The sequence below is a fragment of the Coptis chinensis genome, chromosome 4 (assembly GCF_015680905.1).
Source record: "Coptis chinensis isolate HL-2020 chromosome 4, ASM1568090v1, whole genome shotgun sequence".
NCBI lineage: Eukaryota > Viridiplantae > Streptophyta > Magnoliopsida > Ranunculales > Ranunculaceae > Coptis > Coptis chinensis.
The window spans coordinates 102,737,350-102,809,438 of NC_141459.1; the positions used below are offsets into that span (position 1 = coordinate 102,737,350).

Sequence of the window (72,089 nt, forward strand, 5' to 3'; positions counted from 1 at the left end):
CTCTTTCCTGTTTTAAACGGTTAGGATATCATGCAGAAAAAAACACGAGTTACCTTAGTTACATCGAATTCTTCTGCCTTATCATTTGTAAGATTTGTATTAGGCCAAAGGCCATGTATGGTAAATTTTAGAGGGAGCATAGTGATATTAGTCACAAGTTTACTTTCTGTCAGAACAACGGACATTGGCCATTCCAAAGCCAGTTTGTAGATCGTGAATATCGGTATAGTTGAAGCACGAGGGGGTGGCGGTGGTGGTCTAAGTTGAGGAGGGGGTGGTGGTGATCTAAGTTGACGGGGTGGTGGTAAGGCAATTTGGTATATCGTTGCCTTCGTTTGTCATTATTGTTGAACATCTATAGCCATTTCATTAATTCATTGTACAAAAGATTAATTGAGTGTCAAGACGCATTACTAAGTCATTAAAGATATATATCCTCATTCGGGGAATGGATTGGTTTACTCTTGTTTCATAATTATTCATATTATTTGCTATTTCTAGAGAAGATATTTAAATTGTTAACATGCTAGCTTTGGCAATACATGCATGCGATTTGATAAGATTCATGTGTGTGTGCAATGTGACTGAAGATGCCTAATTGCACGATTGGAAACACGGACCAAAGGGTAGATGGAAGTGGTCTGAACTTGCAACTAGTAACCATCACATACATTTTAGGATGGATCAACTCATACATGCCGGAGCTTCATATATGTGTCTTTGCATTTGGCTGGTCGTGGAAATGATAGTTGGGCCGCGGCTTCGTTCACCAAAACCAAGATAATGCCGGTGAAATGGGAAACTCGATTTTCCATCATTTTAACTTGCATTTAGACAATATAATATTTTGTCCATGTATTATTATTTTAAGAATTTATTTGTCCGCCTGGCTGTTAGTTTTTACTCACCAAGTTGATTTGCTTAACCTAATTAAAACAAACAATAAATCACAATCCAACTGGATCTACTCTATCATGGTCTATGGAGGCATAAGAGGACTAGAGTTTAGACATCAAGTCAATAGATAGGAACATTCCATCATCTTTCATGCGTGTTGGTCCGATCATGAAGGAATAAATGTAATCTGTTTAAACAAAACTAAATTAAATGTAGATAAACGAGAACGGGAGTTACCAACAATCTCCACATACAGAGATCGAGAGAGAGAGAGAGAGAGAGAGAGAGATTAGGGCAATATTTGGGTGGTTTTTCCAAATGGGAATTACGTAATGTGGCGGGAAACCCAACATAAGGGCAAAATGGCCATTATGTAAAATACGAGAGAGAGAGTGCAAGAATTAAATAATGGCAATGTTTGGAGGGTTTTCGCAAAGCTAGGTTTAACGTGTTAATGTGGGGGGCAATGTTTCATAAGGGTAAAATGGTCAATAGCTAAAATACCAACGCCTCACATTACACACAAAATTGTTGGGGGGGAGGGCAAACTCAAATGATTTTAAAAATGGAGGGTTTAGTCAAACCGCTACTCATCTGTGGGGGGTTAAGTCAAAATTACCCTATTATTATTAAGATATAGATATAGATATAGATATATAAGAGTTTTTGGTCAAACAAAATTTCTTCGATATTTCGTCATGTTTGTCGATTTATTTCGATTTTTTTTTTCTACTACAGTACTACATCACTCTTTGCTAAACCCTAAACCCTGCCAACCATTAAAAATTGAGTACTCATCTTAAAAGGGCACATGGCTGAGAAGAAACCTTCTTCTTCTTCTTCGCAAATTCAACAACGTTCAAACAAAGCTAAAAAATTTAAGCAATCAGAATCCGAACGGTTAAATTCACTCAAATGGAACTCATCTTTACCCAACGATACAGAAGATGATCCATTTGCACCTCAATTCGTTGGAGCTGAAGGAGGTAACTGCTTTTTTTTTTTTTTTTTTTATTCGTTTTATCTTTTTTTTTTTTGTTGGTTTTAGTAAATCTTAGCTTTTTCATTTTTGGAATTCAGGGTTTCTTTCGCTTGAGGAGATTGATGAGTGTGATTATGGACTTGTTTTCCCCGAGGAGGAGGAGGAGGAGGAGTCGAAGAAGCGGAAGAAATGCGAGGCGGATTTGAATGTCGGTTCTAGTGATACTTTAGATGATGTTCCAAATGAAGAGAAGAAAAACAATGCTAAGAAGAATAAGAAGAAGAAGATTAAGAAGAAGAAGAAGAAAACTCCGGGTTAGTTTTCTTTGGGAATTGGCTTAATTGTCGGTTTGATTCAAAATGGCACATAGAAAGATGAAAACCTAACAATGAAATAGCACCAATGATCCAAATGTACACTGTGGATTGTTCATTCTTTTGACACCATACATAGAAAGATTAGAAGTCCAGGGAATTGATTAAATAAAGCTTGTTTGGAAATGTTGTTTTGTTGATGTTTGCTTTTTATGTATTTTAGAAGAGGGAGCAGGAGCAACAAATTCAAGTTTGCCTTGTGTATCTTCTATTGAAGAGGTGAAGGATGTTAGTGAGGTTGTTGAAGGAGAAGTAGATATTGACGAAACTGAGTTTTATGCGTGGAATGAAATGAGGCTCCATCCTTTGCTCATGAAATCGATATACAGCCTTGGGTTCAAGGAGCCTACACCCATACAGAAAGCTTGTGTTCCTGCTGCTGCCCATCAAGGAAAGGTTGTTTTGTGATTTTTTTATTGGGTTGAATTTGTAGCTGAATTGTGAAAACTAATCGCAAATTATATACATAGGATGTCATTGGTGCTGCTGAGACTGGATCCGGGAAAACACTTGCTTTTGGTCTGCCCATATTGCAGCCGTCTACTTGAAGAGCGAGAAAAGATGCAAAATCGTTATCAGAGAAAGGAAATGGAGATGAGAATGTTGTTCATGAAAATCCTCTTCGAGCTCTTATTGTAACTCCTACAAGGGAGCTTGCAATTCAGGTACACTTAAATGCTCCAAATGTTGCTTTACTATCTCCCTTCAATAGTGTGTTTTTGTTGGTTATAGGATATTTTCAACTGTATTTCCTATTGAAGTGAAATGATTATTATCCCATTATGTATGTGAATATGACCAATGTGCTAGGTCGGACTGTGTAACCCCAATAGCCCTAAACTTTTATATGGGAAATGCAATGTTCTAAAAATACTATATATTTTGAGAGGTCTGGAGTGAAACACACTGCTTTGTTCTTTTAACCTCTTATAGTGGACTTTTTCTTTTTAATTGATTTTGGGATTTATTTATTCTAAAAGCTACATATTCCAATCTTAAGCCTTCTTGGGCCTTTATTTTTTGGTCAGGGACATTTTTCAAAAAGAAACATATGAGCCGTCTAGTGTTTGGGAACTGAGTAATCTGCCCGTTGTTTTTTTAACCAATTTAGGCCGAGGCAGGGCACTGCCTAGACTGATTATTAGAACACTGAGGAAATGTGATGAATTTGAAACCAAAACTCTGATATGGATCAAGCGAAGTATTTTAAGGAGGCTTCCTGACACTACTTCTAGATATACTTTCTATGAGTTGACATTAAATGCATGCAACTTACCTTTGGTTTGTTTCCTAGCTATCGCTGTTGTGAGCTAGTAACATTATGTTATCTGGTTTTATTCTGCAGGTTGCTGATCATCTCAAGGAAGCAGCCAAATTCACCAATATCAGGGTTATTTCTATTGTTGGTGGAATGTCGAGCGAAAAGCAGGAGAGGTTATTAAAATACAGGCCTGAGATCATTGTTGGAACTCCAGGGAGGTTGTGGGAGCTTATGTCCGGGGGAGATGAGCATCTTGCCGAGGTTAGTAATATCTGTTTGCATATTAAACTTGTGAAGTCCTAAGTGAATTTTACTTCGTTGCTTTGGTTACTATTGAATGACAATGTCATATAAGTCATCTTGACCCTAAAATTGTTTTAGACTTTACTTTTAATTTAACATAATTTAATTTTATTATTATTATATTGTGTGTGTGTGTGTGTTTTCAAGCGCGCGTATTTGCATACTTTGCAGTTACCACTATTCTGCAAGGTATCTGATGTGGAAAAGTTTTTTGTTTTGACTAAATTTCTTTCATCATGCAGTTACACTCACTTTCTTTCTTCGTGCTTGATGAGGCTGATCGAATGATAGAGAATGGACATTTTCAAGAGCTGCAGTCTATTATTGACATGCTTCCTATGTCTAGTGGTTCAAGTGAAGGGGATTCTCAAATGACACAGAATTGTGTAACTGTTTCAAGCTTACAACGAAAGAAAAGGCAAACATTTGTGTTTTCGGCGACCATAGCACTATCTGCTGACTTCCGTAAAAAGCTGAAGCGTGGATCCATTAAGTCCAAGGACGACGGGAGGATGAGTTCTTTGGAAACACTTTCTACGAGAGCAGGAATGAGAGCTGATGCTGCCATAATTGATTTGACAAATGCTTCAATTATGGCGAATAAGCTTGAGGAGTCATTAATTGAGTACGTACTTCTGCTTTAATTTTGTCAATTGTTCTCTAAAAATGCCAAAATAGTTCATTCCTCAACAGTTTCTCCACCTTCTTGGCCTCTCTAACTCCGACAACTAAGTTCGAATTCTTCTCCAATACTAATATTAGTTAAATCACTTATTTGCTTATATTTTCAAGGATCTCCTTTTTTTGTTTGAAGAAATTAAAAGGGTTAAGCGCTAACCTGTATTTATGAAATCGTTCATAAATAATGCATCCTCCTCCACTATACATTGTAAACAATCATTTACTGGAAGGGGACACAATCATCTACAATATAGAAAGCTTGAGCTGCCCTGTTAGTTTCTCTGAAAGCATGGTGGATATTACAATAGGAAACTACTTTGATTCTAATAGATTGTCTGTGCTAGAACAGTACCACATGTGTGTGTGTGTGGGGGGGGGGGGGATGCTAGCATTTAATCTCATTAATCTGAACATATCCATCTCATTACACTGAATCTTTAGGCAACCATCCAGTCCTGCTTCAAGGGCTCTCAGCTCTTGAAAGAGAACACACTTGTACTGTTGCTACCTGAAGAGGTAGAAGGACATCTCCTTCATAGTCCCTAATCATACCTCCATAGCCTGCGTTAGTAGGAGTTCCAGAACCATCAGTAGTATTGAATTGGACAGTGCCTTCTTCAGGCTTGTTCCACTTACATTGGGTAATGACTCGGCTCTCAAACTCAGTGTGTAAACCTAAGTTGTTGAGAAGTTCTTACTGCTCAATGAATCTTGCACTCTGTTCTTCTGGCTTTGGAGGTACTCTCTCATGTCTAGCAGAATGTTCTTCTAGAGCAAGGATGCAGTCCATAGACTTGCGTTACACCTTTTAGCATGTCTTTCTATCCGTATTGCATACACTGTTGCACACACCAACACCTTCATAATCTCTATATCAATAATGTAATACCACTCTTGGTTTGAGTTCAACACTACATTGCCAGACCCTAGCTTCGCCTGACACCTGCCCAAACCTTCTTAGTGTAAGAACAGACAAAGAGAGGTGCTTTGAGTTTTCATTGGCATAACCACAAAAACAACAAGAGGAATTGTTCAGTGATTTCTTCTTGACCATTCTATATTTTCAAGGATCAGCCTAATTTTGACGTCCGTCACAGCGACTAAGTTACTACTGGACTAGTGTGACCACAATTTTGTCTCCCTACACTAATTTAAGGATGTCATATGCAACTTGAAAAAGTATTGTCAAAATAGTGAAAAACACCCATGAACTTAGAGATTTTGTCCGAATGGTGAGAAATTATTCTTAATTTGGATAAGTTGCTACCTTAGGGATTCCTTAGAATATTTTATCTAACTTTTCTGTTCTAAATATTTAAAAAGAAAAAAAAAATGAACTCTTAGATGACATTCAAAGGTTGTTTCTCAATTACGCAATTAAATCCTAATCCCAATCCCATAACTGTAGAAAAGTTCATGCTTGTGGCCCTTCATATTTGAAATATATCAAGTTCATGTTTTTTGGTTTGTTTAATTGTTAAATTCAAGTTCCTATTTTCTTAGCTTTCCAGTATTCCTTTGTGTACTGCTAACATATGCAGTACTACAGGTGCAGGGAAGAGGATAAAGATTCATATTTGTATTATCTTTTAACTGTTCATGGGCAAGGCCGAACAATAGTTTTCTGCATCGCCTATAGCTGCCTTACGTCATATTTCATCCATTTTTACGATCCTTGCGCCAATATCTGGACACTTCATGCTCAAATGCAACAGCGATCACGCTTAAAGGTGTGTCCTCACTTCAAGTTTGATCTCTCTTTCCGTCCGTCTCCATTCCAATGCATATATAGCTGTCTCTCCCTGGTGGATCTTATCATTGTTGTTTACTACATATTATAAGTTTGGTCATGTCAGCGAATCTTAAGATGTAAATGTAATTGGTCATGAAGAAGGGCAGTGGTTGAGTGGCTTACTGCCCTACTGGTCAAAGCCTTGCGAGTTTGGGCCCAAGGTCTTAGGTTTGATTCTCACCTTTACTGGGAAAAAGGAATTTCAATGGGTTAACCGTTTAAGGAGTAAAGTTCTATTTATAAAAAGAAAGAAAAAGAAAGAAAGAGATGCAAGTGTAGTTGGTATTCCTCATAATTCATATTTGCTAGTGGTTTCCTTCAATTTTGCACCACTATCAATGTCTTTTTCTATTTTGATGAACTTGGTCTACTAGGATTTAACCACTCATATAGTTAACATAATTGCTTCTTAGAAGGCTTGATATTCCTCGGTATGTTTGCAATCTAACAGCTGATGGCATATATCATTGTAAAGAAATTATTTTGACCAAAAAGTAATGTGATATTTGAAAACCTTGTTTTTTGTTTTCTATTTTTCGACGAATGATGATCGGTATTCTCAAAATTAATCCTCAGAGCGAAACTAAAGTTTTAGTGAAACTCTTGTCCAGTCAATAAAGGGTGTTGCTTGAGAGCCTCAATCTAGGCGGTATTTAGATGATCTTGGCGCATGAGTGCCTAGGAGCCCAGGGCCAGGTAGCATTTTAGGCGATGAGTAGGGCTGGTATTTGAGCGAGCCAAGCCGAGATTCATTATCCTTTGGCTTCGTTCGTATGCTTTGAAGTTGAGCTCGTGCCAAGCTCTATCTTGTGCATTATTTTTGGTTATGAGCATAAGCTCTAGACTCAACCATGGCGCCTGAGCCAGTGACTTAATAGGTTTGCACAGAATTATACTCTACCTAAGCAGATTATTCGGTGTTTGTAACAAGTCATGTACTCATTCTGATTCTCTTGTTTGATCAGTAGAAGTTAATGCGGCACATGGTGCATCACTACATAGTTTCCGCACTTAATATGTCATCCCTCTTTCTACTAATGGTATTTTATTTGCTTCCTATCTCTAGTGTCCGTAACCTATTATTGAGTGTTTTTTTTCTAATATTTTGCCAGGCAATTGACCGTTTCCGCGCAAATGAGCATGCTGTGCTAGTTGCTACTGATGTTGCTGCAAGGGGCCTTGACATTCCAGGTGTTCGAACTGTTGTTCACTATCAACTTCCACATTCAGCAGAAGTAAGAGTTTAATCTGGTATTAGCTGGTTTGATTTTTCTGCAACTGTTCCTTGATTGTTTTTCAACCTTTCCTGAACATTGTCATCATCATTATTATTATTTATCACAGGTCTATGTTCATAGAAGTGGAAGAACTGCTAGAGCCTCTAGTGATGGCTGCTGCATTGCACTAATTTCTCCAAGTGACAGGTCAAAGTTTACCTCCTTGTGCAAGTCATTTTCTAAGGTGGGTTTTTTTTGGAAATTACTTGGTTACCCTTGGTTTAAGTCACAACCATGCATATGAACGTAGTATTCATAATTGACAAGACTGCATATGTTGGATTTTCTAACCAGTGCTACAATCCTCGTAAAAAGCCTCTCGCGGTTTTACGTTTAAAATATGGAAAATCTTGAGAGGCTATGTACGAGCAGGGAATTAGCACAAATTCCCTGGTTTGTTTTCCTTAGTCTCTTTGCCAATATGCAGTAGTCTGCACGCGGCAGGCCTGCAGTTATTTTTTTATTTTTATTTTTTTTATAATTGTTTTGGTTTTTATTCTAAGTAGATGTTAGTACCTTGCACAATCGTAATGGTTGTTTCTTGTATATAAACAGGAAAGTCTTCAGCGTTTTCCTTTAGATATGTCATTAATGCCAGAAATTACAAAACGATTATCTTTGGCACGTCAAATAGACAAGATATTGCGGAAGGATTCACAGGTAAATAGATTTTATTTGCTTCACAGAGTACAGTTTTTGGAGGCTGTATGCATCTTTTTAATTTCTAATATGGGATTTTATTATTTGCTCGCTGGTCATTTGCCTCAGTTTAATGATGTGCTTGGTACTGAAAAACCAAGAAAATCTATGCTCTGAAAATGCATGACATTGTAAAATTTTACATCCTTCCAAATTTATAGATATAGCAAAGTTGTGGGTTGTGGGTGCCGAATACTTAGCTTCAGACACTCTGAAGTCAACCACCACTGAGGTCTTGTTAAGGCATGGCAGGTCGAGCTGTAGGTTGCAGAGCACCTGGGCTCTCTTCAGAATATCTTGCTAATAATTTCACGAAGTTAGAAAGTGGACATTGGCATCAAAGACCTATCAAACATAACAGCTTTTCTGTCACTGATGAATATAGAAAGTGCTGGGAGTGAACTCCTGTGTGATGTTTATATTCTCTCTTTCGTTTAGTATTGTTGGTGGGATATTTTCACCAGTGATGATAAATCTGGCAAGGCGAACGGCGAACGGCGAACTGGGCATTTTAAATCTAATTGACAGCTTGGCAGCTTATCGATTCTAATCAACTTAAAGATAGATCTGGACAAAGTGGTTAATCCAGTTTTGAATCAGTGGGGACTTTGGTTTGACGTAAACGATTTTAAAACTGAGTGAAATGCATGTGCCTTGTAGAAACAAATCTATTTTCTTTTGGAAGTTTGAGTAAACAAACACGAAATTGGACATATCTTCTTTAGAAGTGCATTGAGGAGAAAAAAAGGACTCGTAAGCAGCTGCTACCTCATCTAGTTATGATGCACGGATACAGATACGGGTACTGCCATACTGGTACCGACTCGGCCACACGGTACGATATGGAACTTTTGAAAATATAGGATATGGGTAAGGATATGGGTACAGATAACTGGAATATAAATAACATATATCTAGAAAAAATGACAATTTAATATGATTTCGAAAATAAGGTGATGGTGTGATTATTAGTTAGCAATTAAGTTACATTGACACGGATATGTGCGTCCGTGTCCGTATCCGTATCCGACACGGATACGTCGTATACAAAGTGTTTGACACAGCGATATATGAAAAATTGAGATATATCACATGCAATGTGTCCTATTTGTGTCCGTGTCGGACACGGATTATTTTCAAAATATGGTGTGTCCATGTAACGAGTTAGCAACAAAGTAGGTAGGAGTTCACAGTATTATTCATGGTTGGCGATACATTTCAGCTGTATCTGAAGCGTATCCTGTACCATTACCAGTATTATACCCGGTTGACACCGGTGCAATTAGGTAAACTTCAGTGGGTGGTTGGAACTTGTTTCAGTTTCAATTGCTGTTTGGGATAAGTGTTACTTGTTAGATAATACTTGGACCCTTTCCCACTCGCACCCCTTTTCCGCCATTGATATGCCAAAAGTCCAAAACTCAGGTGCAGTTTAATAAGCGATTCCGAAAATAGTCTTTGAGGATGTAACAGGGAAAGAGTAAGCCAGAAAGTAAATATATTTTGATTATTAATGAAAAAGGCTAAGGGACCTCTTAACACCCAGCTTGCCAATCAAAAAAATAATAATAATAAAAAATTGTTATAATAACAACCCTGATGTACTCTTGCTTTAATGAATGATACAGTGTTATGCGAAAAAAAAATAGTTAGTGAATACTATGTAATTTTGTAAAGTGAAAGTTACTCATAGAATTGGTGGTACGCTGGTATTAATCTTTAACAATGTTCTGACTTAACAGGAGAAGGCTCAAAAGAGCTGGTTTGAGCGAAATGCTGAAGCGGTAGAGTTGGACATAGATGACAATGACAGTGAGGAAGAAAATGTTAACAACCACAAGCGGAAGAAGAAAAGCTCTTTACATTTGCAGAAATTGCAACAGGTACTTAGAGTTCTAATATCACCGGAATGCTCCTTTTTCATGAATCTTGTTTAATTATTTTTCTTGGGTTTTCGCCGTTTCAGGAGTTGAATTCACTGCTTTCAAGCCCTTTGCGACCTAGAACATTTTCCCATCGCTTCTTGGCTGGGGTAATCTCTTATTTTCTCTTTCTTTTTTTGGTGCCCGCTTCCTCTGTTACTAATGGTAGAGTGACGAATAGTTTGTTGCTGTTTCCTCTGTTAATTATGACCATAGTGCACTAATCGGGTAATCATATTGTTGTTGTGCATGTCTCCGTCATCCCACGCTGTGTTATATTATCCGCAGTTTGATTCAGACTTACATGGCCCAACCTCACTTTTGGCATCATTAGGAATGCACCTGATGATCGTTGTCCAATTCGTACACAACCATAACCATAATCATGTTTAGTTGTGCATCAGTAATTATGGGCAGTAAGGATGTAAATGCATTCCCAGTAGTTAGTTACGCGTCCTTTTATGTGGGCTTTGCTAGACCATTTAATTGAGGATAAAGAACCGGGATGTCGGAATTTTATGGTTCTCCTATTTTCACTTGAGATACTGATCTTTTGCTATATTCTGGTTGGAGTAAATAACATGATGCACATATTCAACACTTGACATAATTTCTTCTACTTTTTAAAGTTTTTCCGGTAAACCTTCCATAATTTCTTCTGCACCTAAGCTTCTCCAATGGTCTAGTAAAAAATGACTTTCCACCTAGGCTATCAAAATATCAAATGGAAAAGGCGGGTCTAAAAGCTAGAGCTATAAATTTGTTCTCAATGGTCTAGTCATTTTTATAGTCAATAATACATGGGTCCTACCATTGTTTCTATAATCGTGATGCTTGGGTCCTACCATGAATGTATGATACGGATAATAACTTTTGATGGGGATAGCTCGACCATTCGGGCGTGTTATGACAATATGACAAATAGATGGAACTTGCCACTTCAGAGCTAGTTATAGTTGCCATTGGGGTGTCAAGTTCAATTTGTACTGCTACGCCCCTCTTTTCATTGGAGCTATTTAGCTGCTGCCGAGTACATTTAGATCTGAACATAGTGGGTTTGGAATTGGCTGAGATGGCTTCTGGTGTTCTGGAATCAAGACCAACTCAGCCTCTCCTGATATGACGTTCAATTTTTGTAATGCTTTTGATTCATACTATTTTATCAGGATTATAATGAACAAACTTATCTCTTTGTATTAATTGGTTTATTTATTTACCAAAAGGATTTTATATATCATACACATTGGCAGTACATTTTCTGATGCTTATGTTTTAGTACTGGAATAGAAGTGTTGATCTTACAGTATAGATTCTTTTTCTCCAACAAATTCTGGGGGATTTACTTCAGTTCTTCAGAATGTGATCGATTGAGTATTGATTTGCTTCATGTTTTTCAGTCTGGTGTATCACCCTTTCTTCAAAATCAATTTGAAGAATTAGCGAGGGAGAGAGCTGGCAACAACACTTCTGGAGAAAGCAAAAGAAGCAAATTTGTTGTTATTGGTCAGAACTGTGTTGAGCCTTTGCAGGCACTTCGTAATGCTGGAGATGAGGTATGTCTTAAAATCTTTGTTCTTGTACCAAATATTTTTTGTTCACTTGCTTATGCAGGGGCCAAAACCCTTGGTATTAGCAGTAGCACAACATTGCAATTTGAAAGAGGCCAATGGGGTATGCTGTCTTGTTATGAAAACAGACCTTAAGCTTTACTAGTTATAATGGGAATTATGTTCAGTCACAGCACATATTTGGTCAATAATGCATAGTTGCATACTGGAAAACAGTAAAAAGAATGTGGATGTGCCTTTAAGAGTTAGCTAATACCGAAAGGATAACGGTGGTATCTTCACTTTGTCATCTAATTGGTGTAGTGACACTGATTTTCCATTTTATCCCATGATTTACTAATTACTATGTGGTGCTTTACGGAAAGTGCATGTAATGGTTTACTGAATCCAGTATCTCAAAAACGTTTGCTACTTGTGTCTGCCAATTCATTTGTTAAGTTGTTAGTATCTACCGTCTGGTGGTCTGATTAATGTAGTATACCAGTATATGTTGTCAATATTTAAAATGTTGCTACATATTTTACTTTCTAAATGCGGATTTTTGTCTCATTTACTGCTACCTATACTTGCGTTAGGCTTTGCATCTTGAACAGTTTTGGGTGTTGGTTTTTGATCTTATTCTATTCTATATGTATCAGGTTCGCATGGATTTGAAAGAGAATCCCGATAAGCGGATTGCAGTTAATTTGAGAAGAAAAAGAAAAGAAGAGAAAATAAGTAATTCTATTTCCAGTACACATTCCAGCTTTGGTTTCTTTTCTTACATTACGGCATGCATGCAAATATACATATGAAATATATAGTAACAAGCCATTACCTTTTGCCAGATTTGCGTGATAAAAGGAGAAACACGAAGAAAGCACTGGGAAGGAACAGTTGATTTGCAAATAGAAAAGTCGGAACCATTCTTTTTTGTTTTATGCTAGTTATGTTGTTATGGTCTGATGTCACCATTATGGGACTTATTATTTTCAATAATTTTAATTATGGTCACAAAGCTTCTCACAAGCCTTCTGTGAAAAAATTAGTGGAAAAAGAAAATGAAGGAGAGGAAAGGAAAAGAATGGGTAGATAGAACAGTAACGGATGAAAAAAGGTAAAAAAGAAAGAAAGAAAGAAAGAAAACTATCTTTTCCACCACCAATTTTGGCCTTTCTCTTGGTGGGTAAGATCGTTTTGTATTCGACAATATATGGAAGACTACGAATGGAGTTCTTTTGTATTTTGAACTCGGTCTGTTTAAACCTTGAGCAACCTTATAGGTTGGGAACAGTTTGTATTTTGTAATGTAGTGTTTATGCCCATACTGTAGAAAAGCTTTCTCTTACATATTATCAACAAAAGCAAGGATGGATGTGAAGGAATTCTCAATTTTGAGCATACTCAATTGAGCTAATTCGTTTTAGAATGTCTGCCATTCTAGTAGAAGGTGTTGTTCGAGCCTTATCTTATAGTAATCTTGGAAATTACTTTGCTGGAGCATTTTCATAATCTTGGTCCTCTGCCAGTGGAATTTAGGTTAACGCATCTTTTTTATTTATCGCATTTGTGTGTCCTATAACAGTGTGTCCTGAGCTGTCATTGGGAAAAAAATGGACCGTACTTTGAAGATTGATTCCGGTAATTGCACAAACATCTGCTGCAAATACATCCAAGTAGATACAAAGCACTGAAGAGTTTTAAACACATCTATTTCGTGCCATAACATACAACGATATATAAGAGGATAAATTTGGGTGGTGTCTGTACCGTTTGAGAGCAAGTCCAGCTATATGTGCTGCTAAAGGCAAATATAGCACCCCAACTATAAAAATATCATTCTAATGGGACTGCTAAAAAGATCTTAAATTTGGAAGGAGTTAAAAATCCAGCCAAAATTAAGACCTTCGCTAGATATAATAAGTTCGAATGGCATAGTTTCTACCGTCCGTGTGTTAAATTTCGACTGATAGCAGAAACTGTGTTGGCCGTCCAAAAAAAATTCAACTTAAGTTATAAAATAATGGACGGACGGCAAAAACTATACCGTCCATATTATTTAGCACTTCAAAACAGAAAAGACGATTGGATTGGTTTTTCGATTTTGAGGTGCCAAATTTGATTAGACAAGCTAAAAAGCCTATGTGGCACCTTTTTAACAGTCAAATTTAACTGCTCTCCATTGGACTTGCTATGTGGATTTGCAACTCATGCAGGTTGGGTTGGCCGTTGGCCAGCCGCGACAAATGAATCGAAAGCATGAACGTTAATTAAGAGGAAACAGGCCCAACTAAAGTTTTATTGGGCTCTTTTTCGTCTGGGCCTTGGGCTTTTTATACTTTGCAATCAGTTTCGGAAGACGGTACCGAATAATCGGAAAGTATCGGGTGTCAATAACAGTATTTGAGTAAACAGTTTTCTAGAGAAAAGAAGAAGAGAGAAAAGAAGATGGCGCTGATGATGGGAGGAGGTTCAGAGGCGTTAAACGAAAGTGAAAGAGCAGACCTTGATGCCATTGAAGCCCTTAAAGTGTCTGGTGCCCATGAACTTAAGGTCTGTTCTTTTTTATAGCTGCCTATTTTCTTTAATCAAGTATGAATAGTATTTGAACTTTTTTTTTGGTGTATCATATCTAACTAATCCTGCTTTTTCTGTAAAACACTCTCTTTATAAACTGAGTTTGAGTGGTCTCAAAAAAAAAAAAAAACCCAACTGATATCAGACTCAGTTACTATTTCTATGTGTTCTCAATGATCAACAGCTCAAGTGACTTATAAATTATAATACTGATTTACCAATTTTTCAATTGCACTTGTTTATAATTGGTTTGGCTGGTGGAACATAGATGGATATAGAGGGTGTGTGTGCTCGCATCCAGCTCTATTTCCACATAACTAATTGCCTAAAAAAATCTTTAAACTATAACTACTCGCACCCCCCAAAATCTTTAAACTATAACGACTCGCACCTCCAATTATTTTAGCAAACTTCCACTACCGCATCCCAAAAAATTTCACAACTATAATGAGAATATAATCAACAAAAAAATAGTATGAAAAAAAAAACTAATAAAAAACATTCCAATAAACCAACGTTTTTTTTTTACTTCTCTTTTTGCTTTTACAAAATTATAATTTATCATTTATTTTGAGTCCAAAACCATTAAAGAGAGACAAATGTGTCTTTAAATGTTTGATGGGTTAATGAGACTAAAACAAAACTAAAGCCTAAAGCCTAAATCCCAACCGGTCAGTTTTTATAATTCTAATCACCCATAACAAACCCGTAAGCTCTTCCACCTTTCTTTTACTCTCAATTCTTAATTAGATCTCAACCGAAAAAAAAAACAAAAAACAAATTCAAAAAGGAACAAAAAATAAATTCAGAAAGGACTTATGGTGCAGTTTGTTGCATGCTTGTCCTAATTATTTATAAAACTCGTTATCATTATCAATAAAATTTTCACGTGTTAAAAAAAAACAAAAAACAAAACAAGATAATTTTTTACTTTCAATGTTAATCATTTATAGTTTTCTCTACATGATAGTATGATTATATAAACTTATAACATTATAGGAAGTTAACAATTTGTTGAATTGTTATAGACTCATATTTAATTTTTAGTAGTCAACGCACTCTAGTTTTGTAAATTGAAATAAATGCATAATTTTGTTGGTCTTTATTGTTTAGACCTTCTGGCAAAAATGATTTGTGGGGTGGGGTGTGCACATAATCTCGCACCCCTGGCTTAGTATCCTGACTCCGTCCCTGTGAGGGAAGAAGTGTCTTGGCTGCCAATGTTCACTCTTTCAAGAGTGTAGTCGTAGAAACGGCTTTTGTTTTGGGCATTGATCCTAACTGTTGATTGACATCAAATGGACTCAAGGGGTATTTTAGTTTTCTTTACACGAATTGATTGTTTATTTCAGTTAATATGATTGAGATGGATGACGAAGGTGTACTAACCGTTCATTTTGGTATGCATTAACTAAACTTGTTACGCTAACGAGTAATGCAGGAACAAGGCAACCAGTATGTGAAGAAGGGTAAAAAGCATTATTCAGATGCTATTGATTGCTACACTAGGGCAATTAATCAAAAGGCATTAAGCGAGTCTGATACGTCAGTTCTCTTTGCAAATCGTGCCCATGTTAATCTTCTTCTTGGGAATTCAAGGCGCGCTCTTACGGATGCGGAAGAGGCAATTAAGTTGTCTCCATCAAATTTTAAGGTTGCTGTAGGTACAGACATTTTGTTCTGAATGTGTTATATAGAACTGTAGAGTTGGTTTTCTGATGGATGTTTATCTTTCTTTAGGCACACTATAGAGCTGCTAAAGCTGCCTTGTCTTTAGATTTGTTAACTGAAGCAACATCGTTTTGCCAAGCTGGAATAGAGCAGTCCCTGGATAACGATGAACTCAAGAAGCTGTTGAAGCAAATAAGTTTACGACAATCACAACGTGAGAACCGTGACGCTCAAGCTGCAAAGGCTCTGGTTGCATCTAAGGTTAGAGATTAGGATAGTTAAATGTAGTTTGTTGTATATGTTTCATTGAAGATATACTACAATAACTGCATCTTATGCATAGTAAAATAATTGTTTTCAATGCATACTGCTAGTCTTTGTGCTTAGCTGTATTTTAGTTTTCTGGTACACAAGCGACTATAGTACTTCATGTGTGATTGATTGTTGCTTGAATAGCTTTGCTAGGTTTTTCTCGCTAGATGCTGGTCCTTAATATCTTATTGGAAAGGGTCATCTTAGCTGAGGTTAAAAAAAACGGAACACTACTATTATGAATGTCTTCTCTTTATATGATTGCTTTTTGAGTCTCATGGATTATGTCATTTTCTTATTAACTACATGCAGGATCTTGCCTCTGCAATTGAGGATAGAGGGTTGAAACTTGGGAGAGCAATGTATCAAGAACTTACTGGGTTGAAAAAACCAATACTAGATGTAAACAATATTCTTCATTGGCCTGTTCTGCTCCTTTATGCGGAGGTTATGTCCAGTGACATTATTGAAGACTTCTGCGAGACTGAAACATTCTCATTTCATCTTGATATGATATCCTTTCCTATGCCGTTCTTGTTACTTTTTCTACTTAACTCTAAATTTTGAAATTAGTAATTTAATGTGATTGATTCTCAATGATGTCCTTAGCTTCAAACATGCTTTCAGAAGGTTGTCCACCCTTACCGTGGGATAATGAAAATGCTTACACACGCGATGCTGTTGAGTTGTACTATGAGGTATGCCTCTCACGCCTGGGCTCTGAATTTATTATTTTGGTGTTTGGTTACAAAGCAGTATATGTTTAATTGCTTGGTGTACTCATCAACTTAGGTGGTAAGGTTGTCTATTGAAGGGTACCATAACCCTCATCCTTGAGATGCATATTAAGAAGGAAGAAAAGGGAAAAAGGAAATGAGAAGTAAATAAATTATCAACAAGAACACACACTGAATACAAGTATATACATGGAAACCTTGAGATCAGGGAGGAAAACCAAGAAAACTTACCAAATACACTATGTAAACCACCGAGTACTACAGTCGCGCCCCAGTTTTCTTAATAGTCAGGGTTGAATCCACATTCTAAAATCGAGTCCTCTTTGATCAGGTCCCCCTTTATCGCTAATTAGTAGGAGAAAAAGGATTTTAAAGATTATTTAATAGCAAGACATACTTATTACTTTAATTAGAGTTAGCAGGTAATTATTTGATTGTGGTATCTGCACTTGTTGGGAAGAAAACAAATAATAAATCTGGATTAGATCCCAACTTCATTTTTGTATACACTGTTCTTTTTCAAATGAGCTGGAGGATCTGGAGTGAGTATTAGCATACAGCATCACAATCACCTTGCATACCTTTGACACGCATCTGTCTTTCATGGTTTGTGTCCTTTACCAGTGACACTCCACAAGAAATTATCTCAGTCTAGTCTCTCACAATTGCTTTGCTTGCCTTCGACACCGACAAAAAGCACACAGACGCACATGTACAGACTTACACACACACTGCAATCCACATGCTTTCAAGACGCTATCGTTGACTAATATGAACAAAGACAGTGTCTTTCTCAACCAGTTTTCCTTGCTTGATTCACCGCATCACTCTTTCTGTTTCTTTTGTTGGAAACTTTTGTGCATATGCGATTGAATGATAAGAAATTAAGTACAAAGTTCAACATGTAGACAATAATTGGACCAAAACTTCAGTAGATTAATGTGGCATATACTATTAGATGATTGAAGTGTCCAGTACAGTGAGGTGAATGTTTTCCTATATCAGTTAGATGATGGTATAGTGTCACAATCATATACCGACAGTCAGTTAGAAAGCAGGTTTGAAAAAGGATCCTAGAGTGTCTAGGGTTGGGCCAGGAGGGTCTCTTAAAGAAGATGTCATTTGAGAAACTATAAACAAGTGCAGCAGGGGATATATGTGAAATACTGAAATTTAATAGGTGTCCTCTTTGATCAATTCTTTGCAACGTCAATTGAGGGTTAGATTTTCCGATATGTGGGCAACAAGTATTTTTGCCTTTCTGAATGTATGCGACTTCTCTAGTTGTATACACTGTCTGGAACAGTATAAGATACACCATATACTTCTCTGGCTGTTAACTTTTTCCTATAATAACATTACTCTTTATTCTTTTTTAAACTCCTTTGTTTCTAGATACGCAGTGATCTTTTTTCCTTCTGTACATTGATTATCTCTTTAGATAGGCACTGAATCTGTTGTTCATTTTGATTCAACAGACTGGTGGAGTTCCTTCAACGAAGGCAGATGTTCTTCAATTTCTTCTAGAGGGGACTGCAGGTTCTCTTGCAGAAAGCAGTCATGATGAAATTAAAGGTACAAATGAGTTCTCAAATCATGGTGTTTATGCAGGTACAGCCGTACAGACTTCCTCTTATGTAGAGACACCTGCTTTAATAAAAGATTGCACTGTCCATCCTAATTCCCAATAATTAACTGTAGTAAAAGCATTAATGCATATAATCTAAAGGCTGCACGAGCTCTTATGCTTCATCTTGTAATTGGATGAAGCGTATCAAAAGTTCCACTATTCATTTTTGTGGTTCTACAGCATCATGATTTTTTTCAGTTGTACACTTTTAACTTATTCAATCCACCGGAGCAACTCAGCAACCAGTCAATTTATTCAGAATTGAGTTGATTATTGCTTATAAACTATCAAAATGATGAAATTAGTTCAACATTTTATTTCAAAAGTACAGTTTCTGTTACTTTTCAGTCTTTTTTTGAAGTTACATGATGAAGCAAAAATCCATTTCAATTAAGAAAACCTTTTGGGGGAAACCTCGGGGCCACATCAGGCAATAAACCATGCTCTATGAGACCCACTGCCCGAAATTAACATTCTAGAATTCTAGTACTGTGATTTTGGTTAGTAAACTGCAAAACAATCATAGGGAGACCTTGGCAATTGTTCAGGTGGATTCTGTTTGTTATTCTTTTAAAGTAGATTTCCGATGCCTTCTTCTGTTGTGGTAAATGTTTATTTGTATTCTTACTGTTAGATACAGTGTCAGGCATTGCTAACATCCACTTACTATTTTTCCTCAGGAAACCTGCCTACTAAATGGGTCAAAGTAGACGAAAGGAAAATACTCTGTGATGTCCTGAGACAGCCAGACTTTGTTATCCCTAGAATCCCAGGTCAATTATATTATACGCACTAGCTGCATGTTCTGCAGTTACTGATTAGTATATTTCTTAAATTTTCTCTTTCCTTAGTTTCTCTCTTTCTCAATGTCTGCAGTATTTTACGTTGTTTCAAAGCGCTCCAGCTTCTATAAAGATTTCAAAGCAGGAAAGTGGGTTCCTCCACCATGAAAATTTGTATGACAGTCAACATGAACATCAAAAGGATACAATCGAGTTGGCTGGAACATAAATTGGCTTTACCTTGACTATTGGTTTGCTATCACAACTGTCATTCCCAGCGAGAACCAATTGCCATCCACTTCTCTATAGCGTTGGTTTGCTTTCTGAATCACTTTTAAGGTTGAAGAAGCAAATGTAGAAACCAACTTGCTAATGTTATGCAAAATTACAAACTGAGCTTCCCATTCAAAAATTTTAAGGGGGTTGACCGGTTGAGAGCTCTAAAGTCTAAACTAATTAATTATACATGTACTGTTTTATTACTTGAAATTGTTTGCATATTCTTTGTAATGTAATTTCAAAATTATTTGGTCTTCCTGTATTTATCTTCTAGAAGTACAGAGTTGTTTCCTTACATTTAATTGTTTGAACACAACATACAAATATTACATTTTGATCACATTTGGGTGCTAATCATATTCCATCCTCATTATGGAATGGCTGTATGAACGCGTTGAGCTGATATTGTCAGCATTGGAACTGCTTTCTCTTGTACGGTGAGGTACTCTTGCTCTAATATTTGCATCTATACTTCTGACTTTGTTTTTTCACCTTGTTGAATACTTGAATGAGATATGTGAAGTCTGGATTTATTGATCCTTTGACAATTTGATAAATTAGTTTGAAAAGGATATCTAGAAGCGTTTGCTATTGTTTGCATTTGAAAATTTGAAGTTCCCTTTTGACTACATATGAACATCTGATAATTGCATGTTAGATCTTCTCTTTATTATAACTGTGTATGCGTGTTGCGGCCTTCGGGGTGTTGGGGACTAAAAACCAAAAAGAGGCCTAACAAGACGTGGGTAAAGCGGCCTCTGAACAAGATGGCTGAAAAGTCACCCATAGTGCCAGCTTGAAGCATTTTGTCAACACAGGGCTTATCCAGTAAAATGGTTTGTATGTTTACTTACAAGGCTATTTATCCAAGCACCGAGACATGAATCCTAGTATCCTACATAATTCCAAAGAATTTCCAGATGATTTTAAGTCAATGATCTTAAGACATTAGGAATAATAAATGAGCAGATCACAAAACAAATAACCAATACAAGATTTCTACACGAACATGGAGGAAAAGAAAGATAGAAAGGCAAAGAGGAAAGGTACCACAGTAGGAGCTTACATTGATGGAGAAGCTCATTCAGAAAACTGGGAGGAAACTAATTTAAGACCTACTCTAGTCCTAGTCTGAGTCACGACAGTAGACGATTCACCATGCAGTGGCCCGGTTTGCAAGTAGATCCCATAATGACCGGATGATAACACCAGCCATATTGGGCCTACATAGAGTACCAAGACAACTCTGTTAAGGAACATTTCCTAATCATGGATTAACAAGAAAATCCGTCCTTCACATATTGGATCTGTAGGCCTAATAAAAGTGTTTGTTTATGTGTACAACCAAAGAACATATTTAGGAGATATTTAGGAGAGTAACCAAAAAACACCAAAATTTTGAACCAAACCAAACACCAAACCAAAAAACATCAACCATCTTTAGGAGTACATCAAATTTTCGACATCAAATGATGCGGTTTTGGATAAACCGCGTCATATAGCCCACGCGGTTTTCCTAACACCGTGCCATATAGCCCACGCGGTTTTCCTAACACCGTGCCATATAGCCCACGCGGTTTTCCTAACACCGCGACAGTGAAGCCCATTTTAAAAGCCCAAGCCCACGCGGTTTTTCAAAAACCGCACAATCAGCTTTCTTATTTTTTTTCTTTTCCAATCTCTCGCGCGGTTTTGGCAAAATCGCGTGATTGAAGTCCTCAATCTAGTCCAAGCCCACGCGGTGTTGGCAAAACCGCGTGAGTGATTTGATACAGCACTAAAACTAGAACAAAATATTGGGCGATTTAGTGTTTGGTTTGGTATTTTTTTGGTGTTTTCATCAACACGTGACTCTCCTCAAGGCCCAAAATTTCGATATCGGTTAATATATCGGTGTACCCAAAAACCGAGATATATCGGATATATCGGATATCTTTTTTTTTGTGACCAGTCCAAAGTTTCTAAAATATCGGATATCTCACCGATATATCTCGGATATTTCGGATATTTCGAAATTTCAATATTAAATTATTAACAATTGGTCAAAAAGTCAACTGATGTATATCGATTATCTCGGAAATATCGATTATATCGGCGATATAAACTTTCATATCGGAAATTCCGATATATCTCGAAAAAAAAGGGGTTCGATATTCGGTGGATATATATCGGAAATATCGATATCGGTGTACCAATTTAGGCCATGACTCTCCTGAAATTGAAAAAACACTAAATTGTTGGAAATTTGGTGTTTGATGCTAGGTTGGTATCACTCCTAAAGATGCTCTAACACAGTAAAAGTAGAGAAAAACTACTTAGTACAAATTAAAGTTATAAATGTGAATATAAAATGACAGTTCAAAGTATCTAAAAGGATTTTCACCTGTCATTTATTGGAGGCAGTCCTTCTTCCCCTTCAACGCTAACAACATTCCCAACATAAGTACCAGATTATAATGAAACAAGGCTCGCACCAGGAGCCACGAATCTGTCAATTTTAGATCAATTTTTTTTATGAATCGCAAGACATCGACCAATTTTTTGCTTCAGGTTAAAAAAAAGGGAAGGGTTCTAGGGACATATTTTATCTTAAGACGTAAACAAACTCAAAATCGTTAGGGCATTTGTAAGTTTTGGATTAGGTTAATTTTTTGTAGATATGATTTTATAATTATTCTAAATATTATCACAAATAATCAAAAAAATAATTTTTTTTTAAAACTTGCCAAATATAGTATAAAAAATAATGAAAATAAACAGTTTACAATTAGTCAAAATTTGTAAATTCTTAACTATATTTGGCAAATTTAAATTTTTTTGATTTTTTTAATTATTTGTGATAATGTTTAGAATAGTTAGAAGATCATATTTACAAAACAATTAGTCTAATCCAAAACTTATAAATGTCCTAACGATTTTTTGACTTTGTTTATGTGGATAAAATATGTTTTCTAAAGAAAAATAGAATACTCGTATCCATCAGTAGAACTTCCTCATTCTTTTGCATTGATTTCAGCTTAAAACTAAAATCCATATATGACCCGTAGCCAGGCCCTGGTAACTTTTCAGCCATCTTGTTTTTCTTTTTCTTCTTCCTCTTTGTGGAATCAGAGTTATATTTGCGATGGGGGCCCATTTGTTCACTACTTGAAGTAGCATTGGGCTTTTGGTTGTCCGTCATCCGTACCTTCAAGTCATGTATGAATGTATGATAACCAAGCGGTTAATCAAGTCGCGTGTGGGCTCAGGCCTGATAAACCAAGCGGTTAAACACTATGGGCTTAGGCTGCGCGGTTAATTGTGTGGGCGCGTTATTTGATGCTGAAAATTAGATTGAAACAATGAAAATGCACCATTATCAAATGCTTGGTGATTCAATTGATGACAAATGTTTCTGAAATCCAGGTATCATCATTGAAGATGCTCCTGACAAAGTCTCACCATTCATCAAATGTGAATGTTTGATAACTCATTTGATGGTAAAAAATGGTTACAGTGGACCATTGGTGAATGGTGATGCTGCTCAGTGCTCACTGCTGCGCAAAGAAACACGAAAGTAAAAACCTCCAAAGTTGAAACCCATGGGCATGCAAGTAGCCCCGTCCATGGGCCTTCCGAAAGACAATAAAAAGTCCCAATCTCAGGAAAGTGAGAAAAAAACGATTTCAAAGCTCCGCCATAAAAAATTTGTGGCGACAGCCAAATTGAACGTCAAAAGGACACAGTCTAGTTGGCTGGAACATGAGTTGGCTTTACTTTAAGGATTGGTTTTCCATCACAATCGTCGTTCTCAGCGGGAACCTTTCTCTCCACTTCTCAACTGCGTTGGTTTGCTTTCTAAATCACTTTGAAAGTTGAAGAAACAAATGTAGAAACCAACTTGCTAATATTGTACAGACAGAGCTTCGCATTCAAAAGTTTTAAGGGGGTTGAGAGCTCTAAACTAATTTATACAAGTACTGTTTTATTGGTTGGACTTGTTTAACATCCTGTATTTAACTTCTAAAAGTACTGAGTTTTTTTTTCTTACATTTAATTGTTTGAACACAACATACAAAAAGTTACATGTTGATCACATTTGGGTGCTAATCATACTCCATTCTCACTATGGAATGGTCTGCATGAACGCGTCGAGCTGATATTTTCAGCATTGGAACTGATTTCTCTTGTACGGTGAGGTACTCGTGCTCTAATATTTGCAGCTATACTACGGACTTTGTTTTTTCGCCTTGTTGAATACTTGAATGTGACGTGAAGTCCAGATTTATTTTTCCTTTGACAATTTGATAAATTAGTTTGAATAGGAAAGGATATCTAGACTATAAGTGTTTGCTATTATATTTGACAATTTAAAGTTCCATTTTGACTGCATATGAACATATCATAAATGCATGTTAGATCTTCTCTTTATACAATTAATACCTGTATGCGTGTTGTGGTCATCGGCCTTGTTCACAAAGCCAGAAACCACGAGACTTTGAATACATATTACTGACGTAAAATGCACATCAGCTCCATCACTAGTTTCTCTAAAATGAAAATTGAACTTGTCAGTTGTCACTCAGAAAGCTTTCAACAAATAGACAATACTATTTTCTATATCATGTAAACTCCAAATGCAAAGGTGCCTTGTTCTGATTGTTACGGACTGAGTAACATCAGGGATGGCCCGATGGATGTACGGTAGATATTGACGAAAAATGCCGATATATTGGTACCGATAAGATAATCAGCTGTTCGTTCTTTTATGACAAAGATGAGTGTATCTTGACTGTTTCTCCCCAAAGTTACATGCATCTTGTTATATTATAAGATTATACCACTAAACAGTCGAGGTTAGAGAACAAATGCATGGAATCACAACCCAATAATTGCCAGATCAAGTTGTTTAAAAATGTTTTCCTTGTCCTTGATTGCCTAACCAAAATAGGGTGATGTCGCCCTTGACTTCGAATGTGATCTCATTTTCATTGTTTAGGGGACTTGGGGAGTGTTTCTTTCGTTTATTATTATTTTTCTTCAGTTTGCGACGTCGTTTGCCTCCTCGTCTCGGTTAAATAAAGTAGTCCTGCAGCAAAACGCCAATACTATATGCATAATTGATTATTGGATCACCCATAGGGCCATGGTGACCTTGCTCGGATCTCAAAAGGCCGTGGATTAGTTAAACATCAAATTATGTCAAACCCATTGCCATCACCACCTCATCAAAAATTGTTTGTTCATCAGTCATCACCAGAAGCCTTTAACGGTGATTTCGCTAATTGTGAAATCAGTGTTTAAATTGTTAATTTGGTTATTTATAATTAATAATCTGTTTTATCCCCATGTTGGCCATTGTTATTGTAGTGGGCAAATATTGCACCCTCAAATATGTTATCTGATATTTCGAAACTTGAGATATCGACATAAAAATCAATATTTCAATATATTTCGGGGTGGTGTTTAAAATGTTTGCAGGAATAAAACGGGAAAAGAGAAAAGAAGACAAAGGACATGTGTCAAAAGCGGATTGGGGCAAGGCTAATCGGGGATGACTATATAAAGACCAGAGAAAGAAGAAATAGATTCATTCGATTCATTGTGGGAAAAACTAGAAAAATAGGAGAGAGAAAGAGAGAACCAGAGCGATTGTAAACTTTCTTTTCCTGAATCAATAAAAATCTTTAATTCAATTCCATTCAATCTATCATTCATCTATCAACATTGTGTGATCCAAGAACATTCAAAGAAAGGTATTCTGGGAAATCACATTGGCGCCGTCTGTGTATCGAGAACAAGAGAATTTCAGGTTTTCTTCTTCTATGATCCAGAATCCAGAGTTTTTCATACAGTTTGAGTGAAAGAAGGGTGATAGAGAAGTGAGAATTGGGTTATAATGGCTCCCAAGAAGAGAGCAAATAACAAAAGAATGGATAACGATAATCAATCATACACAAGAAACACAAGAGCTTCAGGAAGTAGGAGACATCAGGAAACAAATATCGATGTTGAGATGTCATTTCAGGAAGTACTGAAAAAATTGAAAGAAGTAGGGAGACAAAATGCTATTTTACTGAAGGAGAATCAAGAGATGAAGAAAGGAGGTTTAAGTAATGCAGTGAGAGATCTTCATGAGGAAGAAGGGGAGGATTGTAGTTCAAAATCAGGTAGTCATTATACTGGAAAGGCATCAGTAAGAAATGAAAAAGTTGCAGAAGTATCGCCAGTATCGAAAATTCCGATACCACAATCCATCACCAAAGAGATGATACAAGAGATGCTCCAAAAGCAGTTGGGAAATCAGAGTTTTGAAAAAACCTTAGCTTCGATAAGGAAACTGGCGGATGATGTCAGCAGAAATCCGATACATCAAAGTGTTGAGTTGATGCCTATTCCGCCAAAGTTTAAACTTCCAAGAGTATGATGGAACATCGGATCCGATGGACCATCTCTTTGCATACATGCATCAATTTTTGATATACAAGGGAACAACATATTTGGATTCATTATTATATAAGTCCTTATCTTCAAGCCTGAAAGGGAAGGCATTGAAGTGGTTTTATTCTTTACAACAGGGGTTATAGGGAGATTGAAGAGAAGGTTTTGACCAATTATGGGCATCAGCGAGTGAAACCAAAGCAAGTGTCGGCGTTGTTCCAACTCAAGCAAGGAAAGAAAAGTCGCTTAAAGGTTTCCTGTCGTGGTTCAAGGCAGAAGCGCAACTAGTGGAACATTTGGACAAAGCAGAAATGATAGCGGTAATGGCTTTTCAAACTGGATTAATTCCGGCGTCCGATATGCACAAGTATTTGCTTCGAAAGGATATCAAAACTTTGAGGGAACTGTATGATAAAGCCGAGAAAGATGTGCAAGTGGAAGAAGGGGTTCTATCAGCTTTGGTTCAACCTGTGTTACAAGTATCAGAGGTGAGTAACGCAGATAAGGAGGAGAATCATCATAAATCTGATAAGAGGAAAGCTAATGATTCTTATCCGAAATCAGAAAATCAACCTTCACAGAAGAAGAATTTGAGAAGTCGTTAAGAGAGAAGTTGGACCCATCTAATTACATTGCTATTAATACTACATTGGAAGATATCTTGAGAAGAGTGGGAAAATAGCCTTATTTCCAACATCCGACTCACAAACCTCGAGAAATCGCAAATAAGTCTTTCTATAATTTTCACAAGATAAAAAATCACGAAACAAATAAGTGTCTACAGTTGCTTAGAGAGGTTGATCGATTAATGCAAGATGGAAAGCTCAGAGAATTCAGGGCTGACGCTAGACCGGAAGTGGTGCAATGATAAATGACAAGCCTTTAGGAGTGATTAACATGATATATAAAGGAGTTATTCCGCAGAAGAAGAACATAAGGGATAAAATTCGAAAGATATCGACGGTCAAGGAGGTGCTTGAAGTAAATATCGAGCCGACACTAGTAGATCCTGCTCTTATATCGGCAAGCATACCGGGATCTATCATGTTTGTACCTGACGATCTATCAAAGATAATGTTACCTCATGATAATGCCTTGTTGATTACTTTAAGGATATCAGGGTATGATGTGCAAAAGATATTGGTGGATTGTGGAAGCTCTGTCAATATTTTGTTTTGGAAAGCATATACGGGTATCGGATTTGATGAATCTCATTTGAAAGAGCCGCAACTTAACCTATTTGGGTTCAATGGAACTTCGACAAGACCAGCTGGGGAAATAAAATTACCAGTAAGGGCAGGTCTACAGACAATTATGACTAAGTTTATAGTCATAAAGCATCACTCAGATCATAATGCTATTTTGGGAAGGAAGTGGATACATGCCATGAGAGCAGTTCCAAGTACTTTTTATCAAGTTATCATATTTCCGACAGCTTATGGTCCACATGAGATAAGAAGGGACCAGTCAAAATCTGAGAAGTGTAATTTTGTGACGGTGAAAGGTATGATGAAAGAGAAGAAAGTAGATACTGGGAACATCTTGGAAGACCCCAAATAGCAATTAATAGAAGATATATCTCTGAAATCCGATACTAAAGAACATCAGTCGGATTTCAGATTTACATTAGAAATGAAAACAGAGATGGAGATAGTTCCAAGCAAAACAATGGAAGAAGTGCAGAGGATCGATATCGGTTAGAATAATGAAGGTTGTTTCACTTTTATCGGTACATAAATGAGTGCATCTGTTTGAAAAGATTTGGTGGATTTCTTGCAAAGGAATAAAGATGTATTCACTTGGTCGATGGCTGATTTGCCAAACATTGATCCTCTTATATGTTCTCATAAATTGAATATGCAAGAATGAGCAGTTCCACTGCATCAAAGGCATAGGAGAGTCAGGCCGATATATGCAAATGTGGTACAAAATGAGATACAAAAGATGCTAGAATGTGGAATCATCAAAGAGATTGATAATTCAGAATGGGTCGCAAATTTTGTTGTGGTCCTAAAGAAGAATGGCAAAGTTAGAATTTGTGTGGATTTCACAGATGTTAATAAAGAGTGTCTGAAGGATTACTATCCGATGCCAAGAATTGATGAGTTGGTGGATAGAACATCTGGGTTTGAATTGTTGAGTTTCTGCGATGGTCATTCAGGGTATTTTCAGGTTATTATGTCAGTATTATATCAACTAAAGACAACATTTGTTGTTGAAGGAGGTCTTTATTGTTTCATTAGAATGCTATTCGGTTTGAAAAATGCAGGAGCAACGTATCAGCGTTTGGTGGAGAAAATGTTCAAACATTTGATTAAGCATATTGTGGAAGTATATATTGATGATATGGTTATCAAATCAAAAAAGGCGAGTGATCATGTTAAAGACTTAGATACGGTGTTTCGAATATTTTGACAATTCAATATGAAGCTTAATCCCGAAAAATATACTTTTGGGGTAAGTTCAGGGAAATTCCTCGAATATACCGTCACAAAGCGAGGTATCGATGTTAATCCAGACTAGATTCGGACAATACAGCAGATGCCTTTGCCAAGTACTAGGAAGCAAATCCAAAAGCTTACAGGCAGAATTGCAACCTTGAATAGGTTTATATCTCGGACTTCCGATAGATGTAAACCTTTGTTCAAATTATTGAAGAAGAATACAAAGTTCATATGGGATGAAGAGTGTGAAATGGCTTTCTCCGAATTAAAAAAGTATCTTCAAGAAGTACCAACTTTAATTAAGCCAGAAGAAGGTGACACTTTATTCTTATATCTTGCTGTATCGGATTTCGCCATTAGTTTGGTACTCGTCAAGATAGAAGAAAGAGCTGAGTGACCAGTTTATTTTCAGTCTAAAACAAAGCTCGAGGCTGAAACTCGATATTCAATGTTGGAAAAATATGCATTAGCTCTTCTTTATTCTACTCAAAGATTGAAGCCTTATTTCCAATCACACCGAGTAGTGGTGATGACAAATCTTCCTCTGAAGTAGACTTTAGCTAAGACAGCTAAATCAGGCAGAATGGCGAAATAGTTAGTTCTTATTGATGAGTTTGGAATCGAATATAGAAATAGAGTGTCGGAAAAAAGCCAAGCTTTGGCGGACTTTTTAGCAGATTTTCCTGCTAAAGATGAAGATTGGAAGGCTGAAGAAGATAGTATTACATTCTTATGGGAGCCTGATAATGCGATGTATGAAGATGATCCATGGATGGGCTCAAATGGGTGGAGGCTGTTCGTAGATGGATCATCAGGGCAAAAAGGGTGTGGTATCGACGCTGTGCTAATAACCCTAGAAAACCAATGATTGGAGTCAGAAGTTACTTTGGGTTTTCATGCTTCCAACAATGAAGCTGAATATGAGGCTCTAATAACAGGTTTGGAGATGGCTAAATCGCTAAATATCAAAGACTTATCGGTTTTCAGTGATTCTCAGTTGGTGATAAGTCAGATCAATGGAGGTTATGCAGCAAAATGCGATAACATGATCGATTATTTGAACTTTGTTAGATTAAAACTCAAGGATTTCAAGAAGATTAAGTTTCAGCACCTTGATAGGGGTGAAAACCGTCATGCTGATGCATTGGCATACGTAGCAGCTATGCTTGAAAATGAGGAAGGACATCTGTTGCATATAGGTGTTCAGCAAACCCCAAGTATCGATATAAACATTCGGAGGTGATGGAAATAGATACGCTCGGGGTGTCATGGTTAAGCAACTATGTGTTTTTTTGTTTGAGGGGAAAGTGCCAGAAGATAAAAATGAGACTAGAAGGGTAAAAGCAGGAGCAGAAAGATATCTACTAATTGACGACCAATAATTGTATCGGAAGAATCCAGAAGGTCCACATTTAAAATGTATATCGGCAGCCGAGGCTATACAAATTATTGCATAAATGCATGAAATGGAATGTGGGAATCATTCGGCAGGAAGATCGTTGGCAAATAAGATAGTAAGACAAGGATATTTCGGGCCACAAATGCGACGAGACTGTCTTCGATATGCAAAAAAATGTATCCAGTGTCAGAAGCATGGACATGCCATTTATGTTCCAACAGAAAAGTTACATTGTGTATCGAACCCATGGCCGTTTGCTTTATGGGGAATGGACATTGTTGGTCCACTAATACCTGGAAAGGGGAAGAAAAGGTTCATGCTAGTGGTAACTGACTATTTCACTAAATGGGTAGAAGCTATAGCCTTGCAACACATCAAAGAACAAGATATCATCGGTTTCCTATTTGAACGAGTGGTTTGTAGATATGGATTATCATATGCTATTATATCGGATAATGGCCCTCAATATATCGGAGGAAAAGTAAAAGAGTTCCTAGAGTCATATAGGATCAAACATTTTACATCGGCACCTTATTGCGCTCAAGGAAATGGGCAAGCTGAAGCGACAAATAAGACCATCATGGATAATATTAAAAAGAAGCTGGAGGACAAGAAGAGTTTGTGGGTAGATGAGCTAAACAGTGTGTTATGGGCATACAGGACAACTCCAAGAGTAGCTATACGGGAATCACCATTTACTATAGCTTATGGTATGGAAGTGATTACTCCAACGGAGATGGTGGTATCGACATCAAGGACAATGATGGTAGAAAAGGATTTGAATAACCAAGGAATGCATGCAGAAGTCTTAAACTTAGAAGAAAAAAGAGAACAAGCAAGAATGAGGCTTAATTCTTATCATAGACAGCTCAGGAAAGCATTCAACAAGAGAGTTAAAGAAAGAAGTTTCCAAGAAGGTGATTTGGTATTGAAAGAAGTCACGCAAGTAACAAAAGAAAAGGGAGCTGGAAAGTTGTCAGCGAATTGGGAAGGTCCTTACATTGTCCATAAGGTGGGAATAAATGGAGCATATTATCTGAAGAAAGCTGATTGTCACACCCCGAATTTCGATAAATCAGATAATATAAATGATATCCGACTCCTCGATATCCGAGATGTGACAACAACCTCAAAACCCAATCTATTTCATAACCCTAATGAATAATAACACATGCGGAAAAACTAAACAATAAAATACTCAAAACAATCACTCATCATTATGGAAACTTGTGGTCAAAAGTAAGTTACAAACTTCTTCACTTAATAATTCGGAAAAATAAATTAAACATATGTCCCCAACAAATTTCACTACATCTCTGAGGAAAAAATGAAACGACATCTTATTAAAAATAAATGATAACATCAATCATGAGTAGCACGCCCCCTTCTCGAACATCAGCTAACCCTGTCCAGGCTTATCGACTATGTTCATATAAGAACACACTCGATTAGCAAACATGCAAATCGGGTCAGCATTATAAATAATGCTGGTATGAGTAGCCTTAGTAAAACCATTTAGATATACATAATATTTCATTCTTTACATGGCAGGTAGTTCCTCCACTGAGGCGCCTTAGCTTAAGGTAGTTAGTTCCTTCATAAAGGCACCTTAGCTTCTAACTAAGAGTAAATAACTTATGACAGCCTAGTACTTACCTTTATGCATGCTTTATCGCAGAGTGGGTCCTCTCTGTAAGAATAATTAGTTTAACCCACTCTCCTGCAAGCAATTTGTAATAATCATAGCAAAAATGAAACTTAACTTGAAAGTCTTAAATCAATAACCACACCTGAGGAAAATATCATGGCAGTAACATTTATCAAGTGTCTCTAGTAACACGTCGTCTCTATGTTTTACCTAGTTTTCCTGGCTACCACAATCGCTACCCAACGCCGAATATGTACATCCACATGCCTCCCCTCACATACTGGACCACTCCGTGCATAATTACCTTAAATGGGATATCGCATACTAGGTAACCCTCACACGGAAGCCATTATGTGAGTAATATAATGCCACTAGTCGGCATAAAAGTAATGCGCGTCTCATTCTAAAGTTTTGCGAACGAGATAATCAAGCCACTATTCGGCTACGCTAGAAGGGCCATTTAGATTTACTGAAACGCCCGAAGGGCCAATCAAATTGCACACGCCCACACAGGGCAAATGACATGAGTTGTGGTAGCTAGGTTCTAGGATTTTCGTTACGTAATTTATTAAAATGTATATATCTATGTATCTTAAAATTTCTCTCTCTTCACGTGTCAATATTCACACAAGATCAACGTCAAATCTATATTAGATACTGACAAACAAGTTTCTGCAAGTGTCACCAACATCCTATCATCTGATTGGTCCATAAAATTCAATCTATAACATTTTGGAAAAAGTCAACAGTCAACGGGTCAACAGTTAACCCAACAGTCAATGGTCCTAACCAGTGGTCATCCCAACCGGTCCTAACCCAAACCCATATTTAAAAAGAGTTCAAACCCTGGTCCTAAGCGACTGGCCTAAACTGACCCAGTTTAACCCGGCCCATAAACTAATTTGGCTCAACTTGAAAATTTCAAAACTAACTAGATCTCATGCGATCCAATTCAAATTTTAGGGACCAGCCCACATAAACATGTTAAACTGGCCCAAAACAAAAACTGATGTGGTCCGGCCCAACTAAAATAGAAATCCAACCAAGCATCAGGAGCAGTGGCCGATCCCCTTCATCTTCACCAGCACTCCAACACAAATTCCGGCCGCCACCCAAAAACCTTCACACACCACCCCAAAACTAACCCATCGAAAATTGTGTGGGTGAAAAACCCCACAACTTTACTTCACCAAGAAACCCCAAATTCTCAGTTTCGAAAACACCTCTAAACTCTTAGATCCGACCGCCATTAACGTTCTTGGACCTTTCAACCCCCCACAAACTCCCCACTACCACTATTCATTAAACCAACAACCCGCAACACAACCAAAATAGTTCACAACAACGAAAATTACAAATAAAATCCAAGCCCTCAGTATCACAGTAATGAATATTTACAGGGGAGGAGGTTTGGGGGCTCGCGCCTCCCTTTACAACCACCTATAGGTTTCAACAGTCCTAACAAATAACAAATCTAATAAGTTTAAACCTTACAGAGAAGAACCATGGTTGAACAGAAATGAGCAGGCATGAAAAAAATAAACGAAACGTGTTTCTACAGTAAACTAACTACTCACCTCCTGTGTTATCGGCAAAAAGAAATATCAAATACGACAACGCTAGAACCAATCCCAGCTAGCTCGCAAAATCCGCCGTTCTTCTTCGTTTTTGCTTGAGTGTGTTGTTTGTGTTTTTGAGAAAAACCTCCTTTCTCCGTAGACACCATATATTTAGCTCAACTTCCTATTTTACTAAATATTCTTAAATCAAAACTATGGAATGTTATTTTCTATTAACAGTAATATATCTATTAAGTTCCTTATGTTACTATCTTGTTTCCTTCTTATTTAAAACTTTCCGAAAATTAAAGATAATCTATACCCAACATTCAAAATTCAAATACTAGTTTCCTATCTTAACATTATTCGAAATTACTATTTGGTATTCCCTCCTTTCTCTTTCTATCAAAAGTCAAACCCACATATTAGCACGTTGACCAGAAAAAATACAATCACATACAGACATACTAAATATTGTTACGAAAAATAATGTAAATAGAAAATAGGGGTCTTACACTGATGGTGAATTTCTAGCAAAGCCTCAAAATATCAATAATCTGAAGGTATTCTATCAATAATATATTCTTCAGGTTTTACAAGGAAGTGAGGTATGTACAAAGATGGTTCAATTCAATAAAGAAGTTCAAATTCAAAATAAATGTCGTTATCTTATGAATGTTGTTATTTTATGATAAAAAGTCCTGGTATCAATAGAAATGTTGATATCAGGCATATCGTCAAAAGTCCTGATATCAAAAACCGTGGCAGATATCAGGCATAAGAAGTTCTGCTATCAACAAAAATGTTGATATCAGGCATATCATCAAAAGTTGGCAGGTATCAGGCATAAAAAGTCATAGTATCGACAGAAATGTTGATATCAGGCATATCGTCAAAAGTCTTGATATCAAAAACCGTGGCAGATATCAGGCATAAGAAGTCCTGCTATCAACAGAAATGTTGATATTAGGCATATCATCAAAAGCCCTGATATCAGAAACCGTGGCAGGTATCAGGCATAAAAAGTTCTAGTATCAACAGAAATGTTGATATCAGGCATATCGTCAAAAGTCCTGATATCAAAAACCGTGGCCGATATCAGGCATAAGAAGTCCTGTTATCGACAGAAATGTTGATATCAAGCATATCGTCAAAAGTCATGATATCAAAAACCGTGGAAGATATCAGACATAAAAAGTCCTGGTGTCGACAGAAATGTTAATATCAGGCATAAGAAAGTCTTGGTATCAACAGAAGTGTTGGTATCAAGCATATTGTCAAAAGTCCTAGTATCGACAGAAATATTGATATCAGGCATAAGAAAGTCCTGGTATCAACAGACATGGTGGTATCAGGCATATCGTCTAAAGTCCTGATATAAAAAATAGTGGCATATATCAGGCATGAAAAGTCCTGAGATTGACAGAAATGTTGATATCAGGTATATCGTCGAAAGTCCTGATATCAAAAACCGTGGCAGATATCAGGCATAAAAAGTTTTGAGATTGACAGAAATGTTGATATCAGGCATATCGTCAAAAGTCCTGATATCAAAAATCGTGACAGATATTAGGCATAAAAAGTTCTGAGATTGACAGAAGTATCGATATCAGGCGTATTGTCAAAATCCAAGATAAAGCAAGAGAGCAAAAAAGTTATGATACGATCTACAAGCAATGATGCATGAAAGATCATTCAAACGATAAAGGTATGTCGTTATGCTTTGTTTTCTATTGTAGTAATGATTATTTGGTTCAAAGCATATAGAAAATGCAATTTTCTATTGATACAAGTCTAAGTATTGCTGATACTCTCTTTTTGGTTGAGGGTATCGAAAATTTCATTTTCTATTGATACAAGTCTAAGTATCGCCGATACTCTCTTTTTGGTTGAGGGTATCGAAAACTTCATTTTCTATTGATACAAGTCTAAGTATCGCCGATACTCTCTTTTTGGTTGAGGATATCGAAAATTTCATTTTCTATTGATACAAGTCTAAGTATCGCCGATACTCTCTTTTTGGTTGAGGGCATCGAATATTTCATTTTCTATTGATACAAGTCTAAGTATCGCCGATACTCTCTTTTTGGTTGAGGGTATTGAAAATTTCATTTTCTATTGATACAAGTCTAAGCATCGCCGATACTCTCTTTTTGGTTGAGGGTATCGAATATTTCATTTTCTGTTGATACAAGTCTAAGTATCACCGATACTCTCTTTTTGGTTGAGGGTATCGAAAACTTCATTTTATGTTGATACAAGTCTAAGTATCACCGATACTCTCTTTTTGGTTGAGGATATCAAAATTTTCATTTTCTTTTGGTATAAGTCTAAGTATCAGAGATACTCTCTTTTTGTTGAGGGTATCGAAAATTTCATTTGTTATTTGATATAAGTGTAAGTATCATCGATATGTAAGTTCGGTGTAGGACATCCAGAAGTTCATGCAAGTGTTGTCGTTGATGTATTCTTTGGGGGGAAAAAAAGGCATAATTGAAGCATTTATAACCAATCATAAACATAAGGGACAAAAGTTATTGATAAAGAAAGAAAAAGATTGTAGCAAAATTGGTGCAGTTACAATTTTCCAGTACCACATAGTAATGTTGACAAAATATCAGCTTTAAGAGGGAGGGGTACTAAGGAGACCATATATCTCAGCAAATTCATCATTTGGGATGTTATCAGCACAAACATGAGAAGCTGCAGTGGTTGGTACATCAGGATTGATAGAAGGCACACATAGGGGGTCCTGGACAACATCATCAAAGGGAGTGACTCCATGGGCTAGAAGAACATCATAAGGTATATAGGGTATGAAGATTGTCAATTGGTCACCTAGAATATTCAAAGTTGTAACGACTTCATTAAAGTCAGCATCAAAAGCATCCTTGTACTTCGCTTCCTCTATAGCGAAGTTGTCAGTAACCTGCTTAAGAGTTTTTGCATGTTCAACAATTTTTTGTTGTAAAACCTTCTCGGCAGTTTTAACACTAAGTCTCAAATCATTCTTCAATTGATTATTCTCGGCTTTTAACTGAGTAGTTTCTCTGGTCAAGTTAGTCACTTCTCGAGTTAGCTTATCAAGTTCCTTTTTCTGAGCATCAATGGTTTTTTGAAAACGACCAATATCCAAATCTTGCGTATAGTGGAGATCAAATTGAGCCAGGGCATTTACCTTAGCCTATGGAAAAGATGGAAACATATAAGCAGCTAGGAAAAGGTTGATTAAGCAATATTAGGAAAAGCAAGTATGAGTACCTTTTCAATGAAGTCACAAAAATTTAACAAGCGATCAATAGAAGTCACTTTGTGCATCGCGAGTTTATCCATAGGAAGAACGTAGTTAGTAGAGAGTGAAACACCCAAATCCTCAGGAGGATTTTCACCAAAGAGCAATGCAATTAAAGGGACATCCTATCCATTAATTAAACGGAAGACAGGACTAAAGATGATACTAGGATCAACAGAAGGAACAGATTCAAGAGTTTGACGAGGAGCAAGACCACTCTCTCCCCAATGAGTTTTTGCGCTTCTTGGAACTAGTCTGACTAGGATTACTTTGGGAGGAAGAAGCAGATTTATCTTGGGGAGCAGCAGGTAGATTGACCTTAGCAGGAGCAGTCGGAGGCTCAGAGGAAGGGACAAATTGCTTATCTTTAGGAGCTTGAGCTGATACAAGTTTAGAAGCTTTCTGTTTGTTCTTATCGGGTAAAAGGCGACCAACATGGGGTTCATAGACTTTCGAGCATACAACAAAAGATGCTGATCACATATATTTTGTAAAATGGGATATTTATAAAAGTCAGGGACTTCCTTTTTAATTTGGGGAAAAAGATTGGGAGTCATGGCAAGATTGTTATCTAAATAATCAAAGAAACATGGTGGAAGATGAGGAGGCAGTTCATGCAAAGCAAAGGAAGACATAAGGAAAGAAGGGTCATCTATGGGATTTTTTGAGGGAGATTGAGTGGAAGTTGGAGACTGACCCATTTTTTGAAGAGCCCGACTCTTAATAACGAAAAAAGGTTTGCGATAGTTTTTGGTATCAGGAAGGAGAACAGTGACTTTGGGGTTCCCTTCTGTATTAGCCCCAATACGCGCATTGATTTCTTCTTCAGTCCCTTGCAAAAGTTTGAGTACTCAATCTGAGTTCCCACACACTTTGTCAAAATGAGGAAGGAAAACTGAAAAGAGGCAGAGAGGTTGGGGTCAGAGGGGAATTATGATATATAAATATCGAAAGTAAATCAAAAGAAGGGTATACCTGAAGTGTTGAAGACTTGATATTTTAAGGGAGGATTCGCTGGAGTGTCGGCACTTTCCCATGCACCCATAACAATGATAGGATACTGTGTCCATTCTTTGTCGCTTTTACGATTCTGATGAAGGATACCCTTAATGTTTTTCGGAGTATGTTTTTTGGGATAAAAATATCCGATATGCTTTTCACAAAATCTATAGTGCATAAAGATATCAGACAATCTAATTCTATCAGCTTCATAGTTTTCGGGGGAGAGATGGCTATTGTAATAATTACAGACAAACATTAATCTCCAAAAGTTACCCATACCCTGACCAGGGGAAATGTTCAAATAGTTTAACACTTCACTATCGAGGTTAGTCAGAGGAAGTCTCAAACCAGCGACGATTTGGCCGACAGTAACAATAATCTCCGCTTGGTACCACTTTGACATTGGGTGAAGGTTCGGGTACCAGCATAATGTTGGAGGTAAAAGGTGGAGGGAATTTGATAGGCAGCTTGAACAAAAGCTAAGTTGGGTCTTTTGATGAAAAAAGCGCTAAGTCCATGTCTCCATTGACTCTTATCTTCAATAGTATCGAGCTCAGATTTAGAATCAGTAGCGGCAAAAGGACAAGGGACTCCTTCTACGACATAAGATAACTCCCAGGAAATATGAGGTCGTTCGGTGTTAGCAGAAGTGGAGGGAAAAGCATGGCTATCGAGTCTATCACCAGAAAGGGTATCGCCACTATCGACGCTAACATCAGAAATGGTGTCCTTACTTGACATTGAAGGGGCTATAAGCAAAGAGGGGATGACAAAGGTATTCCTTTTTAGTATCGAAAATTTAATATATATAGCACATCATTAATATAGTATTAGAGTATCGGAAAATGCGATATATATGGTTGGCATATCGGAAATATCGAAATAACAATTTCCATATTGATATATCCGATAGTCATAACAGTATGAAGAAAAATACATGATTAAAGCATCTTATGTAAAGGAAGGTGCAAACTTTTACATAGTTAAGAGTTTAAGATAGTGTGATATACCATTATATAAGCACGAACATAAAAGCATGGACATATTTGGAAAATTTAAATTCCAAAAACCAACTTTAAAACCCTCCAGCTGTCGTTTCGTTTTCTTGCAAAATAAGTATATATCAATGCTGGTTCCAGTGGCGGAGCCAGGAATTTGAGTGAGGGTGAGCCACCCAAACAACCAAACATACAAAAAATAATAATAATAACTAATTTTTTTTAACTAATAATTCAAACTTAACCCAACCACAAAACAAATATATTTTGAACATCAAATATCTTATAAAACGATACAATAGGAACATTAGATCAAGAGTCTCTAAAATGCAATGTCCAGGAAGAGGGCAAGAGCCGGTAGAAAGCAATAGACAACTAGACAACGTGGAATATTGAAGTGAACGGGTAAATGCCAACGCTAAGGTATGCAACCCTCTACAGAAACTTGAGGCGGAGACTGGCAAACAGAGCATTGTTGCGAGAGTAAAAGATCTTAATAGGAGCATTTTCACATTTTAAAACCCACCACTGAACAAATATATAATGAATGCACTAGTAGAACAAGATCACGGTGCAAATTCCTTCTTGAACACCTACAGAAACAGCTACCAAACGTCCCATTAACCAAGATCACATACGGAGTTTACTAGCTTCACTAACGAGTAACGAGTTCATTTCCACAACCTTTGACCAAAAGTCATCATATCCACATAAGGACCTATTTACCGTCATTATTTTCCAACACCCTAGCATGGATTGGAACATCTTCAATCTTCATAAGGAATAGCAATATGGGATCTTGCATCTGCCATAAAAACTCATCCCTAAGTTCATAACACAACCTCTATTGACTAAAAAAAGTAAAATCTACCATTTAATTAAACACACCTCAAGTCTCAGTCGGCAATCGCAATAATGACAACCATAATTAAAACTAGAACACATTGACTCTCTAAAAAACTCCTAAATACAACCAGAAATGGACCTAATTAACCAGAATAGACAACCAACAAATTGCCCTTACAGTTGCAAACCTAAGTATTTAGTGAATTCATAACAAGAAATTAAGTAAGAGTTACCATTAAGAAGACAAGAAATTAAATAATGTGAGTCTTACCTAGTTACTCCACAAGAAGTCAAGAAGAGTAGAAATCTTTTAGTAGAAAAATAATGAGGAAGTTAGGGAGGAGAAGTGGAGTGAATGAGGGGTTTCTTTTGTTTGGGTTTCTAGAGTTTTTTTTTTTTTTTTTTTTTTGGTTCGACTGATACTATATATATTTTTTTTCAGGGAAGTTGAGGGTGAGCCAGGGCGTACCCTGGGCCCCCTAGGTCTGCCACTGGCTGGTTCTAGATAATTTAACCAAGTGCAGGGGGAAATAAGCATACCTGGATGAGTGCAAGAAAGAGTTTCTTCTTTGGAGAACAAGCTGGAATGCAAGAAGAGTGAAAAGCAAAAAGACTTGGAGTTGTGAAGAAGCGTCTCTAAGAAGCTAGGGAAATGAAACGGTTGCTTTTTTTTAATGTTTATATTCAAAGAAATGGATCAGGTGGTTATATGGGACCAAATAAAACTGCTTCTCGAAAAATTGAAATTTGGAGCGAGATTTCAAATTTTCGAAAGGGGGAGATGTAATGGGCAAATATCGCGTCCTTAAATATGTTATCTGATATTTCAAAACTTGAGATATCGACATAAAAGTCAATATCTCGATATATTTCAGGGTGGTGTTTAAAATGTTTGCAGGAATAAAGTGGGAAAAGAGAAAAGAAGACAAAGGATAGGTGTTAAAAGCTGATTAGGGCAAGGCTAATCGGGGATGACTATATAAAGACTAGAGAAAGAAGAAATATAATCATTCGATTCATTATGGGAAAAACTAAAAAAACGGGAGAGAGAAAGAGAGAACCAGAGTGATTGTAAACTTTCTTTTCCTGAATTAATAAAAATCTTTAATTCAATTCCATTCAATCTATCATTCATATATCAACATTGTGTGATCCAAGAGCATTCAAAGAAAGGTGTTCTGGGCAATCATAGTTATATTTGGAGAAGAATTGAAAAGTACAAAAACAATGGTCCTTTTCATTTTCCTTCTGTCACATCTTCTCATTCAGTTGACTATGGGAAATGGTGGATCTAAATAGAGGCTATTTAATTAACCTAATTGGATTTTAAGTGGTTAAATATAAGACTAAGGGCTTATTATGAATGTCCAGCAATGCCAACTTTAATTTGAAAGCTTAGTTTGCTTTGACTAATTGAATTTTAAATGGTTGAATATTAGACTAAGGGCTTATTATAAATGTCGAGCAACGCCGATCACTTTAATACGAAAGCTTAGTTTGTTCTGACTAAATATTCATATCAAAAGTTATCATCTTTCATCAGCTTACCACGCATCTTAATTATTTGTTTCTCGGTGGCTAGAACAGTCATTTTCAAGGAGCGATGTCCTGGATATTTGTTACACATATAGGACATCCACCATGACCTATGCAATTGCAACTTCCAACAAACGATGATCTGTGATTGGTTCCAAATTACACAAGTCATATTAGCTCTATGACCCTAGCTTTCTCTTTAACGATTCAACTGAGTTCAATTGAAAAACCAACAAGGCTGTCCTAGGGGTGCCAATGGGTATCCGATAAAGAATGTTCCAGTTATGTGTCCTCTTTTCTTCTGATCTGTTGATTGGTACGTTGTTTTCAGAAACAAAGACTCTCCTAGTCCCATTGCCTAGGTTTTAGGTTTATTCCTAGAGCCAGCCTGAAGGCACTTTGGTCATCGTCTAGTCCTTAGGCTCACCTTCAACAACTAGTTAGCACCTAGTCACTTACACCTTAAATTTCATAAGATGTAGTTCCAGTCACAGGAATGTTACTTAAAATTTGAGTTATGAGTTCCAGTGATAGGAATGTCACTTAAAATTTGTTCTATACTAGATCAAGGTGTATTCCGCTGAGTTGAAAATGCATGTAAGTCAATTTCTACTATATCTTTTTATACTTAATTATCACGCTTACGTAAAAAAGAAAAGTTAATTATCACAAATCTTTGTTTTTTACCCGATCATATATATATAGTTTTGCTCTCATGCGGACTGCTAAGTTACAAACTTAGAGCATACTCAAATTCAAAAGGAAACTCACATGAACTCCAAATGAACTCCGCCACCAAAAATGGATTTATAAGATGAATTGAGGGCTGATTTTTTGGTGAATTGAAGATAGTCTTCTCATAATGTGCAAGTATATATATATATATATATATATATATTATATATATATATATATAGTCCGGATCTTAGAAGTACATACTTATTTTAAGTTAAAATAAGTACGTAAGTAAAACTTCATCTATAAAATGAATTCAAACCCAATTTTTTGTGGATATCATCTACTCACCATAAAGACCATCTCTACAAAATTTAAGCTAATTTGGAATTCTCTAACCTAGATAAAAATTGTTGTCATCTTTAAAAAAAACATTAACGGTGCAGAAAATAATGTTTTTGCAACCATCTTTTGCCTAGGTCGGAAATTTCCAAATTAGTTGAAATTTTGTAGAGATGATGGGTTTGTCTGGTCCATGGAAAAGGGTAGAAAATAAAACGTTTTCCAGAAATTTGAAATGCGTTACGTGTTTGGTAACACGCGGAAAACCAAAAAAATAGAAAATGGTTTCTCTAAAACATAAAAAGGAAAGAAAACAACTAACTTAAAATAAAAAAGGAAGTCGTTTTATATTTTCCATCCCGACAACAACTCACGGCTAGCGAACTGGAAAAAAAAGATTGATCAAGCTCGAGAAGGTAAGTTTCCCCCTCTCTCTTCTCTCTTCTCTCATTGATTAATTGTGGTAGTAGTGAACCCTAATCTCACTCACTTCTGTGTTCATATCTCAAAGGTTTCAAACACATCTCCACCAATCAAATCAGCATTTGTTTTGAGCATAATCAGGTACGAATTTTTTGTTATTTGATTCAAACCATCGATTAAAATATCGATTTGGGGTCGTTGTTGTGATTTATTTGTACCAATTTGTTCATTTTTATGATTGTTATGTTTTGTTGTTTATGTGGTTTGGATGTTGTAGATCTGGTGTTTCGAGATTGTTGATGGTAGTTAATTTGTGTTTATTGATGTTTATATAGTGATGAGTTGTTCATTTTGTAAAATTTTGTTACTGTTTCATATTGGTTTTGAGTTTTGCGTGTGTTTTTGGTCTTTTTCTTCAGTTTGTAAGACCAGAAAACTAGTATGCAAACTTCCTTTTTTACTGTGAAATTGAAAGTTTATGTTGAAACTTCTTCTTCTATAGTTCGATCTAGCCTTGTGTTTTTGAATATCCTTTGTACTTTGTTTGTATTATGAACATTGGCTATGATCTTTCCTTTTACTTAGATGAGTAGTGATAAGAGTGAAATGTATAGTCTACCTACGAAATGAACTATGAATTCTCAACGTAAGTAAACTAAACTTTTTACTTGATGCTCTCTTGTTTATCAAAGATTTATTCTACTCTCAACCAATTGAGATATAGGGGAGTAGATAAAGTTCGTTCCACTCCTAGTGCTCTAGCATGGATGTTTTCTAATCTAACTAGTCGTTTTTAAGTCTATGAGAGTTTTACGAAGGGAATTATACTACGATGCAACTACCCACAAGATGCAACTAGTCGCTTAACATCGGTCAACTAAAGGGAATGTTACGTTGATTCTATGATAAGGAGTTAGAGGGGATTGATTCCACCTTAACTCAACTTAATCCACTAACGACGAATCGTAAGTAATCGAATTGAACGCCGCAGAGAAGAAATTGGTTATTCCTAATCCCTAATTATACATGGCATTTCTACCAATTCATAACTAGCATGTGAACAATTAAACCCATTCTCATGGTGAACTAATCATTTCTAGAGTGGAATAGAAAATCTGACGACTCACTTAACGATAATCGAATCAAGCTTTCATCAAGGCTTCACAACCCCTCTAATGGAGGTTTAGCCTTGAATCATTCATAATCATTTCCATTTATATTAAAACTAAACATAATATAAAGCATTGAAATTTATTTAATTAAACAATAATGAAATCTAATTTAATGACTAAATTGAACTAAGGACATGAATTGAAATTAGATCTAGAATTGTAATTGACAAATCGAAATTGAATCAAGAACAACTAATTTATTATCTAATTCAAGGGAGAACAATCATTCAATACTAAATTTAAAACAAGAATAAAACTAATTACTTTAATATAAAACTAGATCTAGAACTAAGGTTTAATGGAGGCTAACTAATCTAATTTATCTTCTAACCTAACTATCTACCATTAACAAAGACTTAAGCTTTTGTTTTATACATCCAGATCAAAATTCGTGCATGGGCTTGGAGCCATGGGTTGGGCGGAGAATCGGGCCCAAAACCCAATTCTTCGATCAAAAGGCCTCTTCAGCTGCAGTTGACTTCCACAGACTTTTCGTCCACTTCTGCTCCTCTGATTGGGTCAAGGCTTGGACCATTACAAAGCTCTTTCGAGCCGGTCGTTTTGACATAAGGTATGCCCAATTCGAGGTCTGAGTCCAAAGATACGGCTTTGGAAGTTCTCTTGACTTTGCTCCTCGTATCTCGCTAAAGTGGTACATTTCGCACATAATGGACTTTGAAGCCCGAAATGCATAAAACGCGTAATCGGTGTTAACTCTTACTTATTATTCACATAATTGGTCTGACAATATGATTATTAAGGGGTTAAAACTACAGTTTTGGGCTCTTATCAAACCACCCCAAAACAAACATTTTGTTTTGTCCTCAAGCAAATATGAGAAATTAGAATAAGTGACCAAAATGGAGTTCTAACTACTCTTTTTATTTGAGTCGCGATTGCATTGACCATATGCAACAAGGCCTTAAACCACTAGGAATTCCCTAGTGGACGAAGTTATAACCCTCGTGAGAGTTTTCGATGAAGGTACTCACAAACTTCATCTATACTACTGGCGACTAAGAAAAATAAAACTATTGTTTCCTTATTCATGCTCAACTATCTATACATCTCTCTAGCAATTACATAAAAATAACCAGTCAAAACCCTAAGTTAATATATGCATAATAATCAATCATCTACAATAAACATATATACAATGAGTAGTACTATCAAATGTTTAGCGAGGTTTGTTTTACGAGAACTTCGGAATAAGCGTCCTTAAGTAGGTTCTCACAATAATAGTCAAGAAACAACACTCTGATTTTTCACTCAAGTTTCGTTACTCCAGTGTACAGTGGGCACACTTTACCTTACAATCTCAATGACAACAAGGAAGCCGGGGTCAATCAAACACATCTGCCACTTACTATCACACTAACCTATTCCTAATTGAGCTAGAGGTCTTTATTAGGTGTTACGGGGATTAGGAGATGGTTTAAGAAGGAAGGAAATGGATATTCAAAAGGACAAGTCCGAGATAATAGAGTCTTACCCGGTATTATGTAACTTAGAGAAAACCTTGTTATTTTCTTTTGCTTCTATACTTTGTTTCCATCCTTAGCCATATTTTCTTTTTTTCTTTTCTTTGGCTTTTGACTCCTTTTTTTCTTTTTTTTTTTTTTTGGAGTTTTTATTTTATTTCTATTTTTCTTTTCTTTGGATGGAAACTTCTTTTTCTTTATTTTTGAAGCAAGTAACAATTTTTGTTTTACACGAGGTTTTCTCTTCTTCTTTCTTCACTCATTCTATTCTCAGACTTATTCTAAATTGGGTAGGTTGATTTATTCTTTTTTTTTTTTTTTTTTTTTTTTGTTTTGTTTTTGTAACAGGGTAAAGGAATTGTGGTGTATGGAAGGGCTAATGAAAGGCTCGAGTGGCGACTAGCGGAAAATAATTCATAGGTTTGAATTTCTGGCTATATCGATCCAAAAGAGCGCCTAAATTCTCACTTAGGATATGGTTTAGTGATCAAGCAAGTGGGCGTGTGATTTCTCTATCCGGATTTTACTTCTCCCTTGTGTCATTTCTCAAATGTTTCACTCATATAAGGCTTTAGGCTATATTCTCACAGGATTTGTAGAATAAGTACTCTAGCCTAGATTTCAGAAACTTACTGCCAAACAATCATAGATACTCATGTAATATATTTATAGATAGATGCAAAGATTATTACCTACGTATTAACCTAAGTTTCTAACAATTATTCTGATGCAACAGCTATGTGAGACTTCTAGATTGTTAAGAGCATGGAGAAAGAACAATACCAATATTCCTAAGTGTATAGCATAACTTATTTATTTATATTTTTAAATTTTTGAAATTTTTAACTAGAAACAAATGCATATTATATATTTATATCCTAGCAGATGTCTTAATTACACGTGTTTCTATGCCCCCCCCAAACAAAAAGCATGCTTTGTCCTCAAAGCATTGTAAATAAAGAGGGTAGGAAAAATACCATTGAACGCTGGCGTGAAATTGTAAAACATCCGCAAAAAACAATGTTAACGCACTAATATAGGAAATAAAAGCGACGCAACTCTATAAGAGTTCCACCCATTATGGGGTTAACTTAATTAAATTGCTTGGGACATAGCGGACACTAACAGAAAATAAAACTTACCTCCACTCCGTTGTTATTCGTCATCTTCCTCATCCTCTAACTTCTATAAAGAAGTGAGGTTCCTTCGCGTCCTGCCATGCTATGATAATTTGCCAGGCTTCACGCCATTTATCATCTATGGTTGCTAACCTATTAAGTGCCACTTGGTGTCGATGGGGTGTAGGGTGCAACTTTGGTGAGGTTGTATCCGCCACCCATGCCAAGTCATTGCACGGAAAGATCGGATAATACTATTGGTGGGTCGCACCGTGTCTACCTTAATCCAATCCGTGAAACGTGTACAAAAAACAGGAAAGAAACATAGCATAATACGTGAAATTAGAACAGGCATAAGAAGGTACTTATGCCTCATAGTATAGGCTCGTGCTAAACTAGACATCAAAGTTACGGGAAGGTCATAGAACCCGTCCATTGGCTAAAGCAAGGAAAGCGGCTGCAAGTGGCGTCATTCACGAAGAAAAGCGCCATTCCCTAAAATGTTTAGCATAATCCAAAACATACAGTTCCTATGTTCATGGACCCGGGCTTACCAAGGCAGCGTTATAGTCCCCTTGGTCCTCAATCTGGAAAATGCCGCCCATAAGCCTCGTGCAAAGACTCATAAGTGTAGACATGCATATTATCGACCTAATAGCACCATGGGTCTTGTATCTCGGCCCGGGCATAGCAAGTCCAAGAACAAATGCTAGCAAGAACACGGTAATCTCCATTGGTTCATCGTCAATGTTGATGGAGAACACTTGTTCTCCATCCGGTCTCTCAAAGAAAATGCAGTTATTATAAAAATAAGATGCAAGTCTTTGTCGAATAAAGTTCACCCGGTCTTACCATAAGAGGTTCCTACCAACATATGTGATCATATCATGAAACCAAGCACCGTAAGTAGTGCTTTGGAACAAATCTTCGAAAAGACCGTTTCGGTATCAATATTGGAGATGTCATCTCAAAATTGCGCTTTGGAATAGCTCTGAATGACTCGGAAACTAATTTCGAAAAACTGGGAAATTTCTGGTCCGGTATGGGCGCTCAACTTAGCGTGGGCTCTTTGTATTTCTGATTTCGAAGAACTTAAGCTGGTCGCTCAAATATATGCGTGATTCGACAAAATTTTTCCGAGAATTGTAGGGCTGGTGAGCGGCCAACTAGAAGCGTGGCATCTCGAAGTTCGGAATTGCGAAAATGAAGTCAATGGGAATCGCGGGTGTGAAGGGTGAATGATGGAGTTTAGGTGTAGTGTGAGTTGTGAGGATAGATTGTATCAAGTTTATATAGGTATAAAGTTGCTAGAATGGATCGGAAAGTTGCCAAAACTAATTACGGCAGGTTTAGGAAATCCTAAAATTTCCAAACTCGAAAAGCGGAAACAACTCATCTCACGGATTCTAATTCAAACAATTATCTCTTATTTGGATTTTATGGTGAATATACCTATTTAATCTAGATTTCATCCTACAATGATTCTCAATCACAGATATGCCTAAACTACCATATTTTCACCTTACTCCGCAGTAAATTCTAACACTAGGGTTTTTTATTAAGAATACAGCTTGAAATAATCAAACCACCCCCAAACAAGTTTGGAAGGTGTGGTCAATATGAAATAAGCACACAATATGAAAATAAACCCTTATATTAAAATTTCATTCGGAGTATTACTACAAAATTCAAATTACTGAAATAAAAGTTACATTACAATAAAGACAACAAAAGTAAATAAAACAACAACTACTAAAACACAAATAACTACGACTATCACTGCTCATCCTCTCTAAACACCTCGCCAGCGGGTGGCGAGGGGCCTGAACTTCAGTGGTGGCTCACGGGCTCCGAAGGTCCAAAGAAAGAGCCGTCCTTCGTCGGACGCTCATGCCTAGTAGGCTGTGGTCCTCGTGAGGCGAGTCCGTGCGAGGTGGGAAGCGTGCTAGCATATCCACTCTAAACCGGCTATTTGGGCTTCCATCTCAGCCCTGCCTGCTCCCATTTCTCATCCTCCCTGCGGGTGCGGAGCTCGAAGTGAATGGTGAATGGTGGTCGAGTCGGGAGGTCTGCACAGAGAGTGTTGAGTGAACGCATGCCCCTATGTAGCATAGTCATGCGCTCAGCATCAGACCAACACCTCTGGAAGGCATCCGTATCAAAACAGGTGCCATCCTCCTCATCCTCCTCCGACTCATCCTGCTGTCCCCCAGCCTCCTCCTCTTCCTCCTGTTCCCTATCCTCGGGCAATTTCCAGACTTGTTGGACACACTCCCTATAGATACGCGGGTTCCCGTGCAGGGTAATGTAAATCCTCTCAGAAGCCGGAGTTGCCTTCATCTTCAACATGATCTTAGTGATAAGCACAGGAAGAGGTGCCAACGACCGTCCGATCCTCCCTGATTATGTTGAGCAAACTCCAGGATACAGAAATCGTACTTCCGCTCCTGGAGTATCCATAGGACGTGGAGGCAGGTCAGACCGATGTCACTGACCTTGTCCTTGCCTAGGACATTCCGACCAATCCACTGGGCTGTAGCCAGTTGGTTGGTCCTCAGAGAAGCCTGGCGCACACAATGGGAGTTTGGATTGTAGCTCCCATTGATGACGATGAACGCCATCAGCGGCTCAACCCCATCAAACCGGGGATCAGATTCGGCATCAGATTGATTCTAGGCGGAATGCCTAGAATCTCACCTAAACGACCCGTAGTCAACTCCTCCTCTTCTTCCTCACCAAAACAAAAATCTTACTCCCTCCAACTCCGGGTGTTTGTAGAACCGTCGACCAAGTCTTCATGATAGAAGTCCTCGGTCGAAGTACGAGAGACTATTCCAGTCTCTACTAGCCATTTCGTCACCGTGAAAGCGGTAGCGAAATGGTCGGTGTGAAAATCTGCTCGGTATAATCTGGCGTTGAGCCATCTAGTTTTGAAATGTCGATTGGGGTTTATATAGGATGTGGTGGTGGTGGTTTAGCTTGACCGACTTTAAGAACAATGGTGGTGGTGGCGTGTGGCGGCAGCACCAAAAATTTTAAATTCGGGTGGTTTTGATAATAGAAATCGGTGGTGGTAGTGATGGTTGGTGTTTTGAAGTCGATTTGAGGTTTGGATTTGATTTTTGGCGTGGGTTGTTTGTGTTTTCTTTTTATTTTGATTTTCTTTTAGGTTTGGAGCTTGGTAATGGCGTTAATGGAAGATGAAACGATGAACTGGTCGTGAGAATGTAAAAGCGTGAAAGGCTCTCCATGGGCGCTGGTGAAGTTAGACCCAAGCCCAAAATCAAAATTTTCGATTTTTCGATTTTTTCGCTAATTTCAAATCAAAATTCCCGCCGTTACGGTCCGATATTTGCGAATGAGATATGGAAATGATCGGGGAGAGAATTTCCTATCCAATGATCTATAAAACACTCTATTCCGACTTGGATGACATATGAGATAGTGGAAAACGCCTCGAAGTCGTGCATGGCGTAAGTTATGCGAACGAATGAACTCTAAATTAATAGATCATGTCAATCCGAATCGTAATACAATAAAACGGCCTAAGCAACTCTAGTGGGACATAAAACATTTAGTACGGAAACACAAACACCCCACCCCCAAACAAATTTTTTACAACGAAGCTTAGAAAATTTGTTTTAGCGATGGGTCTTTTAAAGTCGATTCGAGACTTCATAGATTACTATGTTTATTTTATTTTTTTTATTTTTTATTTTAGTTTTAGAAGGAAAAACAATAAGCAAGCAAAGGACATAATTCACACCATAGAGAAACATGACTCAAAAATCCGAGAAAAACATGCAAGAGTGGAAGCGTGAACTATGTGAACCGTGGACTTAGGATCCGGTACTTACAGCCACACACTCCATAGGGAGGGCCGGTTACCTTAATGGTGCACTCACCAATATATTGGAATGAAAGGAAATGCACCAACACAGAAATTTGAGTGGATTTATAGTCGGTACTCAAGACTTTATCTAAAACATATGTATGAACATGCACGGTTGATCATATATCAACAACGAAATAGTTGTGGATCATTCCATAAATAAATATCATAGCAAACATATCCAAATACAATGAAACACCAAGATTTCCCGACGACTGACCTAGTGGAATCCAACCGAAGTTGGGTAACCCTATTGTGTAACCTATCATGCACCTTCTTTTCATTTTTGAATGAGTGGGTGTTCTAGTAAATAAGTGTGGAAAAGTGAATGGTTGTGGAGAATATGGTAGGTATGGATAAGTTCTAGAAAGACAGCTTGTACACAATGAGGATGTGTTTTAGAAGTAATCGAACTCATTCATTGTGTGTGTAGGGGACTTATCTCAATTTTGAAAATGAAGGTGTCACAAAGTTTGTCCTTCAAGTATCTGTTTGTTAGGAGGATTTAAAAATTATAGAGCAATGAGAAGAAACAACAGGATCGAGTGCAAACTTCGGGGTTCCTTTGAAAGGGTGGAAGGAGGGAATCGAGGTGGATGTTGTGCGGTTAGTTCTTGATAGGGTGAATTGTCACCTACTCGAAGAAACTCATCAAATTCCTCATCTAGATTGGTCATATCCACATTACTATGGTAGTCCTCACGTCTTTGAGAAAGTCATCTATCCCATCCTCGTCAATAACATGTGTATCGACTAGTGTAGGAAAGAAAATATTGGAGTCCGACTTTCCAAAGGAAAGAATTTTGGGCATATGACTATCGAGGAGCGTGTTGTTGAAATAATCTCGAGCAAAACTCTCGATCATGCTAACCTCTCCATCCATAGGACGAATCGAAATAGCGTGTCCTTGTTTTAAAAAACATTGACTTCAATAAACAAGATGGCCAAAAGACATGGACATTGAACCATCACGGCAATTAATGGCGCGATTGGCGGTTGCCAAGAAAGGGCCTAAAATGATCGGATGAGTCGTTAGCGACTTACTGTATCGAGGACTACAAAATCAGCGGATAGTAGAAATCTCGAACTTTTACCAACACATTTTTTCGACTACACCCTTAGGATACTTAATAGACCGATCGACTAATTGCAGCGTCATTTTAGTGGGTTGCATTTTGTCTAGACCTATTTGTCTATACAAATAAAATGGGGAGTAAGTTAACACTAGCCCCCGTGTCTAATAATAGCGGTCGTCAGATAGGAATCTCTAAGGTGCATTATCTGATGGGGCGACCGAGGTCCTTGTACTTAACAATTCCATTATGTTGAGATAAGGTTGGGAATTGTTCCGTTAAAAGCGTCTTTTGGTATATTTGTCTTCGCCTAGTAGTACACAATTCCTTAAGAAACTTAGCATGGTGTGGTAGCTTTTTTATAGCTTCGAGGAAAGGAAGGTTTATAGTTAGATTCTTGAAAACGCCCCTAATCTCCCTCGTAATTTGTATCCCTAGTTAACATGGCTAATTTTTGTGGAAAGCGGTGGTTTCGTCTATATATTTAGCAATGGTATATCACTGGATGTTTAACCGTGGCTTTTAGTTTCTTAGGTTGTGTTGTAACTGGGACCTCTACGGTGGTAGGCTCTTCAGTTTCTATTTCAAGGATATCTAGTAATATAGCGGTGTAGGGGACTCTTGGTGGGGTAACTATAGGCATAGTTACTTTGTTATCAACCACTCTGCCTGAGCGGAGAGTGGTGATGGCATTTATCTCACCTACATTTTCAAATTCATTACTAGTATTGTCCGTTACCTCAAAGGTGTGTTTGTTGTTTTAGGATTAGGTATTGCGTTACACGGAAACACACCTTTGGTTTGGGCTTTATCTTGAGCCAATTTGTTGGGTTAAATTAGTTTGGATTGTAGTTTTGTTGGTTGGATTGAGCCATGGTTTGGAAAAGTTTTGGCTCACTTGTATAAAGGTGTCAAGACGATCCGGTTGTGTGGGTGTAGTGGTCACGGGTGGTGTTCTTGGAACTATTTCCGTGAATTATTTATTGGTGGATTTTGATAGTTATTATTTCTTAGGAAGCGATACCTCTATTAGCATTATAATTATTATAATTACCTTGACCTTGTGCTTGACCTTGTCGAGGTTGCACTTGGTTGTTATAATTATTAAAATTACCCGACCACCATCGCCCTTGTCGTAGTGGAGCTTGGTTAAAAGCTTTGCGTAGGCCTAACATATTGATTATTGTACCCTTGAGGTGTGGCGTTTTGGTTATTTCTCCAACCGAAGTTGGGATTTTGTCTCCAAGGGCGTTAGGTTCACTATTAATGGAACAAGCTTTGTTCATAGGCTATAGGGACGATGGGATTGGGGATGCTCGGGGCTCAAAATGAAACTACATGGATTTGAATTTACATTCATACTTGGGGATTGGCTTTTGTTGTATGAGAAATGGCATCTACCTTTTTGTGAGGGATTCAATTAGAGTTTTAAGCTCGGGATCTGATTTAACCTCAAACATCTTGGTAGCCTTAAGCTGTGGAAGAAGAACTAGCGGAGGCGGGAGTAATCGTCACTACCCCCAATTATTATTAAGCTTAGTTTGGTCCTCTAAAATTTATAAGCCTCGAGGCTCCTTTGTTTAAGAAACTACCCCATTCATTATGTCAAGGACTTCTTTATGGTGATGTTGAAGTCCTTTGAAAAGGCACGAACTAACGTGTCTTTTGCTAAGTTATGGTGTGGACACTCTATAAAGCGGTCGGTGAAACGATTCCAAGCCTCTGAAAATGATTCATGAGGATTTTGTCGAAAAGAAATGAATCTTGGAAAGCATCTCATCCGTCTTTAGGGGTGGGTAAAATGTTCCATAAACAATTTGAACAAGTTTAGCCCACGAGTCCACGTAATTAGAGCTTTGGGCGGTTAACCAAACGCGCCTTAAAAACTAAGGTGAAAGGAAAACCCTTAATTTAATTTGTTCGAACCAACCGTAGGATGGTGGAATGTTGTTAGGACTTGTTCAATCTACTTGGCGTATCTTTGGTAAGGTTTTCATGGTCTAAACCATGAAAAGCGGGTAACAAATTAAAATATTTGGAGGGATTCAGAAAATCCCATTTGGGTTTGCTAGAACGATGCAAGATTTGGGGCTATCGCTCAAGGCTTTGTAGAAGTCCAGAGAGGAGTCTCTCTTTCTTCCCCATTATATCGGTGGTGTGTGTGGAATAGTAGCTAGAGGTGTAGTGTGTGGTATACTAGATAGACTTGATTGTTGATGTTGTTGTGTATTTACGTTCGGTGTTTTTGCGACCCGGACCTTAATCTCATGCAAGACTAAGTCGAGCTTAACTACACATGCAACACTCCAAACAATTCGATATACTAGTATAAACCTCTAACGGGGAGACGAGGTGTGGAAGAAAGGAATACCTGATTTGCGTCCTTGCCCGGCTTATGAATAGCGTCTTGTTTCTGGCGTGTTAGGTGTATATAAGAGAATAGAACAACGAAAAACTTGACAACTTCGAAGTTCAAATCAAACCGTGGAAATCACGGAAATTGAGAGAGAAGGCTGGCGCTTCTATCTTTATAGCGCTTCAAGGCAAAGTCGAGCTCCGGTAAGATAGCTGGTCGGCTCTCTTTGAAGCTTGGCTGGCCTTCGATGTAGAAAGCGAAGTCCAAGAATAAGCTGGTCGCGCTCTCTCTCTTTGAAGCTCAGTCGTCGTTTTTTCGGATTTTTTCAAAACTGAAAACGGCAACCACGGTATGAATCAAACAAGGGTGGGTGGGAGAAATGGGACTTAAAAATTACTAATTCTATTATGAAAACAATGATAAAGTGCAACTAAGATGGCAGCGGCGCCATTTGATAAGAGTGAAATGTATAGTCTACCTACGAAATGAACTATGAATTCTCAACGTAAGTAAACTAAACTTTTTACTTGATGCTCTCTTGTTTATCAAAGATTTATTCTACTCTCAACCAATTGAGATATAGGGGAGTAGATAAAGTTCGTTCCACTCCTAGTGCTCTAGCATGGATGTTTTCTAATCTAACTAGTCGTTTTTAAGTCTATGAGAGTTTTACGAAGGGAATTATACTATGATGCAACTACCCACAAGATTGACTAACTAGTCGCTTATCGATCAACTAAAGGGAATGTTACGTTGATTCTATGATAAGGAGTTAGAGGGGATTGATTCCACCTTAACTCAACTTAATCCACTAACGACGAATAAATTCGTAATCGAATTGAAGCTGCCCATGCGAGAACAATTTGGTTATTCCTAATCCCTAATTATACATGGCATTTCTACCAATTCATAACTAGCATGTGAACAATTAAACCCATTCTCATGGTGAACTAATCATTTCTAGAGTGGAATAGAAAATACGACGACTCTACGATAATCGGAATCAAGCTTTCATCAAGGCTTCACAACCCCCTCTAATGGAGGTTTAGCCTTGAATCATTCCGCAATCATTTCCATTTATATTAAAACTAAACATAATATAAAGCATTGAAATTTATTTAATTAAACAATAATGAAATCTAATTTAATGACTAAATTGAACTAAGGACATGAATTGAAATTAGATCTAGAATTGTAATTGACAAATCGAAATTGAATCAAGAACAACTAATTTATTATCTAATTCAAGGGAGAACAATCATTCAATACTAAATTTAAAACAAGAATAAAACTAATTACTTTAATATAAAACTAGATCTAGAACTAAGGTTTAATGGAGGCTAACTAATCTAATTTATCTTCTAACCTAACTATCTACCATTAACAAAGACTTAAGCTTTTGTTTTTATACATCCAGATCCAAAATTCGTGCATGGGCTTGGAGCCATGGGTTGGGCGGAGAATCGGGCCCAAAACCCAATTCTTTCAGTCCAAAAAGGCCTCTTCAGCTGCAGTTGACTTCCACAGACTTTTCGTCCACTTCTGCTCCTCTGATTGGGTCAAGGCTTGGACCATTACAAAGCTCTTTCCGAGACGGTCGTTTTGACATAAGGTATGCCCAATTCGAGGTCCGAGTCCAAAGATCGACTTTCGGAGTTTGACTTTTGCTCTCTGTATCTCGCTAAAGTGGTACATTTCGCACATAATGGACTTTGAAGCCTGAAATGCATAAAAACGCGTAATCAGTGTTAACTCTTACTTATTATTCACATAATTGGTCTGACAGTATGATTATTAAGGGGTTAAAACTACAGTTTTGGGCTCTTATCAAGTAGTGACAACGATTTTGAAAGGACGCGTAAGGTAGCTGCCGTCGTTGGAGCTATGGCAGCGGTTACAAGTGCAGTAACTACCGTTTTCGCACTAGCAGATAGCATACCAAGGAAGCCATATGTGAATCGTGACATCGACAAAAAATTGTACTTTGATGGTATAATCAATGATGATAGTGAGTGTTACGATCTTTTGAGGATGAGTAAAGAGTCGTTCCGAAAGTTGGTTGTTTTATTTAGAGAAAAGAATTTGTTAAGAGATTCAAGGAATACGAAAGTTGAAGAGCAAGTTGCTGAGTTCCTTCATACTATAGGGCATAACGTTAAAACCCGATTCATCAAACATAATTTTTTACGTTCAGGGGAAACAACTAATCGGTATTTTCATATTGTTCTAAAGGCGGTTCTTAGTCTTTACAAGGATCTAGTGGTGGAACCAACCACTGATATGGAAACACCTCCAATTATACGATGTAATGAAGTGAGATTCTGGCCTTGGTTTAAGGTAAAATATAAGTATATTCTTTAGTTAAAATTGTTAAAAGTTTTCTTATATTTTAAGTAATTAGTTTTTTATTGATTGTAAATAAGGATTGCATTGGAGCAATAAATGGGACTCATATTCGTGTGAAGGTACCTGAAGGCATAATACAAAATATCCTGATATATCGCGATATTTGAGAATATCTATCCAGATTTCATAGAAAGATATATAAATATCACGATATGTTCAGAGATATATACGACTGCAAATATCGATGATATTTCAACGATATTTATGATATTTCGATGATATTTGTGATATTTGGAGATATTTGGCGATATTTTGTGTATATAACAATTTTATTTAATATTTATCATTATATTTCAAATAAATATAAATAATGTATCATGATATATCAAAAAATATCCACAATATCCACGATATTTGTTGATATTTTGGATATATCCACGATATTTTCATGTGAAACAATGTCAAATATCCCCAAAGAGGGGGATATATCCACGATACATATCTAGAAATTGAATATCGATAAATACCTATATCCTGATATTTTGTACTATGCCTGAAGGTATACGCAATAGATTTCGTGGGAGGAAAGAAAAACCTACGCAAAATGTCTTGGCTACCGTTTCCTTTGATCTTAGGTTTACTTATGTGTTAGCCGGTTGGGAAGGGTCAGCTCATGACACACAGGTACTTGAAGATGCTTTAACAAGACCTAATGGACTTAAAGTCCCTAAAGGTATATATATAAATGTATATATGAACGTATTGTTTATTTATGTAATATGGTAGATAATTATCCCTATAAATAATGTTATTTCCCTTGTAGGAAAATATTACTTGGTAGATGCTAGTTATCCTAATCGCATGGGATTCCTTGCTCCATTTCGCGGTGTTAGATACCACTTGAAAGAATGGAGTGAGCACGAACCAGAAAATGAGAAGGAGTTATTTAATGTTTGTCATTCATCATTAAGGAACTCTGTTGAACGAGCTTTTGGAATCCTAAAGCTTATTTGGAAGATATTGGATGATTTAAGTCTTTTTCTCTTTTGATACACAAGTAGATGTGGTCCCGGCTTGTTGTATCCTACACAACTATATCATCGTGTGTAAGCTCCTAATGATTTGTTCCTTTGAGCCGGATCCACGAACACGAGAGTGGAGAGCCTCCAAAGAAAAAAAAAACTTACTCGAGAAAACAAGCGTCGACAAAAGAAAGAGTGGGCTGCATTTAGGCTGAATATGGCACAAGTTATGTGGGATAACAACTTAGTAAGAAAAAAAGCAAAAGTGACACAGAAAGAGCAACTTTAGAAAAATTAGGAGTAGGATAACAAGTGGTGTTTGTACTGTAGAAGAATTTGTGATGCAAGCTTTGTACATAGACTATTATGGTTTTTGTTTTCCTAGTTCTATGCTTGTATAAGACTTCAATGGTGATTAATATGATACTATGTTTTGATTGTGTAACGTTTGATGTAATTTTTGTTATGCTTAAGGTAGTTTAGATATGTGCGATGGTTACTTGCACCTGTTTGTCCCATACATGGGATAACTATGTTGATTTGTTAATTGTGTCATGTGACTAACATAATATTCAGGCATGGAAGAAACTCAACAATCTATGAAAGGAAAGTCCAAGCAAGAGAAAAAGAATTATAGGTGGACTGATAAGAAAGAGAAAGTTTTGATCTCATTTTTAGCAGAGTGTGCGAGAAAAGGAGAAAAGAAGGGAAAAGCATCCAGCAAATCCACTTTTACATAGGCGGCTAAAGCTGTTTCCGATGCCTTTAACGACACTTGCACTGCGGAAAATGTTGTTGGTCCTATGAAAACTACTAAGGCAAAATATGCGATGATTAAGAGCCTTAAGGAAAGGAGCGGTTGGGCGTGGGATGATGAGCTTAAGATGATCAAAGTTGACAAAGAAGATGCTGAAGATTTTATTGAGGTATTTGTTTTTTTTTCAAACTCAACAGTTGAATCTTTTACTGCCATGCCTTTTATTAAAAATTGGTTCTTGAAGTTGTGTGTTTGAGGTATATGTTTATATGATGATTAGGCTTGTTGTTTGAACTGAGTTTAGTGTTCTTTTATACCCAAGGTTGGCTGTGTCATGGAGTGTAACTAAACAATTAAGTAAAGATGAAAATTTTGAATGATCTCAAACACATTAACTAGCTCTCACAGTGGACAGTTTAGTAGAGTTAAGCCATTCAAAATGGTGTACAGTAGTGCTTTCAACATTTAATTACTTTTAGTGCTGATGAAGGTGTTAATGTGCTGATGAGATGTTAGTGCTGATGAAGGTGTGGGTGATTTCAACACATTTTCATTGGTTTAGTTGTCTGATTATTTAATTGGGATTTGTTTATTTGCTCTTGGATTGTTCAGTTTAAGCTCATAAGTAGTGTTCATTACTTGTTTCTTCATTACTGTTGCTACTTTAGTTTGTTTGGGCTGATAATAAGTAGTGTAGACTGTTTGTTTCTTCATTACTTTTGCTGCTTTACTTTGTTACATTGACACGGATGGGTGCTCAAATCTGCCTTGTGCTTGAATAGAAGCAGAGAACAAATTGTCTCATACAATACATCTTGTTCCTTGACATAATACTAGTATATTACTGGTATTTGTGTAGAAGAAATAAAGTAACTACTATGTCAACATCATAATATAGTTGCTGATGACTAGACACATATCTGCATATATAACTATTATGGCAGGTACTTCTTTTGCTCCCAAAGCCATCGTATTTCCAATGCACTATACCAAATGCATCAAATATAGTTTGTTACTAAGAAGTTCATAAAAAGACACATTTTGTTTGTTACTAACTGCATTTTGTTTGTTACTAAGAAGTTCCTTAAAAAGACACATTTTGTACATTCAAATATAGTTTTTTTTTTATTTGTTAGCTACTATGTTTGTTGTGTTGATGTCAAAATCTGAATTGTCACCGTAGGACAAGGTATCTCTTGTGATATATATTGGGAGTGTTATTGTATTCAATACGAGTTGAGCCTGCGTAGCTTGGTTTATTTACCATTGTAGGATGGTATTCAAGTTGACCTTCTGTATGTTCATGCTCGACTCATTTTGCTTAGTATTATATATAGTTTGGTTGGTAGTCTTTGTCGGATCGGTCTCATATGGTATTAATAAAGATGATATTGAATTTATGTAGGATAATCCATATGCAAAAGGCTTGTTGAATGTCCCAATAGAGCAATATGATGAGTTGTCTCTTGCTTGTGGGGATGACCAAGCTACAGGGAGTTCTGGGAAGGCAATCGCAGATACACAATCTGAAAATGTTTATGTTGAAGAAGTAAGCAAGACCCAAGGGATGCCACAAAAGGCAAAGAGGAGTAGACAGTGGGAGGAAGCTTTTTCGAAGCTTGACGGGTTGGCGCAGCAAGTTTCTCACTTAGCAAATGTAGTGAGTAACGTCGATCAAAGTTTTTGCGACCGAATCTTCTCTGAAGCGATGAACATTGAAAGGTTTGATACTCAAATGTTAAACTCAGCTTTTGAGTATCTAACTGAAAAGCCACTTGCTGGGAAGCAGTTTCTTTCAAAGATAACCGAACTTCATATGAATTGGTTGACGAGTTTTGTTGCAAGAGAGTGACTTGTGCTTTAAGAAAATAGGAATGGATGGTTTAAGAGGAAGGGCGACTCTGTTGTTTTTTACTTTTTTGTAGCTTATTTGGTATTCAGTGGTATAATAATTTTAGTACTTGTTTTTGTTGTCTTTACTTTTTGTCTATTAGGAGGAATTGGGATTCTGTTGGATCTGAATTGGAAGACTCCCATTTTATAGTTTTGGGGAATGTTTGTATCACAGTTTTAGTGGAGAAGAACTTTTAGTAATGCTTTGCTCTATTATAAATTTGATTGTACGAATTTTGGTGGGACATTAGAAGCATCCAAAGCAGAGACTCCCTCCTATCTTTTTGGGCGGTGTTTGGTTGTGACTTTTAGTTGAAGAGACCCCATGTAATGCTTTGCTCGTCTTTTTAATAAGATGGCAGCTTAATAAGAAACTTTTGGTTATTCAGCAGTATATTATAAGTCCTTTATAGACTCCATAAACAATATTTACCATTTGAATTGGTAAAACATTGATCAGATTCTGGGAAGCTCTTTTCATCTTGCTTGCATTTTTTTGATTCAGAGCTCCAGAAGTTCACATATCAATTGGTAGACCTACACATTGTTCTCTTATATTTCTCTTTATTTGTGCAGCGCAGGTTCTATCTTGCAAAAATGTATTTTCTAGCTACCAAAAGGTTCCACAATCTCCCACACCTTTTGCAGGGGAAACCCCAAAAAGTGATAGTGAAACAAGTTCTTAAGGTGATACTAATGTTGGTGTTTCACTTGATTGGATATGGCGTTATGATTGGATGAGTGTGAGCTTTTAGTGCAAATAGTTTAATCCTTAGATATTAAACATAGTTGGCATGTGAACTTGTTTCATTAGCATCAACTCGACTGGATCATCTTCCTTTGTACACTTGACACAAGGAAGTATATCAGCCCTCCTAGATGGAAAACTATCTAATCCAACACTAGTTTGAACTTAACTACATTTTCATGGAAAAGTTTTTCCATATACCAAACAGGTGGAAAATAAATTTTTGTAAAACATTTTCTTTTCCGGTTGAACCAAACACAAGAAAAAGATTTTATGGAATTTGAAATCAAGGAAAAGAATTTCTTATAGAAACAAGTTTCTAGGAATTTTAAATTCCTTGAACCAAACGTAGCCGATGCTTATGGTGAGTAGATGTTACCCACAAAAAATTAGGTTTGAATTCATTTTTTAGATGAAGTTTTACTTACGTTCTTATTTTAACTTAAAATAATATATATATATATATAGCTCTAGTCAGGACTTCCCATATTGAATAAAATCCGGACTTAAAATATTCACGTGACCAATCCTTTCTTCATTCTCTCTCATCTCTCTCTCTCCACTTTTTTCTCTCTTGGGACCCACACTCATTCTCTCCATTTTCACTCTCACGCCCTCTCCTCTCTCTCCACTTTACTGATTTTATTCTCCCCCACCGACCCCACACACTCTTTCTCCACTTTTACTTCTCAAGTTATCTCTCTCTCTCTCTCTCTCTCTCCTTATTTGACTTCTATTATTAATGAACAATTAATCCACACACACTCTCTCTCTCATCTCTCTCCACATTACAGTGATGGGTCCTCGTATTGGTCATATATTACCTATTTACATTTAATGGAACTTGGGGAACAAAAATAAACATCTAAATTCAAAAAAAAAAAAAAAAAAAACAGCACGTACATACCCATAAACAGTTCTTTAATGGCCAGTGAAGTAAGGAAAATTGTCTTCTTTCTTGTTCCTGAAAGCATACAAAAAGCACAATCCCGCAATAGTTCTTCATTGTTCCCATCTTTCCTGCAGTCCAACATATTTTATTCTGTTCAAGATTATCAACGTCCCAGCCATTTTTGTTACTCCAGGAATGAAGAATACTCTATAGCACTTCTAATGAACGTCTCAAGTCCTAAGCAGCTTTCTTGTATACAAATAATTACCAAAGCTTTTTGGATAGAAAAAGAAGATGAGGATTGTAATTTTAGAGTTCATCTAGAATGATCAACTCACTGCTCCAGTATACATCTGCAGCTTTTTTGAATCAGATATTAAAATATCATCTGGTTGCTCTGCTAAGGTCTTGTCTAATGAATCGAGTTAAGTTTGTCTCCAAAATAGCTGATGCACAAAACCCTCTTGTAAGCCTCATACTCTGCTGCTCTCAGCCCCGATATCAAATCCCTCAGAGCATCATACCCAACACCTCCAGAACCAATTACCTTGAGAAACTCCTCAGCTGCATGAGGCTTCTTAAAACTACGACGGCACAACTCTTATCCAACAATCTAAGCTCAAAGTCTTCTAAAAACACATCATGAGTTCCACATAACATGTTTTTTAATTCTCTGGCAAGCATTCCACTACTAAATCCCCACAATAAAATCAAATCTCTAGAGCTCACCTCCATTCACCATAAATCGTGCAATACTCGTAATTGATAAGCACCCAAAAGTGTATTATGAAACCCCATTGAGACATATAAATTTGGTTCATTATGTGTTTAATAATCATGAAATAAATATGTTTTCATACTTTTGCAGGTATTTGCAGTAAACATGGAAATATTGGTTAAAGCCGCAATAAAAAACGCGAGGAGCGGTATATATGAATTCTCCCAAATCCACGTAGAAGCATCAAACTTCCAAAGCTCCTACCTCTCGAACCAGGACTCCGAATGCGACAAGAGAGCTGCTCAGACAATCAGGGCGATGAACTCTACGCATAGGCGGGAAGTTGTAAAAACGCCCCAAAATACGGATCGCCATCGATACACATGGACCCACTATGCGGGGCCACAAGATTGGATGAGTCATCAATCATGGAGCATGTCAAGACAAAGATAACAAATTATTGGTGCAAAGTTGACACCTTGCATGTAATAAATTAGATTAGGTGTTAATAGTGAAAAAAAAGGCAAGGTGTCACTTTGTTTTAATGTGGTAGATAAAAATGAATCAATGTGGTTTGATAATTCACGTGGGAGGAAATGAGATTTCTCTCAAATGGAGAAGAAATTAGACAAATGTGAGGACACTCCAATTACTCCCTTGACTTATTTTCCTCACATGACATTATTTTAGTTCCTTAGTGAAAATGGGAAGTTAGTTTTGGTTTTTATTATTGAAAAGCTTGTAATAGTTTTAATGGAAGAACACTTGTTCTTCTAAGAAATAATAGAAGTGAGTTTGGTTGTGGATTTTCTTCTCTCTCTCTCTCTCTCTTTCTCTTTTGAGATTTTATTAGTTCATAAGTCCTTGTCCCAAGGATCATGAGCTAACTTCCCTTTTGGGGAGTTAGTCTAACTCATGTGAGGGTAAACCAATTGTTGGTTTGGTAGGTTTAGGAAGAACAACTAACTCTACATCCTACCCCAAAATGGTAGTTGGTGTGGAGTTTAGTTAGAAATCAAACAATGAGCTTAGAGATAAGTCATTGTTTGGTTTCACTTGCTAGCATGTATGAGCTTTTTTAGTGAGCCATGCATGCTAGGGATCAAATCTATTTTTCCGTTAGGAACTTGTCTATGAGTTTAGGAAGAATCAAAACCTATTTCAAATCAACACTAATGGTAGTTCACATGAGGAGGATTAACTCTCCAATTTCTTTTTCAAATTTCCATTTAGGTATTAAGTGCATGTTTTCATTTTAATGTTTTTTTATTAATAGGAAGGAAAAATCTAGCATTAATAATTACTCCTTACTCTTTAGTTCCCTTATTGTAAATTCCAATTTGTAGTTGTTCTAAGCTTTAGTTTAGTTGAATCTTTATTCCAACTCTACTTAAGCGAAGATCGTGAGTAAGGAACCTTGATTGCTTTTTCACCAATTTAGAGTTCAAAACTCTAAGTAGTGTTCTCCAAGCATATATCAAATGGCATTGCTTTGTTCTAAAGTCATAGAACGTGTGCTAAAGATCGGAAGTTGCATCAAGGGGGAACCCCCATTCTCTTCAATCCTTTCCTCTTCGTTCGTTTTTTTTTTTTTTTTTTTTTCGTATTTTTACCACGAAAAAGACCTGTTCGCTAAAAAATTTTGCGTTCCACTTGCAGGTACCAAAAGTTAGGACTGGGAAACAAAACTACAGAAGATTATAAGACTTCTGAGAAAATTTGGACGTGTTCTGAATTACTGGACAAGCGTGCGCGGGTGTAGAGTCGCGTGCGCGAGTGGGACCCGCGTCCGCGGGTGAATTTCGTCAGTTTTTGCTCCTGTTCAACCACCAGCATCTACAGATCTACATTGATCTATTTCCAGGCCTAAATATCATACCTTGTACCTGAAAATATCGATAATCCTTTGGGATTAATCGCGTCGACAAATTGAAACGTTTGTTTTTGGAGCTGAAAACGGCTTCTGAGGTTCCAATTTTGATATTATTGTAATTTATTTTTTTATTATTATTATGTTTTTCTGCATATGCCATGTATATAGTATTAGGAAAAATTTATGGATTATTATTTAAGCTTTAGCCTCGAATTATGCATGAATCAAGTTCAGTATACCGGTAAATATTTATATCACGATTACGGACATGAATTGCATATGAATGTATATTTACATATTAATGATGCTTGTATTGCATGGGTATATGTCTTTCTCATTATAAATGTTGCTTGTTAAATGTTTGATATTTCTCTCATTATCGCATTACCGCGGTATTGTCTAATATGTCGATTTTGTCAAGAAAGAGGAGAACATTCAACGAGGGTTAAAATCTTAGTTGGGTAAGTTGTTTCTAAACCTACGGGGGTAAAAGCTGCTCTCTATAGGACATTCGCAATCTCAATGAGTATTGTCGAAATCGATTTATTATGCAATACAAGAGTCGTATTTTAGTTTAGGTATAATACTTTGCATGTTTAGTTTTGTCATCTATTCTGCATGTATGTATCGTATTAGGTATGCTAAGGTATTTAGATGCATTATGAGTGATTCAAATTAAGCTGCATTCTTGTTGATATACGTTTACGTAATATCGATTTACAAATTAGCGCATACATATCATTATTCGATGTTTATTTATTTGCATGCGTATGGAAATATTTATCGATGACACAAGCTTGCCTATTCACGTATAGCTATACGTATGAGTAGAGTACCTTTACATGCTACTGCACCTAGTATTGTATGAGTAGATCGTATTTGTATGTTTGTATTTTAACCCTTGCATAAAAATCTAAAAAAAAAAAAAAAAAAAAAAAAAATTAAAATTAAAAATTAAATTAAAATTAATTTAATACCACCTTTGCATAAATTTTAATTCCATAAATCTTAATCATATTCAATGGTGTCTAGGAAACTTGAAAGATTGAGGTTACTTAATTAGAACCGTGCTTGCACGGAAATCCTCCCTCATATCTATCTTGTGACACATTTTTGGTTTATGCACACGCGTATTCTAGCTTCACTACTCACGTTAGCGGCAGACTTAGGCATATGTTGTTCAACCCTAATGCTTAATAATAATAAAATTCAAGTCCTCATAATTCCTACGTAAGTTAGATCTAATTTTATGCTTGCATGAGATTAAGGTGCGGTTCCACTAAAGAAATTGAACAAACCTATCGTCGAAAAAAAATACGATAAGCAATGCGTAAGTTCTCACATAAAATTGTTCTTCTTACGCTAATTACCTTCATCACAATCGCCATTAAGCCATCAACTTACGTCATTATGGCCGGCGATCCTCTCCCAGAGAAGCCCCTCTCGGACTTCTATCTTTGCATTACGGGAAGGACCTTCTTCACGCATCAAACTTGAGGACATTGTCGGTGATTTTCGTATCCCACCAAACGTCTTCAGTTTGTTACCAATATATTATGGTTTGGAGCACGAAAAACCGTACAATCATCTTCGTAGACTTCAACAAGTGGCAACAACATTTCATCATCCAGCAGTCTCTAAGGAACAACTCTTGCTTCGATTGTTTCCATTCACTTTAGCGGAAAAAGCATCAATCTGGCTAGCAGGACAACAATCACAATCCATAGACACATGGAATAAACTAGTTCAAGCTTTTATGCTTCAATTTTACACTCAGAAGAAAACAACTGAAATGCTTCAGAAAATTCAATTCTTCCGTCAAAATCCTCATTAATCCTTTACGGAAGCATGGAGTCGTTTTACTGATCTTCTGTTAGAATGTCCTCACCACCAACTAGAAAAAGATGTCCTTGTTCGTTCATTCTTTAATGGTGCAATGCGATCATCAAAAAGAAACTCTTGATATAATGAACGGAGGTTGCTTCATAGACAAAGGAGCTACTGAAGCTTATACTTTTCTTGAAAAACAAGCGAAAAAAGATACACACTGGGGTAACATTGAGCCGTCTAGATCATCAAAGGATACTGTTACAAAAGCCACATCTATTTTTGAGGTAAAACCCGATCGAAATAAAAATTTGATAGAATCCCTAACTAAAAAGTAGATGCCCTTGCGGTTCAAGTAAGCGATCAACTACCAAAACCCGGTCATGAGCGTTGACACCACTCCTTGTGTCCTTTGTCTTAGTCACGATCATCGATGCATATTGTCCCTTGTTATATGCTTCCCCTACTCAACAAGCGGAGGAGGCATGTGCATTCAACATTCAATGCATGCGTGGAGACAACATCCGAATTTAAGCGGCTTGGCGTCAAAATAACCAACAAATGGGGGCTCCTCCCGGGTTTAAGCTAATCAACCGGTTCGACCTACCAATAATTTTATTCCATACCGCCAAGGAAATAATCAACAATACCAACAAGGTCAATTTCAAAATAATTCTAATGCAAATTATCGGACCAACGCGACCTTGTTCCGGCTAATCCAAATCCCAACTATAATCAACAACTTCTAAGCAATAATAATGAACTACTACATGTTGCACAACTGCGCCAACCATTACGGATAGGACAAATGAGACTTTCCTGGCTTACATGAACCAACGGTCTCAAATTTTAGCGTCTATCAACAATCACTTCAGCAATTGGCGCAAGAAAAGAGTCGAAGGTGTGTTTCCTGCTGGCGGTTCAAACCCTAAACCGGCAAACACGACCTTTGGCCCGACCCAATGCCCTGGTACAAGCACCCCCCCCAAGGTGAGGTCCATGCAATCACGACTCTACGATGCGGAAAAGCGCCGACAAAACGGATCATTATGCGGATGATCAACCAAAAGAGCGGGGAGGGTTCCAAGGAATCTATTTCTAAGAATGAACCTACGGAAGATTCCCCAGATTCAATAGAGTCAACACCTCGAATGTAGGAAACAAGCAAGTAGACCCTTTTGCCAAATTCAGCAGCCCTAAGGCCGTTTTGCCGCGGCTTGGCAAAGAATAAACGATGACAATTTTCTTTGAAATTCAAGAGACTTTTCAAAATTTAACAATAAACTTACCTTTTCTCGATGCCTTAAAATTATTACCAAAACATGCAAAATTTCGAAAGATATGTGCACCACAAAAAGAAGAACTAACGTTCCTCAACAAAGCGTTCCTCATTTGAAGCGGTTTCCTCCATTACCGAACACAATGGTATAGTAAAATACAAGGACCACTGGTAGACCAGCGGTTCCATGCACCTTAGGTGACAAATACCGATTTCTTTACCGCTCTACTAGACCTAGGAGCTAGTGTGAACTTACTTCCATATTATTTATTTAAACAACTAGGTCTTCATGAACTTAAACCTACCACCATGACTCTACAATTAGCAGATCGTTCCATAAAGTATCCAAAAGGAATTGTGGAAAACGTCCTTGTAAAAGTCCAAGATTTCTTATATCCTGTAGACTTTGTTATTTTGGATACAGAAGTTGCATGTGATTCCATTCCAATCATCTTAGGGCGTCCGTTCTCGCATGCTTTGCTAATGCTCTTATTAAGCTGTCGAGATGGTTCCATGACCATGTCCGCCGGAAATCTTTCGGTCGAGGTGAATGTGTTCAAGTTGATGAAACAACTTCCAGAGCCTGACATTGATGGTGAGGTTAACAGGGTTGACATCATTCCACAAGAGTATTTCACAAACTCTTTTCCTGAAGATGAAGTGTACCAATTTCTTTCCTTTAGCGACTCTGAGTTTGAGGACGATGATTATACACAAGAAGTAAATGAGTTATTAGAGTCAGTACCATTATTTGACCCTACAACAATGATGTCAAGTAACTTGGATGATCATCAATCTGTTTATTACATGGATGATGACCTTCCTCAAGAATCTTTAATAATACCCGCTCACCCCCGAATTAAAACCACTTCTTCGAATTAAAATACGCATGATCTTGATGTCGATGGGTCGTCACCCAGTTATTATTTCTTCACAATTAACTGATGACCAGGAAGCTCGTTTAATTAATGTCATTCAACAACATCGTTCTGCTATTGGATGGTCTCTCGATGACATTAAAGGTATTGAACCTAATGTGTGCACCCATCGCATACACCTGGAAGAAAATGCAAAGACGTCGCGTGAACCACAGCGTCGCCTAAACCCTACAATGAAAGATGTGGTCCGAGAGGAAGTGTTAAAATTACTAGATGCGGATATTATTTACCCTATCTCTGATAGTGTTTGGGTGAGTCCTGTACATGTAGTTCCAAAGAAATCTGGCATTACAGTTGTGCGAAATGATAAAGATGAATGCATTTCCGCGCGTATCCCAGTAAAATGGTGAATTTGCATTGACTATCGCAAACTTAATGCCGTTACTCGTAAGGATCACTTTCCACTTCCTTTCATCGATCAGATGCTCGAACGTTTAGCCGGTCATGCCTATTACTGCTTTCTTGATGGTTATTCCGGTTATTTTCAGATAGTCATAGACCCTGCTGATCAAGAAAAGACAACGTTCACCTGTCCATTTGGTACATTTGCATATAGACGAATGCCTTCTGGCCTTTGCAATGCACCTGGTACTTTCCAACACTGCATGCTTCATATTTTCAGTGATATGGTTGAACGGTTTATGGAGGTATTCATGGACGATTTCTCAATTTATGGAGATTCTTTCGATAGCTGTCTATCAAATCTTGAAAAAGTCTTTACACGTTGTGAAGAGAAAAACTTTGTTCTTAATTGGGAAAAATGCCATTTCATGGTTACTAAAGGAATAGTTTTAGGACATATCGTTTCAAAGGACGGAATCGAAGTCGACAAAGCTAAGATAGAAAAAATTACTTCACTTCCTATACCAAAAACAGTTCGAGACATTCGCAAGATTCTTAGGGACCGGTGGTTTCTATAGGAGATTTATTCAAGATTTCTCAAAGGTTGCTAGACCTTTAACCAATCTCCTGCTTAAAGATGCCGCTTTTGATTTCAATTTCAGTTGCAAACAAGCCTTTGAGGTATTAAAAACCGCATTAACTACCGCTCCTATAATTCAACCACCTGATTGGTCTAAACCTTTTGAATTAATGTGTGACGCAAGCGACTATGCTATTGAGAGCTTAGTAGGGCAACGCCGAGAAGATAAGCCGGTTGTCATTTACTATGCGAGTAAAACCCTTAATGAAGCTCAACGTAACTATACCACCACTGAGAAAGAGTTTCTCGCTGTTGTATACGCGTTAGATAAGTTTCGTCCTTACCTAGTGGGTTCTCCAACTATTGTCTACACTGACCATGCGGCACTTCGTTATCTATTAGCGAAAAAAGATGCAAAACAAAGGTTGATCCGATGGATTCTCCTTTTGCAAGAGTTTACTCTCGAAATTAGAGATAAAAAGGTAGCGAAAATGTGGTTGCGAGACCATTTATCAAGACTTGTCGGTGATGTTGATATCGATACCGAACCTATCGTGATTCCTTTCGGATGAACACTTGTACTCTATTTTTTTCGTCCCCGCGGTACGGTACCGACATAGTAAATTACTTAGTTACCGAGGAATTTCCTTTATCTTGGTCTCGTAATGACCGGAAAAGTTTTTATCCACGTGAAATTCTATTTCGGGATGATCCCTACCTCTTCAAGTATTGTTCGGACCAACTAATCCGCCCGATTTGCATCCTCGGGGGAACTGGCGATGTGTTATCCTTACGCCATGAACAATCTTGTGGTGGTCATTTTAGTGGTAAGAAAACTGCGGCCAAGGTTCTACAATGTGGTTTTATTGGCCAACATTGTTTAGAGATGCACATGAGCATTGCAAAGCATGCAATCGCTGCCAGATTAGGTCGCATTACTCAACGTAATATGATGCCCTTAAATCCCATTCTAATTGTGGAAATCTTTGATGTATGGGGCATCGACTTCATGGGTCCATTTCCAAATTCTCATGGCTTCCTATACATACTTTGTAGCAGTTGACTATGTGTCAAAATGGATTGAGGCATTGGCATGTCGTGCTAACGATCATAAAACGGTCGTTTTGTTTGTAAAAGAAAATATTTTTCTCGATTTGGTGTTCCAAAAGCTATAATTAGTGACGGGGAAAACATTTCGCAATAAAATTTTTGAATCATTAGTAAAGAAATATGGAGTCACGCACAAAGTGGCAACTCCGTATCATCCTCAAACCGGTGGTCAAGTAGAAGTCTCTAATCGAGAAATAAAACCCATTTTGGAAAAAGCTGTCAATCCATCTAGGAAAGATCGGTCTCTACGATTATCGATGCCTTGTGGGCATACTGGAGCGACTTTTAAGACACCTATAGGGATGTCTCCGTATCGCCTCGATTTTTTGGAAAACCCGTCATCTGCCGGTTGAACTTGAGCACCGTGCTCTATGGGCCATCAAAAGCCTCAATTATATAACTAACGTGGCGGTGAAAAAAAGAAAATTGCGATTAAATGAGCTTGAGGAAATTCGAGTGATGCCTATGATCTCTCGAAATCCTATAAAGCCAACATGAAAAGAGTGCATGACAAGCACATATTGCGAAAAGAGTTCAAAGTCGGTCAAAAGTTTTGATGTACAACTCAAGATTACACATTTTTCGGAAAAATTAAAACTTCGATGGTCCGGTCCTTTCATCGTCTCTGCTTTGTCACCCTTATGGGGCTATCTGCGTGAAAAACGAAAATGATGGTAGCGAATTCCAAGTAAATGGCGGCGCCTTAAACATTATCATGAGTTCGCTCTCCGGATGTCGAAGAGACTCTTCTCAATGATCCGTCTACCACGGACTAATAGATTATTTGGTATACTTCTTTCCATGTATTTAAACAGAAAAGTATGCCATTAGGGTAGCGGGCCCTCTTCTATTTTCTTTTCTAAAATTCCCTAGAGTGTGTGGTTGCAAGCGCGGAACCTTAGTCCACAAAAACTCTAATTCAGAGGCGAGTATAAATGTCTTCGATAATAGAGCAAAGCGTGCCTCGGGGAAAACAATGGGTACCAAAATTTCAACTCCTTCTTTCTCCCCCCTTTTTCTATTCTCTTCCTCGCGAACTCCAACTCATCATTTGGTCCAAATCTCACCCATCTCGAATTGGTAATGGTCGTAGTACTTTTTGCTCGAAAGCGGCGGCGAAAAGGAAGGGGGTGGTGTATGAACTATCAAACTCCTTTTCGTCCAGGTCTTGATCTTTTATCCGAGATGAGCGGTATAAGGTATATTATTGTGCGACACCAGCTCAATAGGATAAACTTTTCGTCGTCGTCCGTTGCTCCCACGGGTTGGGATTAGATCTTGAGGATCGGCGTTAAAAGACTCACTTTCGTCTTGAGGATCGGCGTTAAAAGACTTCACTTTTGTCTTGAGGATCGGCGTTAAAAGACTCAACATGTATATACACTTTTTGTTTTATTAGCACCCAAACATGGTGCCCAAAAAGAGAGTCGTGATATGCACCATCGGAAATTTCATAGTTAAATGCGGGCAATGGATTCCCCAGCCAACCCGTTCAGTTTTCTATGTATGTTGTTTTGGGCGGTTTGAGGCTATACCATATGTACTAAGGGTAATATTATTATTAGACCATTGCACATTGGTCAAGGATGGTACCGGCCCTAAACCCCTAGGCCCCAAAACATAAAGGATAAGCCACGATCGGCTGGATTGGGTTCACCGAGGCCGACATGAAAGTTGCCTGAGTTAATTTTGTTTGTGATGTGTTGTTTTATTTGGATTTCGGTGTTGTTGACACGCGTTCTTCTCGACTTGTACATTTGTATATAAAGGATAAATAAATAAAACCAAAGATTGTTAAAAATAAAAAAAAAAATAAAAAATTGATGTTTGAATGTGATTTTTCATATTCTAGTGGATGGCATTTTTAATACTGATCGTTTCGATATCTCATCCGTTAAATTCGGAGTTGAAACGAATCGAATTTCCACGTTTGAAATTTTGAAACTTTTCGGGACATAAGAGGAATTTCTGTAATTCATTTGTACTTGGGCCAAAATTTTGACCCGACCCAAAAACCCAAGATCCGGGTACAAAGCCCACGCGCGGGGCACCCACGCGTCCACCCCCCTCACTTCTTCTTCCACAAAAACGGATCTTGGTCCCTCACATCCATCCACTCGGCGGCATACCGGTGATGAATTCGACCCGCGCACGCGGGCCAAACTCCACCAACCTCAACCCCCTTCCTCCAGCACCACCTCCTCTACCTCCTCTTGCTATTTGCACTATCAAAATTTAAATTATACCGCTATGGGCAAGACGAAGGCAATTCTGATCGAGAGAAATTTCACAAATCTCTATAATTAGGGATGTTTCACCCATTTTTGATGAGGAAATTGAAAGTAGAGAGTGGGAATATCTATTG

The 72,089-nt window shown here is 37.3% G+C and overlaps 3 protein-coding genes and 1 pseudogene across 7 annotated transcripts; all 4 read left to right on the top strand.

Moving 5' to 3' along the window:
• The first annotated feature begins 1,629 nt into the window (after positions 1-1,629).
• LOC147506437 (P-loop containing nucleoside triphosphate hydrolases superfamily protein) lies at positions 1,630-13,083 on the top strand. Its single transcript, XM_086558594.1, is given in 17 exon segments — positions 1,630-1,883; positions 1,978-2,193; positions 2,417-2,649; positions 2,724-2,918; positions 3,599-3,775; positions 4,060-4,442; positions 6,048-6,126; positions 6,128-6,176; positions 6,179-6,228; positions 7,403-7,525; positions 7,635-7,751; positions 8,123-8,227; positions 10,009-10,149; positions 10,233-10,298; positions 11,586-11,741; positions 12,395-12,473; positions 12,584-13,083. Coding segments are annotated over 17 exon segments (2,397 nt in total). The 5' UTR covers positions 1,630-1,708; the 3' UTR covers positions 12,637-13,083.
• A 1,021-nt stretch (positions 13,084-14,104) lies between these two features.
• LOC147506438 (Tetratricopeptide repeat (TPR)-like superfamily protein) lies at positions 14,105-20,063 on the top strand. 4 transcript variants are annotated; one of them, XM_086558598.1, is made up of 8 exons: positions 14,105-14,288; positions 15,754-15,966; positions 16,053-16,244; positions 16,608-16,808; positions 16,913-16,993; positions 18,511-18,607; positions 19,343-19,435; positions 19,539-20,063. In XM_086558598.1, exons 1-8 carry the CDS (start codon positions 14,184-14,186, stop codon positions 19,610-19,612), a joined length of 1,056 nt encoding a protein of 351 aa, XP_086414724.1. In that variant the 5' UTR covers positions 14,105-14,183; the 3' UTR covers positions 19,613-20,063. The 4 variants fall into 4 exon arrangements, with proteins under 4 accessions (XP_086414724.1, XP_086414723.1, XP_086414721.1 ...); XM_086558597.1 differs by having other exon boundaries at positions 14,116-14,288; positions 15,754-15,972; XM_086558595.1 differs by having other exon boundaries at positions 14,124-14,288; positions 15,754-15,972; positions 18,511-18,643.
• A 6,977-nt stretch (positions 20,064-27,040) lies between these two features.
• Positions 27,041-27,703, top strand: LOC147506439 (uncharacterized). Its single transcript, XM_086605769.1, has one exon. The coding sequence runs from the start codon at positions 27,041-27,043 to the stop codon at positions 27,701-27,703; it is 663 nt and encodes a 220-aa protein (XP_086461895.1).
• Positions 27,704-55,239: 27,536 nt separating this feature from the next.
• On the top strand, positions 55,240-57,297 carry LOC147506440 (protein ANTAGONIST OF LIKE HETEROCHROMATIN PROTEIN 1-like; annotated as a pseudogene). Its single transcript, XR_015221136.1, has 5 exons — positions 55,240-55,736; positions 55,823-55,874; positions 56,305-56,478; positions 56,569-56,851; positions 57,242-57,297. The product of XR_015221136.1 is annotated as a protein ANTAGONIST OF LIKE HETEROCHROMATIN PROTEIN 1-like (transcript).
• The last annotated feature ends 14,792 nt before the right edge of the window (positions 57,298-72,089 follow it).

Excerpts from the sequence above, each read along its gene's own strand:
- LOC147506438 (XM_086558595.1), top strand. The coding sequence starts at position 14,184 with ATGGCGCTGATGATGGGAGGAGGTTCAGAGGCGTTAAACGAAAGTGAA. Across the intron at positions 16,245-16,607 it reads AGGCTCTGGTTGCATCTAAG|GATCTTGCCTCTGCAATTGA; the intron begins GTTAGAGATTAG and ends AACTACATGCAG. Across the intron at positions 18,644-19,342 it reads AAATCATGGTGTTTATGCAG|GAAACCTGCCTACTAAATGG; the intron begins GTACAGCCGTAC and ends ATTTTTCCTCAG.
- LOC147506439 (XM_086605769.1), top strand. The coding sequence starts at position 27,041 with ATGATATATAAAGGAGTTATTCCGCAGAAGAAGAACATAAGGGATAAA.